Source organism: Prionailurus bengalensis, chromosome D1 (assembly GCF_016509475.1).
Source record: "Prionailurus bengalensis isolate Pbe53 chromosome D1, Fcat_Pben_1.1_paternal_pri, whole genome shotgun sequence".
NCBI classification, from domain to species: Eukaryota; Metazoa; Chordata; class Mammalia; order Carnivora; family Felidae; genus Prionailurus; species Prionailurus bengalensis.
This window is the reverse complement of record NC_057346.1, coordinates 115,245,249-115,313,061: the sequence shown is the minus strand read 5'-3', so window position 1 is coordinate 115,313,061 and position 67,813 is coordinate 115,245,249. Positions and strand designations below refer to the sequence as shown.

At 64.7% G+C, this 67,813-nt stretch overlaps 2 protein-coding genes across 2 annotated transcripts in view; one reads left to right on the top strand and one right to left on the bottom strand.

Annotated features, from left to right (window-relative positions):
* MUC6 (mucin 6, oligomeric mucus/gel-forming) overlaps positions 1–6,737 on the bottom strand; it is a 13,065-nt gene extending 6,328 nt beyond the window's left edge. Inside the window, exons 1-12 of the mRNA XM_043582342.1 lie at positions 6,415–6,737; positions 5,861–6,095; positions 5,665–5,791; positions 2,646–2,708; positions 1,981–2,221; positions 1,784–1,910; positions 1,542–1,632; positions 1,356–1,465; positions 981–1,188; positions 727–849; positions 374–494; positions 74–212 (exon numbers count right to left, since the gene is read on the bottom strand). Of these exons, the coding sequence (XP_043438277.1) occupies positions 74–212; positions 374–494; positions 727–849; positions 981–1,188; positions 1,356–1,465; positions 1,542–1,632; positions 1,784–1,910; positions 1,981–2,221; positions 2,646–2,708; positions 5,665–5,791; positions 5,861–6,095; positions 6,415–6,737 (1,908 nt within the window). The remainder of the gene's footprint in view (positions 1–73; positions 213–373; positions 495–726; positions 850–980; positions 1,189–1,355; positions 1,466–1,541; positions 1,633–1,783; positions 1,911–1,980; positions 2,222–2,645; positions 2,709–5,664; positions 5,792–5,860; positions 6,096–6,414) is intronic.
* Positions 6,738–38,447: 31,710 nt separating this feature from the next.
* MUC2 (mucin 2, oligomeric mucus/gel-forming) lies at positions 38,448–67,191 on the top strand. Its single transcript, XM_043582341.1, has 53 exons — positions 38,448–38,523; positions 39,370–39,640; positions 40,222–40,336; positions 40,617–40,707; positions 40,791–40,900; positions 41,021–41,231; positions 42,817–42,942; positions 43,483–43,600; positions 43,793–43,931; positions 44,023–44,130; positions 44,217–44,286; positions 44,439–44,576; positions 44,675–44,839; positions 45,262–45,356; positions 45,611–45,737; positions 45,994–46,249; positions 46,341–46,393; positions 46,517–46,617; positions 46,988–47,139; positions 47,328–47,466; positions 47,695–47,805; positions 47,890–48,069; positions 48,176–48,415; positions 48,938–49,094; positions 49,285–49,416; positions 49,891–50,038; positions 50,416–50,459; positions 50,820–51,005; positions 51,381–51,422; positions 51,996–54,436; positions 54,572–55,996; positions 56,177–57,553; positions 57,794–57,917; positions 57,964–58,004; positions 58,091–58,382; positions 58,650–58,879; positions 59,206–59,380; positions 59,808–60,055; positions 60,583–60,766; positions 61,081–61,300; positions 62,035–62,213; positions 62,564–62,633; positions 62,715–62,815; positions 62,910–62,941; positions 64,189–64,363; positions 64,563–64,667; positions 64,869–64,909; positions 65,004–65,126; positions 65,227–65,325; positions 65,982–66,110; positions 66,224–66,263; positions 66,570–66,696; positions 66,786–67,191. The coding sequence occupies exons 1-53, from the start codon at positions 38,448–38,450 to the stop codon at positions 67,021–67,023; spliced, it is 12,117 nt and encodes a 4,038-aa protein (XP_043438276.1). The 3' UTR covers positions 67,024–67,191.
* The last annotated feature ends 622 nt before the right edge of the window (positions 67,192–67,813 follow it).

Sequence of the window (67,813 nt, the reverse complement as noted above, 5' to 3'; positions counted from 1 at the left end):
GGGATGTGGCTCAGCACAGATGGCCCGGGGGTGCTCGGTGTGACCCTCCCACCCCCGCTGTGGCGTGTCCTACCTGCAGGAGGATGTAGGTGCAGGTGCCGTGGAAGCGGTAAGGCCTGGCATCGAACGTGGTGACAAAGGAGCCGCCTTCCAGGGAGCAGCGTCGGGGGCAGGGCTGCTCTGTGCACTTCCACTGGCCCATGGTACACTGGCTGCAGACCGGGAGGGGGTGACCCAGCTGGCACCCCCAGACGCTCCAGGCTGGCAGAGCTGGCTGCCTCCGGGGCTGAGGTTGCCCCTTATATAAGCCCTGTGTCCCACCCCCCACGTCTCCGTCTTGCCCGTGTGCCCTGGCAAGCCGTCCGGCACTCACCAGGTCTGGCAGGCGGATGTCATGACCTCCCCAGGGGCGTAGACCACCCCGTTGAGCACGCAGGGGCACTGGGTGACCGGCACGCAGGTGTGGTTTTTGGAGATGTCATCGAGAACCGTATCTGCAGGAGAGGGCTTTCCTAGGCCCGGGGCTAGATGCCCTCCCACGCCCTCGCTGGGCAGTCCTTCCCGGCTCCTGTCCCTCTGTCCCCTGACCCCGTCCCCCGCTTGCACTTGCAGCCACCCTCCCCTCGAGCCAGGGTGCCCAGACCCAGGTGCCGCTCCTGGTCGGATCCGGTGCCATGTGTTCTGGCGCTCTCTTGGACCCCCCAGTGACCTCCCTCCTGCCCTCACCTCCTGGACAGAAGCAGCCGAAGGTGCAGAAGCTGGAGCAGGCGTGCTGGGGGTTGGAGCAGGTCCTGACGCAGGCCTCGCCGCACTCCTGGTACACCTGGTTGGCCGCGCACTGGCCCAAGGCTGCAGGCACGCGCGGCCTCCGTGAGAGCCCGCCCCTCCTGCCCTGCCCCGCCAGGGGCCTAGCCCAGCCCTCCTCCACCCGCTCTCACAGACATGGGGGGGGGCACGGGGGGCCTTTCCCCAGGACTCACAGCAGAGGCCGGGGCCCCGCCAGTTGCTGACGGCCTGGCCAGCCATGCTGCACTGGCGTGAGTACTCAGACAGCGTCGCACAGCTACAGTCCCGCCGGCCTGGCGGGACGCACGCGGCCATGTCCACCTGGCAGCTCAGCACGAACGTCTCTTTGGGCACGTTGCACTCGGGGGACACCAGGGTCAGCAGCTGGCTGCAGGTCTGGGCCTGGGCAGAGGGCCATTCGGGGTTTTGGGGGTCAAGGCCGATCCCACACCAGCCTTAGAAGGCTAGGGGTGTCGTTGGCCTCGGAGAGCCCCTCACGCTCCACCGGCCGGCCCCGACCGTGGCTGAAGGGCTACCGCGGCCCCTGGGGTCCCCGTCACCTCACGTACATGCTCTGCCTGTGGGACCCAGGGGCTGGGGACGGCCTCGTAGGTGCAGATCTCGTTGGGGTCATCCAGCGTCTGGAGGGCGGCATACACGTGGGGTTCCAGGGGTTTGCCTAGGGGTGGGGGGTGGAGCAGGGTCAGCACCATGGGGCCGGGCCTCAGGGGGTCTGGGCCCCGGCCCCCACCTACCTTCCTCATTCAGAAACTCGTCCGTCCGCTCGCCGTTGAAGTCTCCACAGAGACCGCACAGCCTGCCCCTGTGCCGCTTCTCGACGAGCACCTGCGGTGGCGGGTGGGTGGGCACCGCCGTCAGGGGGCCCCGGGACCCTCGCCGCACCGGGGGGGTGAGCCCGGGCCCGCCTAGGCTCCTGGTCAGTGCCCCACCCTGGGAGGACCGTGTCCCGGCCCCCCACCCCTGCCGGCGTCCTCACCATGAGGTGGGTGCCTGGGCCCCACATGACCACCAGCTCCAGCTCTAGCTGCTTGGTCACCAGCTGCACGCTCTGGCCGAAGGGTGTTATCTGGAGCCCGTTACTGGTGTAGGGCAGGCTGACGACCCTGTGGGACGAGAGTGGTCAGGGACAGCCCCCTTGCCCGCCCAGCCTCCCACCCCAGCCACGTGGCCTACCCCACATCCTTGACGGAGATGACTGCCTTCTGCACGGTGACCACAGAGGCCCCCAGCTCCACAATGATCCGGGAGATGCTCCCGCTGGGCTCTCGCCGTAGCTGGACGCTGAAGGTGGGCGACGCGTCTTTGCAGGTGGCAGAGAAGATGTAGTTGCAGGTTCCCGGGAAGTCATACACGTGGCCGTCGAAAGTGGAGAAGTGTCCGGCCCCCCATGTGGAGCACCAGCCCTTGTCTGAGCCTGTGGGGGTAGCGGACAGAGTCTTGGGGCCCTGTGTCCACCTGGCTGATGGGGCAGGTGTGGGGAGGCTTGACCCCTCGAACTGGGCCCCTGGCTAAGTTCCAGGCCCTCCTGGTGTGGGCGGGAAAGAGGCCCTGCCCGCCCCGCAGTCCCAAGCCAGCTGTGGGCTGGGTCTGCCTCCCAAGCCTTACAGGAACTGAGGCATCGGCCCCGGGGTCTGCAGGGCACAGAGCTGCAGCTCAGCACCCACGCGGGCACCTGCCCCCTCCGGCTGCGTGGGCTTGTTTCCCTCCAGGCGAGGGGCCGGCTGAGACTTTGCGGAGCTGGGTTCCCCTCAGAGAAACCCCAGACCACGGCTACCCTGTGGCCTCGGTGCTCCGGGCAGCTCTGCAGGACGGGATGGGAGGCTGGCTGTGGCCCTCACCTGTCTTTGGGGAGTCCTGCAGCCTCTGGAGGCCCGGGTGCACAAAGGAGGTGTCGTCTAGGCCTGTGTGGACAGAGGCTGCGGTCAGCACCGCCCCGGGTGTGCGGCTTGTCGGCCAGGAGCCGTGTGGCGGGAGCTCAGAGCCTGCTGGCTCCGGCTCTACTCCTCACGCCCTCTGAGCAGCCCGGCTCAGCCACGCGTGTCACACGTGCACAGGGTCCCTGCGTGGGCAGGCCGGTGCACGTGCATGTGTGGAAAGGCAAGGAGCGGGGCCTGAGGGCGAGGAGATGACAGTCGGGGGTGCTGGGAGGACGGAGAGGCCCCTGGGGGAACGAGAGGTATGCGGCCCCGTGCCAGTCCTGTGGGCGGAGTGGGGCGAGGGGTCCCTGTGCCCCGCCGCACCTGCGGTCTGCCTGCCGGGCTCCCAGCACTCACGCTGCAGGCGCCCCCCAGGTTGAACAGAGAGAGCCCCCCACGCAGGACAGGCTGCCTGGCTCCCCTGTGGACCCCGGGCAGGAGGGGCCTTGTGGTCACTGAGCAGGAGGCCGCGAGGCGACCTGGGGAGGGAGCGGCCCCCTGACAGCACAGGGCTGGGCCTTGGAGGCGAGCCGGCCTGGAGTCGGTGGGCGGCTGTCCGGGCTGTCCTTCTGTCTGGCTGCACCCCACCCACCGTGCTCCCAGGGGTGAGGTCCAGAGTCCCTGGGGGGCTACCCCATCTACCAGCCGCCCAAAGTGGCTGCGTTCCTACTTCCTCCCTCCCTGTCAACCTCTTAGTCTTGGGATCGTGGTGACCGTTACTAGAGAAATGCCCGGTGAAGACAGTCACGTGACCGCCAGGGGCAGGAGTCGCTGACCCCGCTGGCGACTCCACGCGCAGCTGGAGTCTGGGGCCTCACCTGTGGGCCGTGGCCTCCTCGGCTCTCCCCCGCCCTGCCGTGCTCCCAGTGCCTCCGTCCCCCAGACCCACTTGGGCCCTCAGTTCTGCCGAGGCTCCCACCTGCTTCAGCAGCCTGTGCAGCTGTTGGGGTTCCTGATCCTGCCCCCTCCCCCGTGCTCCCTCTGCCTCTGGCTCTGCCCTGTTTCTGGGTCTCGGGGCGATGCCAGGGGATGGGGACAACTGCCCGGTGGCCGAAGGGGTCCCCAGATGGGGCAGGTGGCATAGAGGCTGTGTTGCTCTAGTTCCAATGGGCTAGTGACACTTGGTCTCCTGGGCCTCTTCCCTCCACGGTGTCCCCCACACGGGTCCCCATCTCTGCCCCTCCTCTCAGTTCACCACCACCCCCAGGACACGTCCGGCTGTATCCTCTGCCCCACCCCCCGCAGTGGGTCACTCTCTGGTCCCCCCCCTTGCAGTGGCTACTCCACCAGCTCCTCGTCCCCCCCTGCCAGCCTCACTGAGGCCCTCCGGCTCTGTGTCAGCCGTGGCCCCCACCACTGGCGGCGGAGGCTCCCTTGAGGCACGCTCAGGAGGCAGGCAGGGGGGCCCTCTGCACTTCCCGCTCAGAATCCCAGGACAGACCCACGGGGCCCGCAGGGCGGGCGGCTCTGCCATCCCAACCGTTCTCAGCCCCGAAGGCCACAGCGCCGCCAGAGCACGTGCTGTCCCTTCTACACGCTGGGAGACCCTGCCCGCCCCTGCCCGTTCTGTCTCCACCCCGGCCTGCCTCAGGAGCCTTCTCCTGTACCTGCCTCAAGTCCCCAGCACCCCAGGGCCCCTGCGTCTGACCTTGTGCTCTTTGAGTCTCTGGTCCAGGAGGGCAGGGCCCGCCTTTCAGCACCCTCACGCGAGTTGGTGCTCAGAGGGCGTTTGCCGAAACGTGGATGGATGGGGCCTGTGGCACTCACAGCTGGACCCCCATGGCTCGACATCCACTCGTCACACCTGCAGGCCTGCACCCCACCCCGGCTGGCTTCCGGGTGCCCCCCTTCTCGTCCTGGTTCTGGGTCCAGGTCTCAGAGGGGACGTGCCCAGGCAAGTGGCCTTGGCTGGCCAGGGGTCCTGAGTGCTCAGAGCCACGAGGGTGAGGGACAGGCTTCATGGGAGGGAAGGGGCGGGGCGGGCCGAGGGGAGACCCACTGGGCTCAGGAGTTCATGGCCCACCCCCAGTACCTACACCCAGGGTCCCCGGCCAAGGGCCCGCCAAGGAGGGAGCAGCCGACCAAGGATTAAGGAGAGAGAAGAAACCAGTCATGCTGGGCTCGGGCAGAGAGAGGCCCAGAGGGCTTGGTGCCCGCAGTCTCTGGGCCACCGTAGGACCCCTTGGGGCTGGCTTGGGGGCAGGAGTGAAGGCTGTGCTCAGCCTGTGGCATCGGGGGGGGTCTGGGGTAGTTACCAGCAACCGGAGGTGGGGGTGAGGGGAGGGGGAAAGGGACCCCTGCTCCTTGGGCCTGGCTGGGAAGATGGGGCGGGAGGAAGCGTCAGCCCTGTCTGAGCCTCTGCAACGGTGGTGGTGGCCCTGGGCCCTGACATGAGCCCCCTTCCGGCCCCGCTTCCTTAATCCTTACGGTAGCCACATGAGGGGGGGAATGTTTCCTCCAGTTTTACGGGCAGCGAAACTGAGGCCTAGAGCCCACTTTGTGGCTCGTCTGTTCATAGGACCCAGTGGAGCTGGGGTCTCCAGCTGGGCCCTTCGGCTCCAGCACCCACGAGGCCACTGCCCTGCTCCCTGCACCCTACAGCGCTCTCAGGTCCTGGGGCCCAGTGTGGAGAGCGGAGCCCCGGGCAGCACCGTCCTGCCCAGCATGCCCGCATCTTGCTGCACGCACGGTTGTTGAAGAGACTGTGTGTCCCCGAGGGACCCCTGCCCTGCCGCAGCCCAGCGTCCTTTCTTGGCCACTGTGCCCAGGGCAGGGGTGAGTGGCAGCCTGCTCTCTGGCAGAGGCCCGGGTCTTGGCGAGTGGGGGGCAGCTACAGAGCAGGGAGGGGCCTCCGCTCCATCGACGTCCTTGCGGCCAGCCTGACGCCGGGGCAGCGGGCGTCTGTCTGCCCCTGTGGCGCGGCCTGCGGGCCCCCACTCACCAGCGCCGAGCAGGGCTCCCCCGCAGGACAGGAGCAGCAGGAGCCGAGGCCCCAGCATGATGCGTGAAGAGAGGTCACCGCTGGACCCGGCCCCTCCCGTCGCGAACACCGGGCAGGCTCCCTGCTCCTGTGTGCAGCCCGAGTGGCCGGCCCCGGACGCCTTATGTAGTGGCTACAGGCCCCGCCCCTGCCTCACCCACTGGGCACCGGGGTGGCCAGACAGGACTTGGCCTTCGGAAAGCTCTTTGGTGGGCGGTAGCCCCATTATCGCTGGCCTCCAGGCAGGGGCCAGCATGGGCCCTCCAGGGCCTTGCAGACACGTCCTGTGTTTGCTCCAGGCTGAGGTGGCAGGGGCACCATCAGCCACACCTTGGGGGCTGAGAGGGTGCTCGCCCCGGGCGTGCAGGGAAGCTCCTGGGCACCGTTCGTCCCTGGCGGGGGAGCCCAAAGTGCTCGGATGGTCCCTGGGGTGGACTCCACCCTCATCCAGACCCTAGCACCCCCAGAGGTGCCACCCTGCCCAGCCCCACCCCTGCCTGGGAGCAAAGACCACCCAGTGGAAGGACCACATTTTGGGGTGGGGCCATCACTGACAGCAGCAGGCCTTGGGACACCTCCCCGGGGCCGATACCACCCCAAAGCACAGGGGCCCCCGTGGGGCACCTCCTCCCTGGTGATCCTTCCCCGCCAGCCCCCTGGGAGGGTGAAGCACCAGAGTGGTCCTGCTGTATCCAGAAGGGCCCCCGTTACCTTTTTCTGACCCCCTTGGCTCTGAGTTGCTTGTAGGCAGAGGAGTAGGACTGGAGCGGCCACAGGGGGCTGCCCATCTGGGAGGGCATCTCTGTGGGGGCTGGGTGCCAGCCTCTGGGTGCCAACCTCCCAGGCAGAGGAGCAGGGGCTGTGCCCACCGCCTCCTGGGAGAAGGGCATGGCTGGAGGGGTGGGGGGGCAACAGCTCAGGGGACAGCGAGTGGGCAGGACACAGGCCAGCACCGAGAAAGGGGTCAGGGTTAGGCCCAGGATGAGGATCATGATCAGGGCAAAGGTCAAGATCACGGGCAAGGTGAGGGTCATGATCAGGGAGGGTCAGGAGTTGTGTGTGTTTCGGATCCTTTGTGGGATCTTCCAGCAGTCGGGGAGCAGGTATGGGTTTGATGATTCTCCAGGGCAGCCTGGCCTTAAATGGGAGCCTGTGTGGGACCCCATGTAGGAGCCTGGGGCCCTGGTACAGGGGCTTCCCCTTTCCTGAGGTTGGTTCTGGCCCCACAGAGACTTGGGGGTGCAGGAACCCTGGGCTCCTGCTGCCGAGGAACCCCCAGGCTGAGCTCCCCACGTGACACTCCACCCTGCCTCACAGATAACCTGTGTTTACGCTAAATAAGCTATAGTCTTAACGTAAAATTGTTTAAAAAAAAATTTTTTTTTTGTTTATTTTTGAGAGACAGAGTACGGGAGGGGTAATGGCAGAGAGAGAGGGAGACACAGAATCTGAAGCAGGCTCCAGGCTCTGAGCTGTCGGCACAGAGCAGGACACGGGGCTCAAACCCACAAGCTGTAAGATCATGACCTGAGCCGAAGACGGACACTTAACCGACTGAGCCCCCAGGTGCCCCTTAACACAAAATTCGTTTCATGGAGAGCTGCACTCAGCGGCAGCTGGCCCTCCGGTCCCTGAGTCTGGGCCAGGTGGGTGTAAGGTCCCAGGTGTGCTAGGCACTCCCATGCCTGCGTTTGCCTTTAACTCAGAAGTAGAGGTGGATAACGAGGGGTTCCAAGATGCTCTCCTGCGTTCCTCTGCCCTGGAACCACCCCTGCTGGGGTCACTGCGGCCAGAAGCCTGGGCACACAGGGTGAGGTCTGTCCAGGCTCTGCCATGGGGCCACTGTGGGGGTTCTCCCTGCCCTTGGAGAGCTCACACCCTCATGGGGGTCTCACGTCGAAGCTCTGAACTTAGAGGGGGCAAGCCGTTGGGTGGGTGGGGGCTGAGGTCCCACAGGGACAGGTGGGTGGGTCCTCCTTGAACCTCAGCCCTGGCCAGGATGCTCGGTGGGTAAGGGTGCCTAGACAGGTGGCAGTGGGGAGGTGACTTAGCAGACCTTGGGACAGGCAGGATAAGGAGAGAGGCCCAGAACCCTGCTGGAAAAACATACCTGGGATGCCTGGGGCCCTCTCCCACCAATTAAAGCCACCCCTGAGGTCCCCTTGGGCCAGGGCTGCCAGGCCTTGTTCTCTGCCTGGACCCTTGTGAGCCCCCCCCCCCCCCAGCTGCTTTGCCCACCCACAAGTGGAGTTCTCACCCAGCCACAGGGCTGCCTGCTACCCCTCCCAGGAGGCACCCGACCACAGGGCCTTGGCACGGGCCGCTCAAGCCTCAGGACATGCCAGGGGGACAGCAAGGAATGGAGCCAGAGAGGGAACTGTGGTCATGGGCACACCCCCGGATCACTGACGTGTAGGACCTGGGGGAGGGGCCAGGGCTTGTGGCACGTAAGGGGTCCCCACTTTGGGGTCTCCAGTGGCACCCCTCCCCCACCCCCCAGCAGCTTGAAGGACTCCAGTGTGGCCCCAGCAGAGCTTGGGTCACCAGGACTGCCAACAAGGCTGTCATGGGGCCTGGACTAAAGAAATCTGTATACGTGTGCATGTGTGAGACTCGGTTTGAGTTTCCTGGAAAAAGCTGTACATTCCAGGGGCTGTCACCTCCGAGCTGTTCAGGCCTTGTGTGCACAGTTAGTGGACGGCTCTCGCCTGGAGCCGTGGGTCCCAGGTCCCTTTCTAGGCAGAATGGCGTTTTTCTTTGCTGACCTGGGAGCCCTGAATGTGCTGAGCAAACAGTAGGAGATAAGACTGTGTGCACCCATTGTTCCCGGCCGTGCGGGTGATAAAGGCACAGCCCGCTGGCCAGCCTTGGGAAGCGGAACCCACGGGCTGGACAAGTGGGTGATTGTTCGGCCTCACGCCCCAACTCAGACCCCTGCCCTCGCCCTCTGTCTGCATGGCGGGGCCCTGAGCGGCACATCTGGCCCCGGGCCCCGGCTGGCGCTCCAGAGGGCCCGCAGCCCCAGGGCTCAGTGTCTCCGCAAAGGGGCCCTTCACGGCCCACTCAGGAGGGCGGGTGCTGGCCCCTAGGTAGTGGCTCTCCTGGAGGCCTTGACCTGACCTTCACTTGGGACCGAGAGCCTGCTTGAGGATGTAGGCATTCACCGCCGGCAGGTGCTTCCAGAAAGCTCCTGAGCAGGCTTGGGGTCCCCAAGACCCTGGGTTTGCTGAACCCAGGTTTGTGGAGGTGAAAGCGCCAGAGTACACCGTGGCCAGCCAGCCCCTCTGGGCCCCACTGGCCAGGTGTGGCATTCCTCAGGGGAAGGCAGGTCAGGCTTCACCCCAGGCTCGAACCACGGCTCGGCCCCAGCGATCACTGTCTGATCCAAGTGCCGAAGACCACGGCTTTGGGGAAAGATTTCCATACGGGAGCCGAATGTGCCCCGGGCCTGGCCAGCGGCCGTGACCTTTCTGAGGGGTGGGCCCGGCGGCAGCCAGGGAGGCCGTGGTGACAGACAGCGCTGGGGTGTGTGGCCCACATGGGGTTCCATTGCTGGGTGCGAAGTGGGGCGTCCTCCACCCCTGACATCAAGGACAGAGCTGAGGGGCTGGGCTCAGCCCCTGGGCACCTGCCGATCGGGGAGATTGTGCAGACCAGGAGACCCAGGGCCTGGAGGGGCCTGGGAGGGGACCCGGCAGTGGAGGGACCTCTGGCCTGTGGCGAGAGTCTCTCCAGCCCCACCTTTGCCCCAAGATCCGCGTGTAGCTGGGGGCCCAGCAGGTGCCCCTCCTTCTCTCTCTCTCTCTCTCTCTCCCCACCAAGTGTCATTCTTGATCCCCACCCCCGGCAATCTGCAGCCCCTTCCTTCTCAAGACCCCCAGCCCTGGAACTACAGGCCTGCGACCCCTCCAGGTACCCCCGTCATGCCCCAGCCTGCCTCACTTGCCCTGCTCTCTGGCCCCCTGCGCCCCTCCCGGGTCGGCTCTTGCTGCTTACTGACCCCTCCAGACCCCAGCCCTGCTGAGGCAGCACCATAGGCAAGGGGCCCCTGGGTCACCCCTGCTCCCTGAGCCACCCCTCCTGTGGTCCCGGGGCCACCCTGCCGCCTGCCCTCCCCCCAACCCTGCACCTGACCCTGCTAGGTCTGCACCTTTAACCTCTGCCTGCCCTAGGCCTGGATTTGGGGTGGGTGCTGCCCACCTGGGGCCAGGGCACCGGCCGGCACCCCCTGCCTTCCTTCGGGGTGGGGGGGACCCTGTGCTGCTTCCTGTGGTAGCTGACTGGCTTGTTCCCCCAGCTCCAAGTGGAGGGTCCGGAACCCTCTGTCCCCTCAGCTGAGGGCCCCCTGGGAGTGACTGCAGTGATGTGCCCCCAGCCCCTGGTTGGCCCCCAGCAGCCCCCCCCCCCGCCTTGGCTGAGTGCCCCCCGCACCTCTGTGCTGGGGCCCCAATTGCCAGCGGATGTTGGGAGAAAAGCAAACAGATAAGGTCGGTCAGGCAGGATTTGGGGTTTGGGCCCTGGTGGCAGGAACACCGCGAGCCAGGCGGGGGGGTTATCTGGCCTCCCAAGTATGGAGGTGGCAGGTTCTGGAGTGTTTGCTCTCCGCTGGTGGCCAGGGGGTGGAGGCTGACGTTGGCGAGCACATTGGGAATAGGGGGGTCATGTTGGGGGGCGTCCAGTTCCGGCTGCGCCCAGACGGGGCAGCTGTCTGCAGCACACGCTTGCTTCTCTCTGTCACGTGGGTCCGCGCTGTGGCCACAGCCCTTCCCGGCCCTTGCCGCGTGCTCACGCGGGGAGAGAGGCAGGAAGGAGCTGCCTCTTTTTACAGGGGCACGAATCCCATCCTGGGGGCCCCAGCCTCACGACCCCATCAGCTCCCAAGGGCCCACCTCCTAATTCCACTCCCTTTGGGTAAGAGCTTCAACATATGAGGTTTTGGGGGGTGGTCACACACAGGTGGTTCATCCCAGTGTGGGAGGTAATCAGGCTTGGGGGTCCTGCCGGGCCACGAGTCGGGTGATCTCTGAGGGCAGACGTCTTCTGAGCTGGGAAGGCCCTGAGCGGCCCAGGAAGGCTTCCTGGAGGAGGTGGGCTAAAAGTGTGGGCCAGACAGACCCTCAAGGCCAGGAGCTGGGCCAAGGGAGGGAGAGGTCACGCCAGAGTGTGTCCAGGCTCTAGAGTGAGCTGGAAGAAATGGATAAACTGAGGACCGGGGGTGGGGGAAAGAGGAGGGGCCCTGCACGAAGGGGAGAGGCAGCCGGCGAGGGTGGGCCTGGCCAGGTCCGAGGGGTCCTGGGGCAGGCTGGCACTGCCCGGTGTGGCCTGCAGTGGTCCGGGAGCAAGACCGGCGCTCCCGTGGCCCACAATGGCTGGTTCCACGTGGCCGGTCAAGGACACAGAGCACACTGTACGGGACCAGGTACGGTCCACCAGGGGCCGGCCCAGGGGGGCCTCAAGTACTCCCTACTTGCTAAGCAAGTACTCCCAGCCCTCGGACCGCTGCTGGCCTGCCCTTCAGGGGGGCCCAGAACACACTGGACGAGAGGGCCAAGGCCCCGAAAAAGCCTGCGGGGCAGGGAAGGTCCCAGGGGGTCTGAGGCTCCAGACCCACCCAGCATCAGGGGGCAGGGGGCTGAGACTGGCCTTGGGAATAGCCAGTTCCACAGTCCCCTCCTGCTAAAGCAGCCCCCGTGGCTGGGGTTAGGAAAGTGGGCTGCACCTGGGTGGAGGGACACAGAGGTCCCTCTGACCCTAACCTTCCCCCCCCGACCTGAGCACAAGAGGAGGTGACACGGATGGTGTGGCCGACTCACCTTCGCTTGTTGGGGGCACTGACACCTGCCGTGTGCAGGCGGTGGCCTCGGTGGCCTCCCTCTGCAGAGTTTCAGGAGGGACACTGGGGGGGGGGAGGGGTGAGAGGGCCCCGGCTGGTGGTGGCTGGACCCTGGCCAGAGGACACTTCTGCGCACCCCACTCCCAGCCCCGCCGCAGAGGCAGGACTCCTCTGCCGCTCATCGCTCTCCATCGTTTCCAGGCTCAGAGCTGGGTCCCCGTGACCCCACGCCCCTCAGAGGTTAGGGACCATTTCTGGAACCGTAGGAGCCAAAGGCACGGGATGGAGTCTCTCTTCTCCTCCCAGTGGGTAAAAGCATGACTTTCTGTTGGGTGTGTTGGTTTCACTCTTGTTTTCCTTAGCAGCTCAGGCAGGTGTAACTGAGCCACCAAAAACCGCATGTGTTTGAAGAGTGCCGCTTAATGGGTTTTGACCCAAGCACATTCCCGCCACCACCACGGGGACAGCAGGGCCCCAGGTGGCCTCGAGTGCTTTTGCAACCCATCCGCACAGGCAGCACATGGACCCAGCGCACACACACACTCAGGCTCCGTTGCATCGTCCAGATTTTGTGTCAAGAGAATCCTGCCGTATGGACTCTTTCATCTGGCTGATTTCGTTCGGCATTTTGAGCGAAATCGTTTGAGATTCATCCCCGCTGTTGCCTGATCAGCACTCTGTTCCGTTTCAGCGACGAGCAGCGCTCCCTGGCGGGGCGCCGCGGTCTGCTCGTCCGCTCCCCCGGCGCTCGTGTGCGCACAAGTCACGTGCGTGATGCCCGGGCGTGGCATGACGGGCACGTGGCTGGTGGCTTTCTGACTTCTAAGGGGCCGGGCGAGCTGCTCGCCAGAGCGGCCGCACTGATTCGCATCCCCGCACCCTCTGTTTCCTCCAGCACTTGGCGGGAGCGTCATGGCCATTGTAGCAGGACAGGAGCCGCATCCCGCACACACGCTCACTTGCCATCCGTGTGCCTTCTTTTGTTTTCTGTGGTTTTTTTTTTTTTTTTTATGTTTATTCATTTTTGAGAGAGACAGAGAGAGAGGGAGACGCAGACTCCAAAGCAGGATCCAGGCTCTGAGCTGTCAGCACAGAGCCCGACGCGGGGCTCGAACTCACAAACTGTGAGATCAGGAGCTGGGCTGAGGTTGGACACTCAACCGACTGAGCCACCCAGGCACCCCGGTTTTAAAGTTTATTTATTTATTTTGAGAGAGAGCAGGGAGGGGCAGAGAGAGAGGGAGAGGGAGAATCCCAGGCGGGGCTCAAACTCACACACCTCAAGATCATGAGCTGAGCTGAGTCAGGTGCTCAACCCACTGAGCCACCAGGCGCCCCCACCCGTCCGTGTACCTCCCTTGGTCAAGTGTCTGTTCACATCTTTGCACATTTTAAAACCAGATTATTTGGCTTTGATTCAGTTCTGAGGGCTCTTGATCTATTCTGGACACGAGTCCTTCTTCATCAGACTCAGGGTTTCAGAGTGATTTCTTCCTGTGTGTGGCTTACCGAGATACCCTAATCATGTCTCTCAAAGAGCAGATGTCCTGGGGCGCCTGGGTGGCTCAGCCGGTTGAGCGACCGACTTCGGCTCAGTTCGTGATCTCACGGTTCGTGGGTTCGAGCCCCGTGTCAGGCTCTGTGCTGACAGCTCGGAGCCTGGAGCCTGCTTCGGATTCTGTGTCTCCCTCTCTCTCTGCCCCTCCCCTGCTCATGCTCTGTCTCAGAAAGAAATGAGCATTAAAAAAAATAATAAATAAATAAATTAAAAAAAAGAGCAGACATCCTCCATCTGGACAGCGTCCAGTTTACTGAGTTTTCTTTGATGGATTACGCTTTTTCAGTGTTGTAGCCGGGAAATGACACTTTATCATTACGAAGTGACTTTATTCTTGTCTGCTAACATTCTCTGCTCTGAAGTCTTTGGCGTTAACATTGTCCCTGGATCCTTGTCTCAGTGTGTTCACATGTCCTCTTCTGTGCCTCTGCCTTGAAGACTCGCGTGCGCCTTTATACTGACAGTGGGTTTCTTTAGGCAACTACAGAGGTGACCGGCTAGTTTATGCGGCCTGAGAACCCGTGTGGGGCTCCTGGGCCCCCGGCGCTGGTGCCGAATGCAGCCATTGAGACTCGGGCTCCAGTCACCCTCCTGCCTCTGGTTCCCTTTCTTCCGTCTTCTGTTGCTTCTTTTGGATCAGCTGAATACTTTCTCGTGAGTCCTCGTGCCCCTTCACCGTGCCACGCGTGACAGCCCGACTGCCCGAGTCACAGCCCGGCTCCGGGAGACACCGCCCCGCGTGCCACAGAGCCTGTGCCATGGCTGCGCCCGCGCCCGTCCCCGTGGTGGGTTATCTCCGAAGAGGCTGAAATACGACACGGCAGGCTTCCACGCCCGTGTGCGCGCGTCAGCAGGCCTGTCTTCACCTCCCGACACCGTTCGGTGTCCGCGGACGCCTTCTTTCTGCCTTTGTTTTTGGGGCGTTTCCCTGGGATGCCAGTTTCTTTTCCTTTGTGTCCCTTGGTGGTTCTGACGGAATCATCGGCCACCGGGTCATGTGTGCTCGTCTCTAGAGATGCGTCCCCACTCTGGTTCCTTTGTGGCCGGTCTCGCTGTGACTTCCTTCCTGTTTCTCGTCTGACCCCCCCAGCGCGTGGTTCCTCTCTGGACCTACGACCTCGGCTTCCCTGACACCGTCCCCGTCCCCGAGGAACGGCTTCAGCCCTTACGGTGCCTCTGTGGACACGCGGGGTTCGGCTGCCGTAACCGCGTGGGCACCCCTCCGGCTCACCCTAACTCCTGCGCAGCCCTGCCCTTCCCGACCCCGCGTCTCCCCTGCTCTCCCGGGGTCACAGCCCAGCTCCTTCCGGCCCCCTCCCTGCGGTGACCGGGAACCTTCTTTTCCGGGATGGCGACCCTCGCTGCCCGGTGACCAGTGTCTTGACTGTTTTCCATACTGTGATCCACCTTTCAGTCTCGGGGAGGAGGGAGACTGGTCTCCGTCACTTCCTTTGCTGGAGGCGGACATCCCGGATGAGATGGAACTTAAAAAAAAATCACACCGTGGTACATAGTCACTAAGTAAAATGTGGAAAAATGCATAAAAGTAGCAAGAAGGGGCCGCCACCACCCCCGTTCCCGGAGTCCCCGTGTCCAAACCCGCGAACCTTCTGAGCACCTGCTCCTTCTCTGTGTGCCCAGCACCCATATCCCTCTCCCGGGACGGCCCCGACACCAGGGGTCCACGCTCCCCGCTCTGGAGGCTGGAGTCCCAGACCCAGGTGCCGGCAGGTGGGTTCCCGTGAGGCCCTGAGGGAGGGTCTGCTCATGCCCCTCCCCCAGCCGCTGGCGGGTCCCGCTTCTCTGGGGCTTATAGACGCACCCCCCCCCCCCCCACCGTCCTCGCGTGGCCATTCCCTGTGACTCAGAGTTTCCCTCTTTTCACTGGGACATAGTCCTGACAACCTCTAATGACCTCATCTTAACTCACAACACCCGCAAGGACCCCGTTTCCAAATCAGGTCCCCTTGCGAGGTCGTGGGGGTGCTGACTTCAGCCCAGGAATTTGGGAGACACGGTTCAACACCAATTGTACACTTCATGTCCGGGGTCTTGTCTCGGGGCCGCAGTGCAGGGATCCCTCTGCCCTTTGGAGACACTGTTTCGGGGGCTACACGGTGCATCCTTTTGATCTTTCGGGAGGTGCGTGGGACAGGCCGGTCTTCCCGAGGCCTCTGTCCTCGTCCTGCACTGCGGGCTGCTGTTGCAGAAGGAGAAGCCCCTTCCCCGGACCCTGCCTGGCCCCAGAGGGGTCTGGGCCGTGGGTGCCCCTGTGCCAGACCTCTGTCCCTCAGGCGTCTGAGCCTGCTGCACACAAGCGGTCCTCCCACGGACCCCCCCCAGGGTATGAGTCTCCTCCTGGGTCTCACCCAAATGAATGGGGCACGCCCGGGCCCGCGGCCTCACTGGGGCACTCACAGCCTACAGGACAGGGCGGTGATGACCCCTTCACGACAGCAGTCGTGTGCCGGGCTCTGCTCCCCGAGGGTCTGTGGCTGGAGTCTGCCCCCACCCCCCCAATGAGCCCACCCCCTGCTGACCCCATGCAGGGTTGATGGGCCGGCAGTTCCCTGCGAGCTGCTCCTTGAGAGCTTTTGTTGACTTTCCCGGCTGGCCAGCTCTGTAATCTGCTGGTCAAAGGCCACATCCGCTTCCTCGAGAACCGTGCACGTGGCCACAGGTCCATGCCCTGCCCCCGCCCCAGCCGGTGCTGCGTCACAGACCCTGGTCCCAGGTCCAGCTCTGGCATTCTGGCTTTGTGGAGCCCTGGCACCTCCTGGGGGGTGGCCACCTGCATTCTTTCTTCAGGAAAATGGGGACATCGGAAGCTCTCCGTCTACCCCTGGCCTGTGCACACGGCTGAGGCCACCCCCGGGGGAGACGGGCCCCTTTCCAGGGGCAGGGGACACAGGCTCTGGTCTTTTGGTCTGGTCTCAGCTCCTTGCTGGGTGGGGCCAGGGGCTGTGTGGACCTGTGCAGGCAGGGTCCCATCTCTTCCCACCCCCAGAGCTAAGTGGTAATTCTGGCCACTTCCCAAGCCTCACAGGCATTAGGTCTTAGTGGTCACATGTCACCTGTCCCTGGGGCCCTTCGGTCCTCTCCCAGCCCCTGGCTTCCCAGGGAGGGGCCCAGACCAGGTGGGGCCCAAGTATTTGGGTCACAAAGGGCCCCGATGGTCCTCTGGGGGCCTCCGGGTGGGGCCAGGGCCCCCTTCTTGATGCGGGACACAGACTGGCCTTTTGTGTGTGGCAGGCCGAATCTCAGGGATTTCCTCAGGCACTCACTGGGCCGAGCTCCCACGTGGTCAGAGGTGGGCAGCCCGCCGTAGGGCAGGGCCAGGCAGGGAGGGCCATGACAGAGCAGGGGACGGCTGACCAGCTGGGGACAGAGTCCCCACTGAGTGTGACTCTTAGAGCAAAGGGGTCCCTGTGGTGCAAGTGACCGTTGCTTCCTGGCTGTGCTGTGGGAGCACAGGGAGCGATGGCCGCTGTCCCAGGTTCGGACCAGGCACAGAAAGGGGAGAGGCCCGCCCTGCATGCCAGCGGCAGACCTGCAGTCCCAGCTGGGGCGGGGGCCCCTGGGCCCGGGGGGACCAGAGCCGTGCAGGACGCCTCCCAGGGCCCACTGTGCACAAAGACCGTGGTTCCTGGGCCGGTGAGGGTGCTCGTCTGCTTGACCGCCAGGGGGCAGGGGCCCCGACTGCAGGGCACCTGGGGCGGGCGTGGCCACACTCACTGTCACGCTCAGGCTCATGTGTCCAAGTGCCTGGGCAGTTGCACACACCTTGCCCACATGCTGGCCCTGGTGTGCACATGCTCACCGCTCACGTGTGTGTGTGGTCCCACACGCCTGCTCCCTCACGTGGTCTCACACACATACACACACACACACACACACACACACACACACATACGCCCCCCAGGACAGAGTGCGGGAGCCAGGCGCCACCTGCTGGTGAACATCATCCTGGTGTGACACATGCTTCTGGAAGCTTCCAGAGCTAGCTGTGCTCAGGTGGGGGTGGGGACACAGTCCCAGGGGCGAGGTCCCTGCACAGGAGGCTGTGGGGGCCCCCAGCTCCCAGAGCAGGCCCAGGTGGGCAGGCAGCACAGCGCACTGGGAGGGTGGGAGCACCCAGCTCCCGGGACCCCCACCCCGGCCTGGCAGGGCCTGTGTGCGGCTCCGGGGGAGGAGGCCCTTGGCTGCACCTGACCTGAGGGACTCTGGTCCCCACGCTCTCCATGGCTGTGCTGAGGCCCTCTTTCCTGTGAACGTTCAGACTCCGACACCAGCTTTCCACCCCTGCTGCCCACAAGGACCCCAATGATTTGCAGTCGCCTGGCCTGGCCCGGGAGGAGGGGGCAGTTGCCTGAAGGTCAAAGGGAAGGTCACCTTGGCTTCCGCCCCTGGGGGACCCCGCTCACAAAGGACTCATGGGTGGGATCTTCCCCACCATCTTTCTGCGAAGTTGACAGGCATCCAGCTGTCTTGACCCGCCCCTCCCTTCACCTCCCGTTGCTGCCCCGCCCCTGGCTCTCTGGGACCGTGGTCCCCACCCCCAGATCTGATCATGATGCTTAGGACATGTCCACAAGCACCGGCTGCCCCCCATGAGAGAGAACTCGGAGGCTCCACGTGTGCCTGCTGGGACCCTGCAGACCTGCCCCTTGGCCTGAGGCGGGGTCTGGGGCCTGGCCCGGGACTCTGCATGGTCACTGGGCAGCTGGCAAGTCTGGGGGCATCAGGGGGCGGGCTCGGCTGGGGATGGTACTTGGGGCAGAGCTGGTCTCCGCCTCCCCAGCCAGACCTCTCCAGGTCACTACGCACAGACCCCGGATTCTGAGGTGTCGCCCGCCGCCCCAAAAGCGCCCCGGCGCTCAGTCTCTGTGCTGTTGGAGCTGAGGGCAAGGTCAGTGGTCTTGGTGGGCGTGTCAGGCCAATGCGGTGGGCCCCAGACCCCCGATCCCGAAGACTGCCTCCTCCTGGCCACCCCCAGCCCCTGGGAGAGCACCTTCCCCACAAGGCTTCTCAGGACGGGACCCCCTGCACCCCCACTCCTCGAAACACTGGCAGCGGAACCCTGCCTGGTCTGGGAAGCGTCCCGGTGGCCAGAGACCTGCTTGGCCTGTCCAGCGCTGCCCCTGGTGGGGTAACAGCCCGTTTCCTAACTCACCCGTAGGTGGGGACGAGCCACATCAGGGAAGGGGGTGACCCAGGGTCACACGCACCTGGAGCCTGGCCCACTCTGGGCCCCTCAGGCCCAGTCACCTTGGTGGTCATCGTGGTTGGTGCTGTTCGGGGATGGCAGCTGAGGACAGTGTCTGGCCTGAGGTCCTCAAACCCCCAGCCAGCCACACGCCCACCGCCCAGGCGGCCCCTTCTGGGCTGGGGGCCTTCATAGTCACTGCCTGTTTGCTCATGGGCAGACCCCTCACTGCCAGGGACTTAGCTGGCCTCCTCCCGGGTCCCAGCACCCCGGCTGAAGGCCCTGCCTGTGTCTGTGGGGACTTCTGCCCCATGGGCCGCTGCTCTCCCCTGGCAGCTGGCCCTCCTGCCCCCAAGACACCGCGCGGACCACAGGCCATAGATGGGGATAGGAAGTGGCAGTCCACACAGGGGCACGGGAACCGGCCTCTGCCATCAACAACTGTGAGCTTTTATTGAGCACCAAATGTATGCAGCACCTGCTGAGGGTGGGAGGCCCCAGAGCAAAGAGCGGGCTGGCCCTGAAGAGGCCGGTGAGGACCTGTGGCTGCAGACACGCCCGAAACCTCCAGCCCCAGCCCTGCACACCTGGGCCCACCTCCTCCTCCTCCCCCTGCGCTCTCCCCCATCCTTCCTCCTCCCCCTGCCCTCTCCCCCATCCTTCCTCCTCCCCCTGCTGACCTGACCTGTTGCTGGGGGGTAGGGGCCCGGAGGAAATGACCTCTAGGGACCTGACCTGTTGCTGGGGGGTGGGGACCCGGAGGAAATGACCTCTAGGGACCTGACCTGTTGCTGGGGGGTGGGGACCCGGAGGAAATGACCTCTAGGGACCTGACCTGTTGCTGGGGGGTGGGCTCCAGCAGAAGGCAGCCTTGCTCCTCTCCCAGCCTGTCCCTCTAGGGGCCACCTCGGGCCAGGGCAGAGCCAGGAGGGACCCCCTGGGTGCTGAATGAAGGCTGCGGTGGGCTAGGTGTGGCCAGTGTCCCCCTGCCCAGGGGACAGATGCAGGGATGGGGAGGGTCCTGTCTGGTAGCTGACACGGTGCTCTTGGTGTGGTCCCGGGTTCCTCACCCTAACTCCCCTCCCTCATGCCTCACCCAGCCCACCTCTGCCCTAATCTCACCCCAAGCCGCAGCCTAAACCCCTCGGCCCTGAGCCCTGAACCCTCACCCGTAACCCCAGCCTAACCTCTCTCCCTGAAGCCCCCTGACCCAACACCCCCGAGGCCGGACCCCTCTGAGCTGACCCCAATCCTCTGAGCCTTGCCCCATCTGTGCCCCCGACAGTGTGTGAGTGTCAGACATGCAGGCCCTGAGCCCCAGCCCTCTCTGTCCGCAGGCACATCCCGCCTGGGCCCGAGGGCAAGGCCGTGCCAAGCGGGGACTGTACTCCCCAGGACACTGCTCGATTCTGTGATCCGGACGAGGGGCCGCCAGGCTCCTTCACGTCTGAGAAGCAAACCGATCCTTGGGGGCCTCCTGGCCCCGAGATCCCAGGGCTGGTTCCCGGAAGGTGCGGGCACAGGAAGGGCGGTGCTGGACGTGAGCCCACAACAGGACCTGGTCATAAACTGGGTGGGGCCGCGGGGCAGACAACTGGCCCTCCCCGGTGGTTCCTTCCCAGCCTGGCCCCCAGCTGTCGGCCTTTCCTAGGAACTGGCACCTTTGTTTGCCCTTTGAAGGAGCTGCTGGCCTTGCCTGGCCGAGCCCTGGCCCCGGGGGCTGCAGACACAGAGTCCACCCCGCCCGGCCGCGGGGCACAGGCCTGGGGGACCACTGCTGCCCAGGCAGGGGGACCGGGACCCAGCCTAGGCAGGGCATGGGCGGAGGCCCCGCGGCCACTGCCTGGCCCTGAGCTGGGGCCGGGAGCCCACGGTTCCCCTTTCCCGTGGCCTGGCCGCGTGTTGGATGGAGGAGGGTGAAGGTCCACTGAGGGAGAAGGGCCCAACCTAAAAAGGGCCCATTTTAGGTTGAAAGGGGACCCTGGGCAGGGGAGCTAGTGTTTGTTCCGCTCCTGCTGGCGGCCCCTCCCCAGGCATCGATATTCGTGGGGTGATTCTAGTAACACTGTCAGATGGGAAATTGTCTCAGCCACTCCCTGGTGTGGCCCACGATTCCCTTGGGACCCCCAAGGCCCTTGGTGGGGGGGCCGTGAGCACCGGACTGTCTTCAGGACGAGACCGCCAGTGATTGGCCCGTTTCACTGGGCTCGCGCTGGCACGGGTGGTACGGAGCCGCCTGGGGGAAGCCGGGGGCTCCTTTGCAAGGTGACCCTGTCCCCACCACACGCTGCCGGGGGGGCCTGGCGGGGAGCGTCCCTCATCTCACTTCCTCTAGTCTTGGCCCCGAGGTGAGGACGGCCCGGCCCCAGGAAGCCCTGTCTGGCGGCCGCGGTGTGAGCACAGCCGGCCCCTCGGAAGAAGTGTTGGCTGCTGTGCAGTGGGTCCCAGACCTGGACCCTGACGGCCCTTCTCCCAGGACGAACGAGGGACCCCGTGGCTTCAAGGAAAACAGCGGACAGGACCGTCGTCGTTGCCACGGGAAATCTGAGCTTTCAAGGTTAGGGGTTCGGAGACACGGCAGCGAGGCGGCTTCCCGACCTCAGGGCCGGGCTACGCGGTGGAGGAGGGAGCGCGGGAGTCCCTGCTGGGAACGGGCCATCTGCAGGGGGACGGTCTGCGGGGCTCTGGGGACAGTGCGGGCCTCGCAGACATCACAGAGCAGGATGGACCGGGGGTGGGGGCTTTGCTGTGACCCACGGGGAGAGTCAGCTGCTGTGGGTTCACCTGCCACGGGCTGGGGGTGGCTCTCTTCCCAAAGGACCAAGTCCAAAAACAAACAAACAAACAAACAAACAAACATAAGAAATGTGGGCCCTGGGTGGCTCAGTCAGCTGAGCGTCTGACTTTGGCTCAGGTCATGATCTCACGGTTTGTGGGTTCAAGTCCCGCATCGCGCTCTGTGCTGACAGCTCGGAGCCTGAGTCACCTTCGGATTCTGTGTCTCCCTCTCTCTCTCAAAAATAAATAAATAAATAAATAAATAAATAAACCAAAGGACCAAGTCCACGTTCTTTGAGGAGGTGATGGACGTGCCCCTGCCTTTTCCCGCTTCTGTGTGAAGCTGTGTTTTCTCCGGTCACTTCCATCCAGACGAGGTGTCCCGACAGACGGACGGTGGACCCACAGCCAGGAGACGAACCTGCTGCCATGAAGCCCGGAGTCCTGATCTGCACAAACACCTCTCTTCTCACTGAATTTATGTGTTGGAAAAGAAACAAGTTTATTTTATTTTATTTTATTTTATTTTATTTTATTTTATTTTATTTTATTATTTTTTAATGTTTATTTATTTTTGAGAGAGAGAGACAGAGCACGAGTGGGGGAGGGGCAGAGAGAGAGGGAGACACAGAATCCGAAGCAGGCTCCAGGCTCCGAGCTGTCAGCACAGAGCCTGACACGGGGCTCGAACCCACGAACCGTGAGATCGCGACCTGAGCCGAAGTCGGACACTTAACTGCCTGAACCACCCAGGTGCCTCCAAAAGTTGTATTTTATAAAACTGTTACATATATTAGCATACGATATGTTCATGTTATTCTTAACTGAAGTAACTCACATTTTAAGAATTTCTAAGTTTTAATACCCAACGTGACCAATATTGATAGATCTCACCCACATAAACCAAAGCTCCGTTGGGGCCCTTGACACTTTTTAAGGTGTGAAGAGGTTCTGATGTGGAGACGGCCGTCCCTGTCATTAGGGAGAACAGAGGATTCATTTTCCTCCTCCAGCTGGGGACGCCCCTCTTGCCAACTGGAAAGAGCGTGTGCTCCTGGGCTCCCTTGCACCTGCTTGGAGGGGGTCTGACCTTGGGGATGCAAGGTGCCCCCATGCGCAGGTGCTGACCCACCCAGACCCCTCTACTCCACAGAGCTGCCTCTGCTCCCGACCACTGCCCGGGGCCACAGCCGGCACTGGCTGCTCTCTGTGCAATCATTTATTCATTACTTAAAATCATTTTTCTCTTCTTTCAAAAATTTTATTTTTTCTATTATAGTAAAATACACACAATGTAAAAAGTACCATCATCACCGACTCTTAAGCGTGCAGCCCAGGGGCGCTAAGCACGTTCATGCTGTTGTGCAGCTGTCCCCACCCTCAGTCTCCAGAACTTTCCATCTTCCCAAACGGAAGCTCTGTCCCCGTGAAACACGGACCCCCGACCCCTCCCCCAGCTCCGGCACCCATTGTCCACTCTGTCCCCGTGAAACACAGACCCCGGCCCCTCCCCCAGCCCTGGCGCCCACCGTCCACTCTCTGTCTCCGGGAACCTGGAGACTCCAGGGACCTCGTGTGAGTGGATCACACGTGAGCATCACGTTCCCCGGGTCCATCCACGTGGTGGCAGGTGTCAGAACGTCCCTCCTTGTCAGGACTCAGCGACAGTCCAGGGAGCGGACGGACTACGTCCATCCACTCGTCCATCGGTGGACACGGGGTCACTTCCGTGTTTCAGCTGCTGTGAACGTGGGTGTGCAAATACCCACTCGAGTCCCCGCTCTCAGTTCTTTGGGGGACACCCTCGGGAGAAGTGGGGTTGCTGGATCACGTGATGATTCTATGTTTTACTTTTTGAGGACCCTCCGCCCCGTGTCCACAGCGGCTGCACCAGTTTGCTTTCCCACCAACAGTGCTCGAGGGTTCAGTTTCTCCGCATTCTCTCCAACCCGTGTTATTTCCTGTTTTCTTTTGTTTTGTTTCTTTTCTCGCAACCGTCAGCCTGGCTGGTGTGATGCCCTGGCCTTCTGATTTGAAGTCTGTTCACAAAGGCCCGCGGGGCTTGGCCTGGATGCCTCGGAGCCCGGGGTGGGTGTTCAGCCTGGGGGGCTCTGCTGCTCTGTGCCCCTCGCCAGCTGCCCTTACCTTCCCTGGGGAGCCCCCACCCCTGGCTCCTGTCGGAGGCAGAGGGGCCTAGGCTACGTGCCTGCACTGAGGGAGCTGGCCCAGGGATCGGGGTACCCGTGGTCTTCCTGCCCCTAGAAGGGTCTCGAAGCCTCCCCCCGGGGCTCAAGGAGTCAGTGTCTCGAGTGTCAGAGCTGAGGCCTGCACATCTGGCTGGGACGAGGGCCCAGGTCTCCCTGTCTGGCCGGAACCCAGAGGGCTGGACACCGGATGTGGGTCCCGGAGCTGACACTCGCTTCTTTCTTTACTGTGCTGTTTAATTGTGCTAAGATGGGGCCCAAGGTGTAGGAAGCAGGAATTTATGGCCACGGGTGAGCCCGGAGCTGGCCTGCCCCTTTCTGTGTTTGCTTTGTGAGTAGTGCCCACGTCAGCCCTGCCCTCCGCCGCTGCCACCCAGGAGGTGCTTGGGTGCCCAGATCGCGTGGCAGGAATTTGGAGAGGTGCCCAGCGCCGCCTGAGACCGCCATCAGGGCAAGCAGGCCTGGGCAGCATTTCCGTTCTGGGCATTCTCAGGGACTATTTGTGCCTGATTCTGTTTATTAAATTGCATAAGTCCTCTGAATGCCAAGTGCTCTCTGGGGTCCCTGTCCCGGCCTGCACACAGGGACCTTCAGGGGGACAGCGGTCCTGAGGCACAGGGTCCCCCCGCATCTGCGCTCAGGGTCCCGAGTCCCTGGACCCGGGTGACCGCCTGCTGTTCCCCTGGCCACGAGCAGAGAAGTGACGTGAGGGGCAGGGCCAGCGGCTGGGAGGGTGGCAGCGATCACCCGCCACTCAAGGGCACCCCCCCACCAGCGGGGGTCTCCCTGCCTGGGGAGGGGGCACAGCTGGCCGGCCGGGTGGCGTGGACCTGTCCTCCTGGGGACACAGATGCTCATCGCTGATGGGGATGGCCGCGGTACTGCCCCCACCGGGTCGCGCTGGGGCTGAAACAGTGTCTATGGGTCCTCTTGCCCTGGTGCCCGTGGGCACTCCCAACTGAATTTAACATTAAATATTTGCTAAGGACATAATTTTTAACGGCTGTGCAATATTTTATGGCGCAGCCTCGCTGCCCTTGGCTCAGGGGACAGGGCGCGGCTGTCTGTGACCTGAGGACCCCATGACGCTCAGCACCCCACTAGCCAGAGCACTCATCGCCCCGCCAAGGCGATGGCGAATGTGGGGTCTCATTTCCTTCGCATTTTCTGGAGACAGTCTTCTTGTGGGTTTGGTTATGGCCCTTTGAGGCTGGTAGGCTCAGGGACGTGCGGATGTGGGGTCTCCCCAGTTGTGAGTCTCTCCTGTTGTGCTGCTGGAGAGGAGGCCGCGCGCCGGGGTGGGGGGACCCACTGGCCCCAGTGCGAGGTGGCCCTGGGCTAGAAGTCCGTGGGCCCCCGTGAGCCCCGACTGCTGGTTACAGAGACGTCTGGGGCCTCTGGGAATCGGGGTCAGACCAGAGCCAGGGCCCCGTGCCCCCCAGAGCCTGCTTCTTTCCCCCCCTCCCCCCGGGGCACTGTCGCCCTGGTAAACACCACAGGTCCTTTGCAGAAGGCGGGGACAAGGTGGCCAGCGGACGTGTGCAGCCGTGCCCGGGGTCCTCCCTCCAAGCACGGGGTCTGGGGCCGTGAACTGGCTCTGGTCTCGGAGCTGACCCGGGGCGGAGTGGGGGGAGGGAGGTGGGAGGAAGGGGGGCGGAGGGGGGAGGGGGGCAGGTGTCTCTCTTGTCGGGATTCAGGTGGGACGTTTGCCCGCTTGACCCAGGACGTTTCTGCTCATACGATCGAGTGTGGATTCCGTGGGCATCCCGTCTATTCCCCGCTAGGAATGCCGTGATCCCCCCGCGGTCACCGCGCCTCGCTGCGAGCCACACTGTGTTGACGGCCACCCGGACTCCACCATCCGTCCCGGGAGCCATGCCCAGCTGGCCTTGGGTGGCCGAACCCCGCCCGCCGTTCAGCCCCTGCTCCCTGGGATCCAGCTGTCCTCACCGCGTGCAGGTTCCCGGGTCAGAGGCTGGAGCACCCCGCCCCCCACCCCCACCCCCACCCCCACAGTCCGGGAGATGTGGCCTGCAGAGGACAGTGACCACGGGGCTCCGCCAGGACTCCTGGGGGCCCCGTCCATGGTGGTGAGACGGGCATGTCCGGGACCCCTCGGGGCGGGCGAGAGGCTTCCATGATAGATGGACTCTGGTGTCACATCTCCCGACGCCTCTGGGTCCCCTTCTGCAGAGACAAGGTGGCTATGGCATTTCAGCCTCACGCAGTGTGGCCACGGCTGGGTCTGTGTGCCACCACCCTGAGCACAACACGAAATGCAGTTTGCTCAGTGCCCGCACCGGCACTCCGTCCTCCGTTAGTGGCCGCCTGTCTGTGTCAGCTGGGGACGCGCCGCCTCTGGGCGGCAGGGCCCCTCCTGCGGTCCGGGCCCCACGGGAACCAGCCGAGGGGCTGGTTTCTGTCACATGTTGGGGGGGGGGGGAATTCATCAGCTTCCTTCACTCTCTTGCTCAGGAAAGCGCTCTTTCCCTAAAGGTAAACATTCGACCCTTTTCAGGATCCTGCTTTTTCTCCTTTTTGTTTTTACCGTATAAGCATTGCTCAGGATAGCAAAGATTCTCATCAATGTTATTTTAAAATTGTCTCCTTTATTTGTTGCACAGGCAGAGTAGCGTGTGAGAGCGATTCCATCCGCATGTGGACTCCTGTCTCCCTGCTGGCCACAGCAGAGGGCCACGGACCATGGAGCTGAAAACAACCCAAAGTGGCTCTCAACGGTTCTGGGGCCGGCCAGGCGTCTGGAATCTGAGAGGTGTCGCGAACCTGGTCTCTCCTGGAGGCTCTGGGAGAACCCTTCCTGCCTCTGCCGCCGTGGCCACTTGGCCTTCTTTCTTGTGTCTCTCCGGGTGTCCCCTCCTGTCTCTTGTAAGGATATTGGCATTTGATTTAGGTCCACCCTAAACCCAGGATGATCTCCTCCCGGGCCCAAAGATGGTGACCCTCGAGGTTGCCAGGCAGACGTGTCCTTTGGGCGCCGTCCAACCACAGCGTCCCAGCACAGCCTTCCTTACGGATCCGGGAGCACCGGGGGGCTCTGCCTGCCCCCCGCCGGCAGGGTGGGGAGAGGCTCTTGGACGCTGATGTTTTCAGCAGCAGCTAAGGGAACGAACACACTAGCAGGAGACGATCCTCGCCCCGGTGGAGATCCAAGGTGGCGGGGAGGGGACAAGCAGGAGGCTGTGACACTGCCTGTGCCCGTGCTTAGGGGGAGGACCCCAGGGCACGGCTGCACATGTCCACTGGTCACCTTGTCCCCGCCTTCCCCAAAGGACCTGCGGCATTTACCAGGGTGACGATGCCCCGGAGGGAGGGAAAGAAGCAGGCTTTGCGGGGCACAGGGCCCTGGCTCTGGACCGACCCCCCTTCCTGCTGCTTCCCTGTGGGCTTTGTCAACAGCAGGCACTGGCGGGGGCCGTGGCGAGGAGCTTGGGCGATGCTTTGGGGGGCACACTGGGTGGTGGGGTGTGTGTGGGGGTGTCGGTGTTTGGGGGTACAGGCGGGGGGACAGAGGGGGGCAGGCGTGGAGGGGTGTGGAGGGCAGGGGGGCAGTCGGCAAGGGGGCAGAGAGCAGAGGGGATGCATTGGGTGGTGTTGGGGGGGTGCGTGGGGGTGCATCAGTGGTGAGGGGAGGGTGGGAGCATGGGAGGGGGAGCCTGGGAGAGGCGAGCTGGAGGGCCAGGCATGGAGGGGTGCGGGGGGGCTGGCGTGGAGGGGCATCGGGGGCCATGGGGGGCATTGCCGTGGCGGTCGTCGGTGGGGGCAGTGGGCCTCCTGCCCCTTTCAGCCCCCCGCCAGCCGCCCGGTGCCTCCTGCGCACACCAGCTCGGCCCCGGGTCTGAGCGCCTGGGTCCCGTAAGCCCCCCTCTCCCTCTCTGTTCTCTGGGCTCACGGCCTGCGTCTGCTAATGCCCGGGTCCCTGTCGGGATGTGCGGCCTTCAGAACTAAGTAACGATTCCCCAGGTGAACTCCCCTCCGCTCGTGACACCTGTCACGGTTCAGGTTTCTCCGATTTGCTAGAAGTTTCTGTGGCCGACGGGACGTTCTGTCCTGCTCAGGCCCTATGGGAGGGTCACGACTCGGGGCCCTGGGTATTTGGAGGAGGCCCAGGCACCTCTGCAGAGCACCGTCCTGCTTTGGAGAAGTGGGTCCTGCCTTGCTCCTGGGCCCCGTGGGGCTGGCTGGCACGGGGCCAGCGAGTGGGGCCATCGAGCTCTGCTGCCCTGTGAGCAGATTCCTTGGCCCGCCACGCTCCAGGCAGGCCGCGGGGCCCTGCCGGGCTCTGGGAGGTGGCGCCTGCGAATCGGGAGGGCCGCTCGTGGGGCTGGGGAGGCCGTGTGGGGGGACCACCAGCGGCAGGGCCACTGCCTCCGTCCACAGCTGTGGCCGGTTGCCTGAGGCTGGGGCCTGGTTTATGGGGTCCTGCAGGGTCATCGGCTGGCTCCCAGTAGGTCGGAGGCTGGAGCGTGGGCTCGGCCGGCAGCTCGTGGCCGCGGAGCAGAGTCTGGGGCATCGAACTCCGGCACAGCTGTGTTTCAGGGCCCGGACAGCAGGGGGGTGCGCAGTGAGGCACTGAGCAAGTCGGTGGTGGGCCCGGGAGGCCGCTTCCCCCTGGGGGCTGTCCCCGCAGCTGTACCGTTTCTTCATGGTCCACTGGTTTGGGGGGAAGGGGAAGGATTTGGCCACTGGTTACCATCGGCCCCTGGTCGGAACATCACCTGCTGGGGCGACGTCCCCACAAGCAGGGCTGTGCCCGAGGGGTGTCGGCCAGGTGTGCAGGGGAAGCGGGGGGGGGGGGCCCTGGGTGGGAGGGAAGGCTCTGTCAGGACGCGCTTGCTGGAGGCCGCTTGGATGCCCCCAGTGCTGCTGCTGAGTGGCCGCTGGGACGAGCCTCAGAGGTGGTGTGGCAGGGGTGCGGCTGGCCCCTACAGACAGAGCTCTGGCCTGCTCATCCAGGGGCTACTTGCCGGGACTGGGAAGTGGCCAGAGGTCTGGACCCACACAGATCCCCAGAGAGCGGCTGGAGACTTGGCCGAATGCCCCGGGGCCTAGAAAACGGTTGGAAGACAGGATCGAGCAGTCTGGGGAGGAGGGGCCGGACGCGCCCCTGCGATGGGCAGGGGTGCAGCCCTTGGTGCCCCACGTGAGCGCCCACCCAGGATGCCAGAGGGCCAGTTCAGATGGCGCCCGTCGCCTCTTTCCCGGGTCCCTCTGTGGCTCGCTCAGTGGCCCATGAGCACAGTGGCCTTCATGGCAGGATGGAGGTTCTGCCTGCTGATCGCAGAGCCAGCCCCGGGGGACAGGGGACAGGCCAGCCGTGGGTCCTCATCCGTCACGGAGGACCAGCCACCGGCCCCGTTTGCCTGGGCGTGGGTTTGCTTGCTGCCCACGGAGCGCGGCCCTGCGCCCCGACGCCCCACGGCTTCCCGCTGACGCTTTCTCCTTGGAGCGAAGAAGGCCAGCAAGGCCTCCAGCCGCGCCTGCCTCCCTCACCAGGCCCTGCGCCCCGTGAGCGCCGGCCTGATATCAGACCGACGGCCCGAGCCGATCCAGCTGTGGTGCCCGCCGGGGGCTGGCCGGGAGGGAGGCGACGTCCATGCCTCTTCTCGGGGTCCTGGTGGCGCTCGCTCTCACGCCCGGCCACCTGCTCTTCCAGTGTGGTTCCTCATTCGCGTTTGGAGGGCTTGGTTCCTAAGGGAGGGCGGCTCCCACCACGGACGCGGGACCCGCTGTTGGAGTCACCGGTCGGGAGTGGCCGGCGGTCCCTCCTGCCTCCGAGCCGCGGCGTGAGACGTGGCGCCGCCGTCCTGGCTGGGGCGGCTTCTGAGGGGAGGTCAGGTGGTGGCTCTGACACGGAGCAAGTGCATGGGACCCAGGGAGGCCAGGACCGAGGCCAGACGCCTGTGACCCGGAGTAATAATAAGTGCTTGTTTCCACACACCTTAACTCGAAATAATTTTCAGCTTCCAGAATAGTTGCAAAACAGCACAGAGGTGAAGCGTGTACCCTGACCAGCTTCCGCTCACGGTGCCGCACTCAGCCTAACGACTCTCGCTGGTTCCCGTCGGGCACCACGCGCGGACTCTCTCCGGACGTCTCTGGCCTCTCCGCTGTGCCCTTGTGTCCAGATCGCACATCACATCGGCTGCCACATCTCTGCTCCGTGACAGCTCCTTGCCCCTCCCCTGTCTCCCTCGGCCTTGGTCATTTGAACAGCCCCGATCGGTTATTTTGTAGAACGTCCCTCAAGTTGAGTTTGTCGGACGCTTTCTCACGGCTGAGTGGAGGTTTGGCAGAGGTGAGGTGCCCCTCTTAGCGTGCGACGCGGGTTCCCGACGTGGCTGTGCTGGGTTCCCGGCCGTGCTAACCCCCTCCTGTGGGTGGGGGGGGTGCCTGCCAGGCTTCTCCACCACTTTTTCTACTCCTTACCATTTTGCTACTGCTTAACTTATGACTATCTGCAGGCAGTTACTTTGAGTCTCTGTGCGTGTTTCTCTTCAGACGTGGGCCCCGACCGCGACATCTGTCGGTAGGCACCGCCTGCAATCAATCCCACAGTGTCTGCTGGTGATTTCGGCCTCCCTGTCCCCTTGTACATTAATCGGTCGGAACTCCTCTATAAGAATGACCTGTTCCTTCCCATTCATGTACTTACTCAGTCATTCATATCACAACGGACTCATTGATAGTTGTTTGATTCCCTGGGTTGTAATCTCATTTACAGCCACAGACTTGTTTTGCTTAAGTGGTTCTGGCTCCAGCCTTTGGGTGCTGCCTCAGGCGGCCCTCTGTGGCCTTGTGACGCACATCCGTCATTTTTGGAACAGTTCCTTATTTTCTGCCGCCACGAAGTGCTCCAGGCTTTTTCATAATTTCCTTTTCCAGAAACTCAATTGCTTCTCCAAGGAGCCCCGTTTCCTCTTATTGGAGAATGGTATTTATTTACTTTTATTTTTTAATGTTTATTTATTTTGAGTGAGAGAAAGAGAGAGAGAGAACAGGGGAGGGGCAGAGAGAGAGAGAGAGAGAGAGAGACAATCCCAAGCAGGCTCCGTGCTGTTAGTGCAGAACCTGATGCGGAGCCCAAACTCACTAACCGTGAGATCATGACCTGAGCCAAAGTCAAGAGTTGGACGCTTAACTGACTGAGCCCCAGGCACCCCTGGAGAATAGCATTTAAAAGCCAAGACCTGGGCCCTGGGTGTGGTCATGACTCCTGGAACGCAGGTCCTCTCAGAGGTACATGTTTGTGTCTTAGCTACATTTACACATCCATCTATCTATTTCCATCTACTGTCTCTATCATCTATCATCTGTCTATCTATCTATCTATCATTTACTCAGTGCTTATCATTTGAAGCCACTGGGTTTGGGATGTTTTGTTATGCAGCAGTAGCTGACTGATACATGTGGCTGGGACTTTGCAGACTATGTTTGCAGGCTCCCTGGCCAGCTGGCTTCCTGGAAGTCACTGTTGACAGATGGGGAGGGAGGGGAGAATGGATTTGCTTCCTTTTTCCAGCTCCTTTGGAGCCCCTCCACTCACAGAGGATGGCTCCCACCCTTGGGCACTCCCATCACCAGCCATGCCAAACCCCTGAGTGCCCCACCCCACACACTGCTCCAGGTCCTGGTGACCCCACCTGTCCTTTTTTGTCCCCACCCAGCTATGGGAGTGGAAGCTGCTCTCTGCTACTCCTAATGTCAGTGACTCAGGGCCCCCTTTTGCTCTTCCAGCCTCTAGCACCTGAGTAACCAATTCTCTGAATCCTCTCTTTTTGAAATGCCTAGTGTGGTTTCCTTTTTCTTATGGGACAGTAATTGATAAAGGGTGGGTTTTTGGGTCAGCCCAGGGTCCAAGGGCTAGAGAGAGGCTACAGAGCAGGTGAGGGGACAAGTGGGGCCCCAGAGACAGAGCCTCTGGGAGGAGGGGCTTCACAACATGTGGGATGCCACAAAAGCAGGATTTGGGGGATGTATAGCACTAAACAGTTACAACAGAGAAGAAGAAAGAAGGGTCTTGCGTCAGTGACCTAAGCTTCCACCTTAAGAAATTAGGAAAGAAAAAAAGCTAATTAAACCTAGAGTAAGAAAGGAATAAGATGAAGCAAAAAACAAAATGAAGCACCAGAGGAAAAAATCAATGAATCAGAAAGCTGGTTCTTTGAGAAGATCAATAACATTGATAAACTGATAGGAAATAGAGAAGACTCAGAGTATAAACACTAGGAATGAGAGGTGACATCACTACAGATCCCACAGATGTTAGGAAGATAATAAAGGGAATATTATGGATAACTTTCTGCCACTAAATGTAGCAACTGAAATGAAATGGACAAATTTCTTGAAAGACATAATTTAGTGAAGCTTATTCAAACAGAAGTAATTGGAAAGGCTCTCTCTATTAAAGAAATGGAAAATAAAACCAAAAACCTTCCTACAAAGAAAGCTCCAGGCCCAGATGGTTTCACTGGTGAATTCCATCAAACATTAAAAAAAAATTTTAATGTTTATTTATTTTTGCGAGACAGAGAGATACAGAGTGTGAGCAGGGGAGGGGCAGAGAAAGGGAAACACAGAATCCAAAGCAGGCTCCAGGCTCTGAGCTGTCAGCACAGAGCCTGACACGGGGCTCGAACTCATAAACTGTGAGATCATGACCTGAGCCAAAGACGAACGCTTAACTGACTGAGCCATCCAGGCATCCCCATCAAACATTTAAAGAAGAAATAACACCAATGCTGCACAGACTCTTCCAGAAAAATTGAAAAGGAAGGAACATTTCCCACCCCTTTCTTTGAGGTCAGTATTAATTACCCTGATGCCCAAACCACACAAAGACACCACAAGAAAGGAAAACTATAGACTAACATCCCTCATGAACATAGATGCAAAAACTCTAAATAAAATTTTGGTAAATTGAATCTAACAGCCTATGGAAATCACGACTGATTGGGGTATATTACAGGAATGCAGGGTTGTTTAGGATTCAAGTCAATGTAATTCATCATATTGCCAGACTAAAGAAGAAAAATCATATGATCCTCTCAATAGATGCCAAAAACAAAATTATCAAAATGCAACACCCATTCTGATAAAAACTCTCAGCAAACTAAAAGAAAAGACTTTCCTGGTAAATAGCATTCATAAAAAAGACTATGGCTGACATCATATTTAGTGACTGAATGCTTGTTCCTAAAAGTAGGAAAAAGACCAGGATACAGGCTCACACCTTATCCAGCCACTGCTGTGCTGGAAACCACAGCCAGTGCAGCCAGCAAGAGAGATAAACTTAAAAAACGCATCTAGACTGGCCAGGAAGCAGTAAAAGTGTCTTTATTCACAGATGACATGACCTTCTATGAGCAAAATCTGGAATCTACAAAATTAACTGTAATTAACGGGTGAATTTATCAAGGTTGTAGGTACTACAAGATCAATATGCAAAAATCAATTATATTTTCATAAACTGGCAACAATGAGAAATTTAAATAAAAGCACCACTTTCAATAGTGTGAAAGTGTGAAAAATATGAAATACTTAGAGAAAAATCTGACAACAGATGTGACAGGCCCATGTGACTGAGTGCCACAACACATTGCTGAGAAAAATTACATAACCAATGGAGAGATAGACTGTTTCTGTGGGTTGGAAGATGTGGTATCGCTAAGATCCAATTCTCAAGCTCATCCATAGATCTGATGCAATCTCAGTCAAAATCCTAGCAGCTGGGAGCCTCTGATTTCTTGTTACTCATATCGGGTTTCTCCAAAGAGCAATGGTCAAACTTCTGTGAAAAATGGCCACAGCACTGTCAATCAGTGGACAGCGTGAGCTCAGGGTAGACAGGACTCACAGGGACCACTGTATGGCTCTGCCATTCTCTGGCTAGTGAGCTCAGGCAGCTCCTTCACCCTTCCTGATCTCAGTTTCCTCATCTCTGGAACGGAGTAATGTGAGCAGCTGCCTCCTGGAGATGTGGAGGGCTTTAATGAAGTGGGGAAATTCAACACTTGGCCACTGTCTGTTTATGGTAAGCCCTCATGGGGTGTGAGCTCTGAGGAGTTGCTACAGAAGGCACATCCACTCACCCTAAGAGATTTCATTTGTTCATCCCTTCACTCATCCATCCACCCACCTACCTACTCACTCATCCATCCATCCATCCATCCACCCATCCATCCATCATCCATCCACACATCCATCATCCATCCATCCATCCATACATCCACAGACCCATCCATCCACCCAGCCATTCACCTATCCATCCATCCATCCATCCATCCATCATCCGTCCATCCATCATCCATCCACACACCCATTCACCCATCCATCCATCCATCCACCCACACATCCACCCATCCATCCATCCATCCATCCATCATCCATCCAACCATCCATCCATCTGTCATCCATCCATCCAACCATCCATCCATCCATCATCCATCCAACCATCCATCCATCCATCCATCCATCTCTTCATCCATCCATCTGTCATCCATCCAACCATCCAACCATCCATCATCCATCCATCCATCACCATCTACCTATCACTCCATCCATCTCCATCCATCCATCCATCCATCCATCCATCATCCATCCATCCATCCAACCATCCATCCATCCAACCATCCATCCATCCAATCCATCATCCATCCATCCATCGCCATCTACCCATCACTCCATCCATCATCCATCCATCCAACCATCCATCCATCCATCCATCCATCATCCATCCATCCATCGCCATCTACCCATCACTCCATCATCTCCATCCATCCATCCATCATCTATCCATCCATCCATCATCCATCCGTCATCCATCCATCCATCCATCCATCCATCCATCCAATCATCATCTCCCATCCACCCCCTATTCCTCCCTCCATCCCTCCCTCCCTCCTCCACCCACCCAGTCACCCAGAAGCAGAGTTACCGAGCACATCTACTGTAAAGCTGGCCTGTGGAGGATCCTACATAGGCTGCTGCTCTCAAGGCACTCACAGAAAGAAGGCCAGCAAGTCACACATTGTGGCCAGGGTGGTGATGACTGTGGTCAGGGTAAGGGTATGACACTTGAACTAGGTCCACCACTGCCTAAAGGTGGCTGGGTCTTCTGAAGCACAGTGGCCTTTTCTTCATAAGGAGGCCAGCCCAGTGGCCACCTTCCCAGTGGAGCCCAGGCCAAGAAGCCCAGCCTGCTGACTTGGCCTTTCCCCATTCTTACCCAGAACAAATACTCCGTGTGCTTATCCACCCACACTTTATAGACCGCTTGGGGGGAAGGTAAGTTTATGTCCTTTTCATAAACTCTTGCAGTCCAGGAGATGATGTGGGACCTGGTCCTGCACACCCATAGGTCTTTCAGAACCTTTGAAGGGGCAGGACGTGGGCATGGCTGGTGCTGGCCTGCCCTTGAGTCCTCAGATGCTCACTTGCCAGGAACTCTTTCCCTGTGGCTTGCTGGGGCTGGGGTCTCTCCTGGGTGTCCAGAGGGGCCGAGAACCCATGATTTCTTTTGGCACGCCCTCCGTCTGCCTGCAGAGGCTGGGCCAGAGCCGTGGAGCTGGGGTTGGGTGTAGGGTCTGAGAGGGGTGTGTATATAGAGAGAAGGTGGGGAGAGGGAGAGAGAGAGGGAGATTTATTTTAAGGAATTGTGGGGCCTGCAAGTCTGAAGCCTGCAGGTTGGACACCAGGGAAGGCCGATGTTGCGGCTCCAGACCAAAGGCCATCCGGGAGCAGAATCTCTCCTTCTGGAGTCCCTCAGTCTTTTTTCTCTTAAGCCTTCAACTGATTGGATGAGGCCCACCCACATTATGAAGGGTGATCTATTCACATCTAAAACATACCTTCATAACAACATCTAGATTGGTGTTTTATCAAAAATTGGTACTGTGGCCTAGCCATGTTGACGCATAAAATTGACCTTCACACCAGGTGACCCAGAACGGGGTGGGGGTGGTGGGCTAGGGATGCACCTGCTATCTTCGGGTCTTTCTGACAGGTGTGAGGCTTCATCTTCTCTCTTCTCTCCACAACCTTCCTTTCTTCTTCCTCCTTCCCACTTCCTTCCTGCCCCCCCCAACCTCCTTCCCACCTTCTCCCCTCCCCCTACAAACCCTCCCCCCCACACACAACCCTTCCACTTCCCGATGAGTCAGGTTTGTGGACAGAAAGCAGTAGAACAGTCACTTTAGGCTGCGTTTCATGACGTCTTTGTGGCCTCCTCCCTGTGGTAAATTCGAGCGACACTTGGGAACCGTGTCTTGTCAGGGTAAACACTGCTGGGTGTGGGGCCCGGTGGGGAGGCCCCAGGTGCCCCGGCCCTGTGCTGGGGGTCTGCCTGTCACGGATGCAGTCAGCGACCCCTCAACAGCCTCCCGGCTGCAGCTGGGCAGGGCTGTGTCCTCCAGAGGACGGGACGAGGAGCCTGTGGGGCCCAGGGGGAAGCACACTCCAGCTGCAGAGGGGAGACCCCCAGGGCACACTGTCCCTTTCCCACGTCTGTCCGTGTGTCACAGGTGGTGGGTGGACGTGCCTCAGGGCCCCGGGCATCTGTGGCCCCAGCCGGGCACTTTCCAGTTTGTCTACCCTGTATGCAGTGGAGCCTGCGCCCCACTGACTCACCTGTGAGCGGCCCCATGACCACGGCGAGAAAGCCCAGCTGGTAGCGAGGGCTGACCGGGGATCCGATGGTGGGGATGAGCATGGACTCGGTCCCAGACTCTGGAGGGGGCGGTGGGGCGACGCTGGTCACCCCAGCCTGATGGAGCGTTCACTGCCGCCTTCTGTAGGCTCCTTCCCACCACGCACTCGGAGCCTCACCCTGTGCCTGGCGGTCAGATGTCACCGCTCTTCAGGTGCCACCTGAGACCCTGCAATTGGGCAAAGAGGGTCAGGGTCAGACCTTGGGGCCTCAGGTCAGCCCTGCTGCCCCTACACATAGGAGATGTAGGGCTGACCTTCTCAGACCCTGGGGAGGGCCCCACCTTCTCAATCCCAGGGGAGGACTCCACCTTCTCAATCCCAGGTGAGGACTCCCACCTTCTCAACCCCAGGGGAGGACGCCACCTTCTCAATCCCAGGGGAGGACGCCACCTTCTCAGACCCCGGGGAGGGCCCCACCTTCTCAGACCCCAGGGAGGACTCCCACCTTCTCAATCCCAGGGGAGGACCCCCACTTTCTCAATCCCAGGGGAGGATGCCACCTTCTCAGACCCCAGGTGAGGACTCCACCTTCTCAGTCCAAGGGGAGGACTCCCACCTTCTCAATCCTAGAGGAGGATGCCACCTTCTCAGACCCCAGGGGAGGACCCCACCTTCTCAATCCCAGGGGAGGACGCCACCTTCTCAGACCCCGGGGAGGGCCCCACCTTCTCAATCCCAGGGGAGGACTCCACCTTCTCAATCCCAGGGGAGGACCCCCACCTTCTCAATCCCAGAGGAGACTCACACCTTTTCAGACCCCAGGGGAGGACTCCCACCTTCTCAGACCCCAGGGGAGGACTTCCACCTTCTCAATCCCAGGAGAGGACCCCAGCTTCTCAATCCCAGAGGAGGACTCCTGCCTCTCATATTCAGGGCAGGAGGGGCTGGGCTGGGTGTCCAGTGTCGGGCCAGGATTTCTCTGAATCCCAGCAGGGCAGAGGAAGCCTGGCATGGAAAATCACTGCCTTGGGGGGCTGTGAGGGGCCCCTGTTCCTGGGTTTCCCCGGGGCTCAGTGCCAGCCTGTTCAGCCCCACGGGGAAGTGGCACAATGGGCCTGCTGGCCCAGCTGGCTCTGGTTTCCTAATCCCTGCTGCTCCTGGCTCAGGCCACATACTCGTGCCTGGGTCCCTGGGTCCCTGCAGAGAGGACAGTTCCTGGGCCTGGGGCTGGCGGCACAGTGGGATGGGAGGAGGCGCTCCATCCCAGGCCCCCCAGGAGTGGCAGGCTCACTGCCCCTGGCTCCCAGCCACCCTCTTAGACCCTGGGGGATCGGCCCCTTGTTGGGGCCCCAGGAATCATCGGGTGGCGTGAACAAGCTTCTCGTCCCTAGGTGCTGTCACTGTGGTGCGGAGGTCCTGTCTGCAGAGGAAGGGCCCACACGGAGGCGCAGGCCAAGGTGCTGACTCTAGCCGGGTCACTGTCTCCGAGGGCAGCCTGGGTCAGGGAGGAAGGGTGTCCCACGCCCCCACGCTCTGGGCATCCACCTCATCCAGAGTCTCAGTGATTGTTGACATGAGTGCCCCCCGCCCACACCTGCTCCTGAAGCTCGGGGACGACTTGACTGTAATTTGTGGAGGCTGAGACTCGGTTCTCTCCCCGCCTGCCAGGAGACAAAACTCCGGGCCAGGCAGGGGAGGCTGACAGCCTGGGGCCACGTTCCCCTCGAGGACGTCCACTCCCAGCCTCCTGCCGGCCCTCCCGTGTCCCAGAGGACGCGTTTCGGCACAGCGTCCCCTGGCTGGGCTTCCCAAGTTTCAGTTACAGGTAACTCCAGAGACTGGATCAGCCTGGGAACAGGAGGGGATTAGGGGGCGGGCGGAGCTGGGGGCCTGATGTTACCCAGTGGGCTGCCCTCCGAAACCAGCCAAGGAGCAGAGTCTGCACAGAGATGAGGCAGCCTCTGGGCCTCCCCGGAGCCCACACATTCCCTGCCTTGGGGGGCTCAGGGCCCCAGTCGGGGCAGGGCCTCCGGAGCGGGAGAGCAGGGAGGGAGGAGCAAACACGGGGCAGTGGGTCTCCCTGGGAGCCCCCCTCAGGGAAGCACCTCCTGCAACCCTCGCTCTGCTGGGATGTGGGACAGGGTGGGCGGGGGCCAGGGGCCTGTGGGATGTGGGTGCGCAGGACCTCCCCGGGTGGGCCCTGTCCCGCTTGCTGCTGGGAGGGCGTGTTGGTCGGAACCGGGGTCATGGGGGCTGGGGTGTCTGAGAAGGGCTAGCTTTACTGAGGGCTAATAAAAAGATAAACCACAGATAACTTGAATCAATATTTCCCAAGTGACACCACGGGAGCCCCCACAGCTGTTTTCCTGATAACCTGGCAAACGCCCCACCCACGCTTTGCCCCTCCCCTGCTCTCCCCGCCTCTGCCGGTCTTGCTGGGCCATATAAGGCCCGGACCCCTGCCCCAGTTGCTCTCCCCTGCCACCCTTCTGAGCCACCATGGGGCTGCCGCTAGCCGGCCTGGTGGCCGTCTGCCTGGCCCTGAGCTCAGCTGGGGGTGCGGAGCTCCAGAGAGGTGAGAAGGTGGTCAGTGGCATGTCCTGGGAGGCAGGACGGCCGAGGCAGCTCAGAGCGGAGGCCCTCCTCTGCCCAGCCTCTGGGGTGCACCGCTTGGGTCGGGCATCCTGCCCTCCGACTTTGGGTGGAAGGAAGGAGGAGGGAAGGTGGTCTTGGGTGCCTGTCATCCCTTTGAAGGTGACCTTCGGGCCAGAGTCTGTGGCCAGGTGGTGGTGCCAGGTGCAAACACCTGAGCTGGGCCTTTGTCCAGGGGCCTGGCGGGTCGGGGTGGGGGGAGGGTGGGCAGGGGCAGTCGAGAGGGGCTGGGTGTCAGGGCCCCTTGGAAGGCCAAGGCCAAGGTAGCCCTTCCGCAAAGTGGGGTGTTGGCCGCGTGCCGAAGGGGTCACTCCAGACTGAGATGAGTGGGAACGTGGGATGGGGGTGTCTCTGTCCCATTTGGGTGACAAAGCCACTGGGGGTGGGGGGAAGTTGGCCCCAAATGTCTGGACACAAAGTGGGCACCCAGAGACGCCATCCTGGTGGGTGAGGGGCGGTGGGAGCAGGGGGATGCCGGAGGGGGTGTGGCGGTGATGGGGCAGGGGTCCCTGGACCAGGTGGACAGGGTGCCCTGCGCTCCGGGAAGTCCCTCTATCCCACTTGGTGCCAGGCTGGGCGCACGGGGGTGGCGGCTGGAAATGTCCTTTCAAGGGGCTGAGACCCCCTGGTCAGGGCGGCGAAGGTCCAGCAGGGGCCAGTCCTGCAGGATGGCCTCGTGGACGGTCCCCGAGGGCAGCTGTGGGGCGGGGCCTCGGGACAGGCTTCCCGGGGCCTGGCCCGCTCACCCTGTGTGTCCCTGCTCCCCCAGAGGGCAGGACCCGGAACCATGGCCACAGCGTCTGCAGCACTTGGGGCGACTTCCACTATAAGACGTTCGACGGCGACATCTTCCGCTTCCCGGGCCTCTGCGACTACAACTTTGCGTCTGACTGCAGGGACTCCTACAAGGAGTTTGCGGTGCACCTGAAGCGGGGCCTGGGACGAGATGGGGCTCACCCCCAGCTCGACTACATCCTGCTGAACATCAAAGACGACACTATCTACCTCACCCGCCAGCTGGCGGTGCTGAACGGGGCCGTGTGAGTGGGGCTGGGCGGCCCCGCGAGGCCCTCCACCAGCTAGGAGGGTGTCGGGTTTGAGTTCGGGTCACTGACCCATTCAGCAAACACCTATGGGCCCCCGCCAGGAGCCCCCATGGGTGCGAGGGGCTTTACCCATCCTGTACTGGGGGCCCCAGGCCCCCCCTGTTACCCAGGCTCGAGTTACCCAAGGGGGGGCCATGGGAGGCCCTCTCCCCTCCCCAGCTATTGTCCCCCATTGTCTCGGGAACAATGGGCTCTAAGCCGCATTCCTGCCCAGCCTCCTGCAGGGTGTGCCCTTTGTTTCCCCAGGGGGTTGTGTATAGGCCCCCGGGGCACAGAGCTGGGGCCTGGAGGAGGGGCATAAAGAGGGACAGGGGCAGGCGGGAGGCCAGCCGGCCAAGGTGGACAGGGCTGACCTGCCACGGCCCCGGCTGCCCCGGAGGGTGGCCACGCCATCCGTGGCCCTGGCACTGGGAGCGGAGGCCACCCCACCCACAGGACGTGCAGCCTCAGTCCCCTCTGGGCAGTGGGTGACTGTGTGGGCCTGCGCGTGACTCCCGCCCGGCGCCCCTCCCCAGGGTCAGCACCCCGCACTATAGCCCCGGGCTGCTCATTGAGAAGAGCGACGTCTATACCAAGGTCTACTCCCGCGCGGGACTCACCCTCATGTGGAACCGGGAAGATTCCCTCATGGTGGGTGCAGCCCCCGCCACAGCCGGGGGTGCCTAGCGGACCGGCCCCCGTCACGAGCGGATTGGCAGCAGAGGGGGACCCTCGGGGCCCAGGGTGCGGGGGGAGGCGGGCTGGCCCTTCGCCCACCCCCCACCCCTGTCCCGGTCCTCAGCGATCCCCGGGGCCAGGACACCCCGGGGCTGACCCCAGCCTCCTGCCGTACCGGGCGCCCGAGCGGAGGGAGGTGCTGGGGACCAGCCTGGCCGTGGTCCCGCTCACCTGCCTCCCGTTCCCCCTCCAGCTGGAGCTGGACAGTAAGTTCCGGAACCACACGTGTGGCCTCTGCGGGGACTACAACGGCCTGCACGTCTATTCAGAGTTCCTCTCTGACGGTAGGGTCTCCTTGGGGGCCTGGCGGGCGGGGCGGGGGCGCTGGGTCCCTGCCGCTGCCCCGCTGACAGGCCTGCGCCCCCAGGTGTGTCCTTCAGTGCCATCGAGTTTGGGAACATGCAGAAGATCAAAAAGCCTGGGGCGGTGTGCGAGGACCCCGAGGAGGAGCCCGCGGGAGAGTCCTGCTCGGAGCACGTGAGTCGCTGGCGGGGGAGGAGCCGTTCCCGGGAGGGAGGGGGGGGGCGTCTGGGGTGTCACGGAGAAGAGGAGGGCGGGAGCGGCCCTCATCCCCTCACCCCCGCGTCTGTCTGCCAGCGCGCCGAGTGCGAGAGGCTGCTGACGGGCTCGGCCTTCAAGGACTGCCTGGGCCTGGTGCCGCTGGAGCTGTACGTGCAGGCCTGCGCGCAGGACCGCTGCCGGTGCCCGCTGGGCGCCTCCTGCGTCTGCAGCAGCCTCGCCGAGTTCTCCCGCCAGTGCTCGCACGCGGGCGGCCGGCCGGGCACCTGGAGGACCCCCAAGTTCTGCCGTAAGCGCCGCGGTGCCGCCGGGCGGGTGGGGGCGTGGGCACCGCGGGGCCCTCAGGGCGGGGCCATCCCGGCCCCCTGCACCTCGGCCCACTTGTACCCCAGCCCCCCGTACCCTAGCCCCCTGCAGCCCGGCCCCCTTGTACCCTGGCCCCCCGTACCCTAGTCCCCTGCACCCGGCCCTGCTGTACCCCAGCCCCCTGTACCCCGGCCTCCCTGCACCCCGGCCCCCTTGTACCCCGGCACCCCTGCATCCCGGCCCCCTGCGCCCCGGGCCCCCTGCATCGTGGCCCCCCCCCCCATAGTACGCTGGGCCCCCTGCACCCCAGCCCCACTGTACCCTGGCCCCTTGTACCCTGACCTCCCTGCACCCCGGCCCCCCTGTACCCCGGGCCCCCTGAATCCAGGGCCCCCTGCATCCTGGTCCCCCTGCATCCCAACCCCGTTGTACCCTGGGCCCCCTTGTACCCCGGCCCCTGTACCCTAGGCCATTGTACCCCGGCCCCCTGCACCCCGGCCCCCCTGCACCCCGGCCCCCTGCACCCCGGCCCCCCTGCACCCCGGCCCCCTTGTACCCCGGCCACCCTGCATCCCGGCCCCCCTGCATCCCGGCCCCCCGCACCCCAGGCCCCCCGTACCCCGGCCCCCTGCACCCCGGCCCCCTTGTACCCCGGCCCCTGTACCCCGGCCCCCTGCACCCCGGCCCCCCTGCACCCCGGCCCCCTGCACCCCGGCCCCCCTGCATCCCGGCCCCCTGTACTCCGGCCCCCTGCACCCCGGCCCCCTTGTACCCCGGCCCCTGTACCCTAGGCCCTTGTGCCCCGGCCCCCTGCACCCGGCCCCCTTGTACCCCGGCCCCCCTGCATCCCGGCCCCCCTGCATCCCGGCCCCCTGTACCCCGGCCCCCTGCATCCCGGCCCCCCTGCATCCCGGCCCCCCGTACCCCGGGCCCCCTGAATCCTGGGCCCCCTGCATCCTGGTCCCCCTGCATCCCAACCCCGTTGTACCCTGGGCCCCCTTGTACCCCGGCCCCTGTACCCTAGGCCCTTGTACCCCGGCCCCCTGCACCCCGGCCCCCCTGCACCCCGGCCCCCTTGTACCCCGGCCACCCTGCATCCCGGCCCCCCTGCATCCCGGCCCCCCGCACCCCGGCCCCCCGCACCCCGGCCCCCTTGTACCCCGGCCCCTGTACCCCGGCCCCCTGCACCCCGGCCCCCCTGCACCCCGGCCCCCTGCACCCCGGCCCCCCTGCACCCCGGCCCCCTTGTACCCCGGCCCCCCTGCATCCCGGCCCCCCGTACCCCCTGAATCCTGGGCCCCCTGCATCCTGGTCCCCCTGCATCCCAACTGCGTTGTACCCTGGGCCCCCTAGACCCTGGCCCCGCTGTACCCAGGCCCCCTGCACCCCGGCCCCCTTGTACCCCGGCCCCTGTACCCTAGGCCCTTGTACCCTGGCCCCCTGCACCCCGGCCCCCCTGCACCCCGGCCCCCTGCACCCCGGCCCCCCTGCACCCCGGCCCCCCGCACCCCAGGCCCCCTGTACCCCTGCGTACATGTCCGCTCAGGGGCCTGCCTTTGCCTTTGCAGCCAAGAGCTGCCCCGGGAACATGGTTTACCTGGAGAGCGGCTCACCCTGCATGGACACCTGCTCACACCTGGGAATCAGCAACCTGTGTGAGGAGCACCGCATGGACGGCTGTTTTTGCCCGGAAGGTGTGTGCTGTGGAGGCCTCGGGGCGGTGGCTGGTGGGTGGGCGCTGCCCTGAGATGGCCCGCCCAGGCCCGTGTGCCCTGGGACCGGGGGGCGGGGGGGGAGGTCAGCGATGGCGCTGGACGCGAGGGGCGGTGCCCTCTTCCCTGACACTGGGTAGAAGGGACACAGAAGCTGAAGACCGCCTCCCAAGCGCACACAGTGGGGCTTCAGGGAGTCTCGGTGGGAGGACTCCTTCCTGGTCATCACCCCGAGGGCACCTGTCCCGCTGCCCTGCTCACAGAGCCTGGAGGCCCCCAGGGTGGTGGTCTGGAGGCTGTGTTCCCAAGGCAGATCCCTGACTGGGTGATGTGTGGGGGCACAGGTGTCCCCGAAGGACCAGAGGGGCCTGCGGGTGGGAGGCCTGGCTGGCAACCCCACCTGGGAGATTGCCCCATCACAGGCCAGCCCGGGGCTGCGGCCCTGCCGGAGAAAGCCCCGCTGTGGGGATTCTGGGGTTTTCCGAGGCTGGCCGAGGATAACGTCTCTTCCCTACCGTCCAGGCACTGTGTACGATGACATTGCGGGCAGAGGCTGCATTCCCGTCAGCCAGTGTCACTGCAAGGTCCACGGGCACCTGTACTTGCCCGGCCAGCAGATCACCAACGACTGCGAGCAGTGGTGGGTCCCGGGTCCCGGGCTGGGGGCCTTGGGCTGGGGGCCGGTGGGCTGGGGGCTGGGAGCCGGTGGGCTGGGGGCCCTGGGCTGGGGGGGTTTCCTGGGCTGGGTGCCCTGGGCTGGGAGCCTTGGGCTAGGGGCCGGTGGGCTGGAGGGGGGGCAGCTGAGCCTGACCCTGTGCCCCATGGCCCACAGCGTCTGCACCGCCGGCCGCTGGGTGTGCAAAGACCTGCCATGCCCAGGCACCTGCGCCCTGGAGGGCGGCTCCCACATCTCCACCTTCGACGGGAAGAAGTACACTTTCCACGGGGACTGCTACTACGTGCTGGTCAAGGTAGCTGGCCGGGCGGCGAGCGGGCACGGCCGGCTCCCGGCCCTGCATCAGGCTCTGTGTGGGTCGCTGCCACCGTCCCTGTCCCCTGCAGGGCGACCACGACTCCTATGCCCTCCTGGGTGAGCTGGCCCCCTGCGGCTCCACGGACAAGCAGACCTGCCTGAAGACGGTGGTGCTGCTGACCGACAAGAAGAAGAACGTGGGTGCCCCCGCCCCTCCCCGCCCGGCGCCCCTGGGCCCCCAGGGCCCCTCTCAGCCCCACCGTCCCCTCTGCCTGTCCCGCAGGTGGTGGCCTTCAAGTCGGACGGCAGCGTGCTGCTGAATGAGCTGCAGGTGAACTTGCCCCACGTGACTGGTGAGTCCTGCCCCCTCCCCCCCCCCCCCCCCCCCCGCCATGACTGGTGGGTCCATGGGACGCCCAGCTGGGGGTGGCGCTGGAGGAGGTGCAGCCCCCTGCAGCTCCAGATACCCCTGCTGACGAGGGGGACCCCGCCCCCTGCCTTGCAGCCAGCTTCTCCATCTTCCAACCATCCTCCCACCACCTCGTGGTGAACACCGCCTTCGGCCTCAGGCTGCAGGTGCAGCTGGTGCCCGTGATGCAGCTGTTTGTGACGCTGGACCAGGCCGCCCAGGGGCGCGTGCAGGGTGAGTGGTGCCCTCGGCCCGCCCCCACAAGGGCCCCGCTCGCTCGGGGCCTGCCCCCTGGCGCCCCGCCCCTTCCCAACCCTGTCCCGGCCCCTCAGGCCTCTGCGGGAACTTCAACGGCCTGGAAGGGGATGACTTCAAGACGGCGGGCGGGCTGGTGGAGGCCACGGGGGCCGGCTTCGCCAACACGTGGAAGGCCCAGTCGAGTTGCCACGACAAACTGGACTGGCTGGAGGACCCCTGCTCCCTCAACATCGAGAGCGGTGAGGCTCGGCCCCTCCGGGTGCACGGGACGCCCCGCGGGACCCGTTGGCCGGGTGGGGCTGGGGGGAGGCCGGCTGGCCAGCCTGTCCAGCTGCTGCTTTCTGCCGCGTGGCTGGGTAGGGGGGTCCATGGTGGCTGCCCGCCAAGAGTCACCGCGGAGGGGCCAGGCTTGCTCGCTAATCACTGGGTGGTGGCCCTCACCCAGGGGCTGGTCTGGGGACATGACACATGCCTTCCCACCCACCAGGTCAGGGCAGGTTGAGCGTGGGGCGGCTGGGGGGGGGTGTGTGGCCTTGCATTGGGCTGGAGGGGACTGGGCTCCAGGGGACCGAGTGGGTTCCAGCTGGGTGGCCAGGCAGCGGGGCTCAGGGGACCTGCTGGAGGGGCCTGCCCCTGCTGAGGCTCTGTCCGTCCTCCGCAGCCAACTACGCGGAGCACTGGTGCTCCCTGCTGAAGAAGACAGAGACCCCCTTCGGCAGGTGCCACTCAGCCGTGGACCCCTCGGAGTATTACAAGGTGGGTGGGACCCGCGGGACCCGCACGGGCCCTGCCCGTCGCCCGATCTTGCCCGGAAGGTGCGCTCTGTGCGTCGGGCCGAGCCCGACCCTTGGCCTCGAGGCTCCCCCTGGGAGGGGCCGACCGTCAGCACGTGTGCGCGCGGGGGTGCCTCGCCTGGGTTTGCCCCTTGCGGGGTGGGAGCCGGTGCGCGTGTGTGCGCGTGCGTGTGTGAGCTGCTTCCCTCGCTCACTGCCTGCCTCACTTTCCCCCAGAGGTGCAGGTACGATACGTGTAACTGCCAGAACAGCGAGGACTGCATGTGCGCCGCCCTGTCCTCCTACGCCCGCGCCTGCGCCGCCAAGGGCGTCATGCTGTGGGGGTGGCGGGAGCAAGTCTGCAGTGAGTGCCAGCCCCCGCGGGGTGTCTGGCGTCCCCCGTGGCGGGAGGGGTCAGCCCCGCTGTTCCGTGCTGGCAGGGCGGGGCCCAGAACCGCGGCCCGGGGTTCGGGGGGGGCGGGGTTCCCGTGCGCCATCTCAGGGAGACTGCCCTCGTGGGCCCCTTGGCCGGGGTGGGGCTCAGGGACGGCCTGCGGGGCGGGGGGCGGGGGGCCGGGGGCCGTCCCTGCGCCCCTCACGCCCGCCCCGCGCCTCCGCAGACAAGGACGTGGGCTCCTGCCCCAGCTCACAGATCTTCCTGTACAACCTGACCACCTGCCAGCCCACCTGCCGCTCGCTCTCCGAGGCCGACACCCACTGCCTCAAGGGCTTTGCGCCGGTGGACGGCTGCGGCTGCCCCGACCACACCTTCCTGGATGAGAAGGGCCGCTGTGTGCCCCTGGCCAAGTGCTCTTGCTATCACCGCGGCCTCTACCTGGAGGCCGGGGAAGTGGTCCTGCGGCAGGGGGAGCGATGGTAGGCGGCCTGGGGTTGGGGAGCATGGGGGGACCCACGGGCCCGCCTGCCCCCACGAGGGGCCTGTTCACCTCCTGCCTCTTCCCCTCAGCGTTTGCCGGAACGGCAGGCTTCAGTGCATTCAGATCCAGCTGATCGGCCTTCGTAAGTAGCCTGCGTGTGCCTGGCTCCCCACCCCTCACCCATCCCCGCCTGCTGAGCCCTCCCCCCCCCCCCCGCCCCCAGCCCGACTTCCACTGAGCCGAGGCGGCCCCCTCTGTCCCACAGGCTGTCAGGCCCCAAAGATCCACGTGGATTGCAACAACCTGACAGCGCTGGCCATCCAGAACCCGCGACCCACCAGCTGCCAGACGCTGGCTGCCGGCCACGTGCGTGTGGGGGCCGCCGTTGGGGGGAGGGTGTCCCCAGGCGTCCACACTGGCCCCGGGACCTGGATGTTGGGTCCCGCGCACACACGGGCCTCACTGGCCCTCCCTGTCCCCGGGCAGGGGAGGTGGTGGCCGGTCGGCCCCCCGTCCGGCCCACTGAGGGCACGGTGGCCAGCCTAGGGACCCTCGGCTGGCAGCCCTCGCCTGTACCCCGGCCCAGGGCAGAGCCCGAGAGAGGAGAGAGGGCCAGGGTCTGTGGGTGGGGAAGGGACAAAGGGGTGTCTGCCAGGGTCAGGAAAGGGGGCGGCAGTGACGGGGCCAGCTCTGGGCCCCGAAGCAAATCCCTGAACGCCGCTCCGGCCGCCTGCAGTACCAGACGGAGTGCATCAGCGGCTGTGTTTGCCCGGACGGGCTGCTGGATGACGGCCGCGGCGGCTGCGTCATGGAAGAGCAGTGTCCCTGTGTGCACAACAAGGACCTGTACTCCCCTGGGGACAAGATCAAGGTGGACTGCAACACCTGGTGAGTGGCTGGCTGACCCCGGCCCCAGGAGCTCTGGCGGGGGGTGGGGGGGTGGGGGGGGTGGGTGTGGTTCGTGAGCCGCTCCGGGGCTGTCCGCACAGCGCCCGGCCCGCCGGGCTCCCTCTGAGCAGGGGTGGGGGGACTTGCACCCCCGTGGCCCCTCCAGGCCCCCTTCCCACTCTCCTCAGCACCTGCCAGAGGGGCCGCTGGGCGTGCACGCAGGCCGTGTGCTACGGCTCCTGCTCCATCTACGGAAGTGGCCACTACATCACGTTCGACGGAAAGCACTACGACTTTGATGGACACTGCTCCTACGTGGCGGCTCAGGTGAGGCCAGCGGCGTGGCCCTGCCCCCGGCCCGTGGCCCCGCACCACGTCCTAAAGCCACTCTCAGCCCAGCAAGAAGGGGTCCCCAGTGAGGGGCCCGGGGAGTGAGTGAGGGGCTTGTGTGTGCCGTTAAGGGCCCCCTCTTACCAGAGGAGGGCTGAGGCTGGGTGGGGGCCCGGGGCAGCGGTGGCCGGGCCAGTGTGGCTCACGTCCCCCGTGGGTCCCCAGGACTACTGTGGCCAGAACTCCTCACTGGGCTCCTTCAGCATCATCACCGAGAATGTTCCCTGTGGCACCACGGGCGTCACCTGCTCCAAGGCCATCAAAATCTTCATGGGGGTGAGTGCCGCCTGATGCCGGGGACGCACGAGCCCTCGGGGACGCTCCGGGCGCCCAGTGACAGGGCCTCTCCCCTGGGCACAGAGTCTGGAGCTGAAGCTGGAGGGCAAGCACCGCGCGGTGATCCAGCGAGATGTGGGCCACCACGTGTCCTACACCACGCGGGAGGTGGGCCAGTACCTGGTGGTAGAGGCCAGCGTGGGCGTCATCGTCATCTGGGACAAGAGGACCACCGTCTTCATCAAGCTGGCGCCGTCCTACGAGGTGCGTGGCGGCGCCCGGCTGCCGGGGCCCCGGGGCGCAGGAGGGGCCGAGCCGCCCTCCCGGGCCGGAGCCGCCTCACCACGCCCCGGGCTCGCTGCCTCCGCAGGGCACGGTGTGCGGGCTGTGTGGGAACTTCGACCGCCGCTCCAGCAACGACTTCACCACGAGGGACCACATGGTGGTGGACAGCGAGCTGGACTTCGGGAACAGCTGGAAGGCGGCTCCCACCTGCCCAGACGTGAGCTTCACCCCAGAGCCCTGCGCCCTGAGGCCGCACCGCCTCTCCTGGGCCATGAAGCAGTGCAGTATCATCAAGAGCCGGGTCTTCGCCGTCTGCCACAGCAAGGTGCGTGGGCGGGGCCGTGGCGGCGGGCCTGGGCGGGAACGTGCGCGTGGGCGGGGCCGTAGGCGGGGCCGTGGGGGCGGGCCTGGGCGGGGCTGTGCGCGTGGGCGGGGCCGTAGGCGGGGCCGTGGCGGTGGACGGCATGGATCCTTGCGCAGGGTGGCCCTTCTTGCTCCCGCTGAGGAGCGCCCTGAGGTCACCATGTGCGTCTTCTCCTCCAGCTTCAGCTCCATTTTCTGGCCTTTACCAGAGGCCCGGCCCTCCCGGAGACCCCTGGCTGGGTCCCCAGCCCTCATGTCTTCCAGGGAGGGAGAAAGGACGGAAGCTCCGGGCAGTGGGGGGGGGGGGGCGGGGGGGGAGGGGAGGGGTGGCCCCCTGTCTCTGGACCTCCCCTGCCGGCCCCCTGGGAGGCTAGTGCTGGGTGACCGTGCCCTGCCCTGGGGGTCCTGAGCTCCTCGGCTGCAGGGGCAGGCCCGGCCCCATGAGGGCAGTGCGGGCCCAGGGCACAGAGGTCTTCTCCCCCAGGTGGACCCCAAGCCATTCTACGAGGCCTGCGTCCATGACTCGTGCTCCTGCGATACGGGCGGGGACTGTGAGTGCTTTTGCTCTGCCGTGGCCTCCTACGCCCAGGCGTGCACGAAGGAGGGGGCCTGCGTGTTCTGGAGGACGCCAGACCTGTGCCGTGAGTGCCCGCCTGTCCTGGGGCGGGGGCCACACTGTGGGTGGGCTGGCCCTCCTTACCCACCCAAGGGATGGGGTGTTTGCAGTCTCTTTCCCTCCTGAGAGCCGTTGCTCGGGGCCAGGGTGGCGCGTGGGCTGCCAGAAGGGAGCTGGCCTCGTGCTCCCTGGATCTGACCCCGCGTCCCCCACAGCCATCTTCTGTGACTACTACAACCCCCCGGACGAGTGCGAGTGGCACTACGAGCCGTGTGGGAACCGCAGCTTTGAGACCTGCAGGACAGTCAACGGGATCCACTCCAACATCTCCGTGTCCTACCTGGAGGGTGAGCGTGCCCCGGGGGCCGAGGCACAGGGTCCTCTGCAGACCCGCAGGGTCGCCTGGGAGAGGCCCCATGGGGCTGGCGACCTGAGGTCCGGGGCGGACCAGGCCCACCTCGCTGTGAAGCCAAGACCCCGCCCGGGCGGAGAGGCGGAAGGAAGCAGGACGGGCGGGTGTCTCACCCAGGGGTCCTGGGGAACCTCCTCAGGGCCTTGGAGTTGAGAACTAGGGATGTGAAGGGGTGAGCCACCTGCAGATCTGGGGAGGGAGTGCCCTCCCCCACCTCCCCAGGAGGCTGGGAGGGGCCTGGCCATCCCTTTGGCCCTATGGCAGTGTGCAGGGCCCAGCAAGGGGGGACCTAGGACTTCCCGGAGGAACCTCCTGGAGAGAAGGCCCTGACATGGTGGGCACGATGGTGGGGTCTGGAGGATGTGGGATCCTCCGTGGCGGTCCAAACCCTGTGCCCTGTGCCTACCAGGCTGCTACCCACGGTGCCCCAAGGACAGGCCCATCTACGACGAGGACAATAAAAAGTGCGTCACGGCCGACCAGTGTGGCTGCTACGTCGAGGACACCCGTTACCCACCTGGAGCGTCCGTGCCCTCCGACAAGGACTGCCAGTCTTGGTACCTAAGTTCGTCCTGCAGGGAGCCCGGGGGAGGTCGGGCGCACGCGCACGTGTGACGTGGCTTCGTGTGCACAGGTGCACACGCGAGCATGTGCCTACACGCACACACCACGCGTTCGTGTGTGTGAGTGTGGACGCACGGCCAGGGGCGCACACCCGCAGGTATAGACACGGGAACAGGACGTGGGGACAGGCCAGCCTGTCCCTTCTCATCCGCCTGCTCTGTCTGGCCTTTGCCTGCCTCAGCTTGTCCTCCTCGGCCCACAGCTAGACCCCAGTGGGCAGGCTCCTTTGGAGCTGCACCCGGGGTGCACCAGGGAGGGCCTGGGCGGGGGGTGTGTGCTCGGGGTCTGCAGCTCTGTGCTTGCTTTGCAGCATGTGTACCAACTCCTCGGAAGTCGTCTGCCGGCCCGAAGAAGGTGAGCTGCCCTCCCGCCCAGGAGAGCCACCAAGCTGCCTGTCCCTGGACTGTGGGGGTGGGGCTCAGTGTCCCCCTCCCCTGCTCCTGCGGTCCCCAGAGGCCCTTCCTGGCTCAGAGCCGGCTCTGACTTGCACCGGCCTCCCCAGGCCTGAGATGAGGGGCCGAGGTCACCCCTTGTGCCATCCGGCTTCTGCGGTCCGATGGGTTTCTGGGGATGGAGTCCCGGTGGCAGATCGGTCTGCCGCTGGTCGGGGCTGGGGGACACCTAGTCTTTCTCTGATTGGGACGGGCAGGGGGTACTCGAGGGGCTCTGTCTTGTCCTTGCCATGTTGACCTTGGCCTCCTGCCCGTCCCCCAGGGAAGATTCTCAACTATACTCAGGATGGGTCTTTCTGCTACTGGCTGATCTGCGGGCCCAACGGGACGGTGGAGAAACACTTCAACGTCTGCCAGCCTACCTCGCCTCCCTCGTCCTCCTTGCCGCCCTCCACCACCCCGGTCACCGGCACCACGAGCACCACCCCCACCCCCACCCCCAGCACAGGTGAGGCCCCGGGCCCAGCTGAAATGTGGGGGTGCGCGCAGCTCATGGGTGTCTCCGTTCAGGGGACGTCACCGGGGCCCCTGGCCCGCCGAGTTGAGATGCGGCATCAGGACCACATCCCTGAGCCCAGACCGCAGCGAAGGTGACCTAGGAACACTTCCCGAACCAGCGAGAAAATACCCCTGAGGCTTAGAGGAGCAGAGGAAGGTCCTTAAATCCCCCCGTGGTTGTTCTCACTGAGGTGGTGGCCGTCACCGGCCGAGCCACGGGGGTGTGGTAGCCACGGGAAAAAGGGATTTGTAAAAATTATGAAAGAGTCGTACAGGTGTCACAACCTCTAGTGACAGCCTCCTTTCCTTTCTGGCTCTTGTGCAGCAACGACCATCTCCTCAACGACCCCGTCCTCAACCACTCCCAGTAAGTTGTGTGGGCAGTGTCCCCGAGGCGGGTGGGTGCGGGGGGCAGGGCACCCGGAGCTGCTCCGGGAACTCCCCAGGAGATGCGGATGTGGGGCCCGTGGCCCGTGCTGCTCACGTCACCAGAGAGAGTGCTTTGGGTGGCATGACCCCCTGGGACTCACGGGTGCCTGGCTGACGCACGGGGGAGGGAGCGGCTCGGGGTGACACTGTTGTTCAAGCGTCCGGACCGAGCCCCTTCCCGTGGGCTTTCTCATTGGAATGGCTGACCCTGTCCATGCTAATTGTTTTCAGGGGGACATCAGGATTTGAAAACAGCCAAGGGAGGGGCAGAGGGCTGCAGCCCGGGGGTCGGGCTGTCACCCAGGTGTGGCGTGAGGGGCTCTTCCTTCCCTGGGGCTCAGTGTGGAGCTGCAGGAGGAGGGAGGAAGCGGAGCCGGGCCCACACTCTCTGAGCCGACAACACCCTGGCTCTTTGGCCGTGATAGGAGGGCGGTCGTGCCAGTCCCGGTGGGCTCCCCGGAAGCTGCGTCCAGGCGCGGTGACCAATCCGATCCCGGATTTGCTTCCCCAGATGTGTGCTGCTTCTGGTCCGACTGGATCAACGAGAACCACCCCAGCATGGACAGCACCGGTGGAGACTGGGAGAAATTCGACAGTGTCTGCAGGGAACCCGAGGACATCCAGTGCAGGTTGGCCACGGAGCCAGAGCTCAGCTGGGAGGAGACGGGCCAGAAGGTACGGTGCGATGTCTCCTCAGGGTTCACTTGCCTCAACGAAGACCAGTTTGGAAACGGGCCGTTCGCCGTCTGTTATGACTATGAAATACGTGTCAATTGTTGCCTGCCGATGTATGAGTGTCCCGGGTCCCCAACCACGGCCCCAACCACCACCCCCTCAACCACAACCACCACCCCGACCACCACCAGCATGCCTGAGTGCGTGCCTGAGTGCAATTGGACTGGCTGGCTGGATTCAGGGAAACCAGACAACACCAAACCGGGGGCAGACATCGAATCTGTCAAGGTCTGTGAACCAGGCTGGGCGGCCAACATCTCCTGCAGAGCCGCCCAGTTCCCTGACGTCCCCCTTGGGCAGCTGGGGCAGAACGTGGATTGCGACATCAGTGTCGGGCTGGTGTGCAGAAATGAAAACCAGAAGCCAGGGGGATACATGCCCCAGCCTTCTTGCCTCAACTATGAGATCAACGTCTACTGCTGTTCGTGGCCTCCACCCTGCGTCTCCACGCCTTCCCCTGTAACCACGCCGACCTCCCCGACCACCACCACCACCAGCACGGAGACCCCGACCCCGGCCTCGACCACCACCACCAGCAGCACGGAGACTCCGACCTCCACCCCGACCACCACCAGCACGGAGACCCCGACCTCCACTCTGACCACCACCAGCACGGAGACCCCGACCCCGGCCTCCACCACCACCACCACCAGCACGGAGACTCCGACCTCCACCCCGACCACCACCAGCACGGAGACCCCGACCTCCACTCTGACCACCACCAGCACGGAGACCCCGACCCCCACCCCGACCACCACCAGCACGGAGACCCCGACCCCCACCCCGACCACCACCAGCACGGAGACCCCGACCCCCACCCCGACCACCACCAGCACGGAGACCCCGACCCCGGCCTCCACCACCACCACCACCAGCACGGAGACCCCGACCCCGGCCTCGACCACCACCACCAGCAGCACGGAGACTCCGACCTCCACCCCGACCACCACCAGCACGGAGACCCCGACCTCCACTCTGACCACCACCAGCACGGAGACCCCGACCCCGGCCTCCACCACCACCACCACCAGCACGGAGACTCCGACCTCCACCCCGACCACCACCAGCACGGAGACCCCGACCTCCACTCTGACCACCACCAGCACGGAGACCCCGACCCCCACCCCGACCACCACCAGCACGGAGACCCCGACCCCCACCCCGACCACCACCAGCACGGAGACCCCGACCCCCACCCCGACCACCACCAGCACGGAGACCCCGACCCCGGCCTCCACCACCACCACCACCAGCACGGAGACCCCGACCCCGGCCTCGACCACCACCACCAGCAGCACGGAGACTCCGACCTCCACCCCGACCACCACCAGCACGGAGACCCCGACCTCCACTCTGACCACCACCAGCACGGAGACCCCGACCCCGGCCTCCACCACCACCACCACCAGCACAGAGACTCCGACCTCCACCCCGACCACCACCAGCACGGAGACCCCGACCTCCACTCTGACCACCACCAGCACGGAGACCCCGACCCCGGCCTCCACCACCACCACCACCAGCACGGAGACTCCAACCCCCACCCCGACCACCACCAGCACGGAGACCCCGACCCCCACCCCGACCACCACCAGCACGGAGACCCCGACCCCCACCCCGACAACCACCAGCACGGAGACCCCGACCCCCACCCCGACCACCACCAGCACGGAGACCCGGACCCCGGCCTCCACCACCACCACCACCAGCACGGAGACCCCGACCCCGGCCTCGACCACCACCACCACCAGCACGGAGACCCCGACCCCCACCCCGACCACCACCAGCACGGAGACCCCGACCCCGGCCTCGACCACCACCACCACCAGCACGGAGACCCCGACCTCCACCCCAACCACCACCACCACCAGCACGGAGACCCCGACCCCCACCCCGACCACCACCAGCACGGAGACCCCGACCCCGGCCTCCACCACCACCACCACCAGCACGGAGACTCCAACCCCCACCCCGACCACCACCAGCACGGAGACCCCGACCCCCACCCCGACCACCACCAGCACGGAGACCCCGACCCGCACCCCGACCACCACCAGCACGGAGACCCCGACCCCCACCCCGACCACCACCAGCACGGAGACCCCGACCCCGGCCTCCACCACCACCACCACCAGCACGGAGACTCCGACCTCCACCCCGACCACCACCAGCACGGAGACCCCGACCTCCACTCTGACCACCACCAGCACGGAGACCCCGACCCCGGCCTCCACCACCACCACCACCAGCACGGAGACTCCAACCCCCACCCCGACCACCACCAGCACGGAGACCCCGACCCCCACCCCGACCACCACCAGCACGGAGACCCCGACCCCCACCCCGACCACCACCAGCACGGAGACCCCGACCCCCACCCCGACCACCACCAGCACGGAGACCCCGACCCCGGCCTCGACCACCACCACCACCAGCACGGAGACCCCGACCTCCACCCCGACCACCACCACCACCAGCACGGAGACCCCGACCCCCACCCCGACCACCACCAGCACGGAGACCCCGACCCCGGCCTCCACCACCACCACCACCACCAGCACGGGGACCCCGACCTCCACCCCGACCACCACCAGCACGGAGACCCCAACCGCCACCCTGACCACCACCAGCACGGAGACCCCGACCCCAGCCTCCACCCCGACCACCACCACCAGCACGGGGACCCCGACCTCCACCACCACCACCACCAGCACGGAGACCCCAACCGCCACCCTGACCACCACCAGCACGGAGACCCCGACCCCGGCCTCCACCACCACGACCACCAGCACGGAGACCCCGACCCCAGCCTCCACCACCACCACCACCAGCACGGAGACCCCGACCTCCACCCCGACCACCACCATAACAGAGACCCCGACCCCAGCCTCCACCACCACCACCACCAGCACGGAGACCCCGACCCCCACCCCGACCACCACCAGCACGGAGACCTCGACCCCGGCCTCGACCACCACCACCACCAGCACGGAGACCCCGACCCCGGCCTCCACCACCACCACCAGCACGGAGACCGCGACCTCCACCCCGACCACTACCAGCACGGAGACCCCGACCCCAGCCTCCACCACCACCACCACCAGCACGGGAACCCTGATCTCCACCCCGACCACCACCAGCACGGAGACCCCAACTGCCACCCCGACCACCACCAGCACGGAGACCCCGACCCCGGCCTCCACCCCAACCACCACCAGCACGGAGACCCCAACCACCACCCCGACCACCACCAGCACGGAGACCCCGACCCCAGCCTCCACCACCACCACCACCAGCACGGAGACCTCGACCCCGGCCTCGACCACCACCACCACCAGCACGGAGACCCCGACCCCGGCCTCCACCACCACCACCACCAGCACGGAGACCGCGACCTCCACCCCAACCACCACCAGCACGGAGACCCCGACCTCCACTCTGACCACCACCAGCACGGAGACCCCGACCCCGGCCTCCACCACCACCACCACCAGCACGGAGACTCCAACCCCCACCCCGACCACCACCAGCACGGAGACCCCGACCCCCACCCCGACCACCACCAGCACGGAGACCCCGACCCCCACCCCGACCACCACCAGCACGGAGACCCCGACCCCCACCCCGACCACCACCAGCACGGAGACCCCGACCCCGGCCTCGACCACCACCACCACCAGCACGGAGACCCCGACCTCCACCCCGACCACCACCACCACCAGCACGGAGACCCCGACCCCCGCCTCGACCACCACCATCACCGAGACCCCAACCCCGGCCTCGACCACCACCACCACCAGCACGGAAACCCCGCCCCCGGCCTCGACCACCACCACCACCAGCACGCGGACCCCGACCCCGGCCTCCACCACCACCACCACCAGCACGGAGACCCCGACCCCGGCCTCCATCACCACGACCACCAGCACGGAGACCCCAACCCCCACCCCGACCACCACCAGCACGGAGACCCCGACCCCCACCCCGACCACCACCAGCGCGGAGACCCCGACCCCGGCCTCGACCACCACCACCACCAGCACAGAGACCCCAACACCCGCCTCGACCACCACCACCACCAGCACGGAGACCCCGATGCCAGCCTCGACCACCACCACCACCAGCACGGAGACCCCGATCCCGGCCTCGACCACCACCACCACCAGCACAGAGACCCCAACCCCCGCCTCGACCACCACCAGCACAGAGACCCCGACCCCGGCCTCGACCACCACCACCACCAGCACGGAGACCCCGACCCCGACCTCCACCACCACGACCACCAGCACGGAGACCCTGACCCCAGCCTCCACCACCACCACCACCAGCACGGAGACCCCGACCCCCACCCCGACCACCACCAGCACGGAGACCCCGACCCCGGCCTCGACCACCACCACCACCAGCACAGAGACCCCAACCCCCGCCTCGACCACCACCACCACCAGCACGGAGACCCCGATCCCGGCCTCGACCACCACGACCACCAGCACAGAGACCCCAACCCCCGCCTCGACCACCACCAGCACAGAGACCCCAATCCCGGCCTCGACCACCACCACCACCAGCACGGGGACCCCGACCCCGACCTCCACCCCGACCACCACCAGCAAGGAGACGCCGACCCCGGCCTCGACCACCACCACCACCAGCACGAAGACCCCGACCCCGGCCTCGACCACCACCACCACCAGCACGGAGACCCCGACCCCCACCCCGACCACCACCAGCACGGAGACCCCGACCCCGGCCTCCACCACCACCACCACCACCAGCACGGGGACCCCGACCTCCACCCTGACCACCACCAGCACGGAGACCCCGACCCCGGCCTCCACCACCACGACCACCAGCACGGAGACCCTGACCCCAGCCTCCACCACCACCACCACCAGCACGGAGACCTCGACCCCGGCCTCGACCACCACCACCACCAGCACGGAGACCCTGACCCCGGCCTCCACCACCACCACCACCAGCACGGAGACCGCGACCTCCACCCCAACCACCACCAGCACGGAGACCCCGACCTCCACTCTGACCACCACCAGCACGGAGACCCCGACCCCGGCCTCCACCACCACCACCACCAGCACGGGGACCCCGGCCTCCACCCCGACCACCACCAGCACGGAGACCCCAACCGCCACCCCGACCACCACCAGCACGGAGACCCCGACCCCCACCCCGACCACCACCAGCACGGAGACCCCGACCCCGGCCTCCACCACCACCACCACCAGCACGGGGACCCCGGCCTCCACCCCGACCACCACCAGCACGGAGACCCCAACTGCCACCCCGACCACCATCAGCACGGAGACCCCGACCCCGGCCTCCACCCCGACCACCACCAGCACGGAGACCCCAACTGCCACCCCGACCACCACCAGCACGGAGACCCCAACCACCACCCTGACCACCACCAGCACGGAGACCCCGACCTCCACTCTGACCACCACCAGCACGGAGACCCCGACCCCGGCCTCCACCCCGACCACCACCAGCACGGAGACCCCGACCCCCACCCCGACCACCACCAGCACGGAGACCCCGACCCCGGCCTCCACCACCACCACCACCAGCACGGAGACCGCGACCTCCACCCCGACCACCACCAGCACGGAGACCCCGACCCCAGCCTCCACCACCACCACCACCAGCACGGAGACCCCAACCACCACTCCGACCACCACCAGCACGGAGACCCCGACCCCGGCCTCCACCACCACCACCACCACCAGCACAGAGACTCCGACCCCGGCCTCGACCACCACCACCACCAGCACGGAGACCCCGACCCCCACCCCGACCACCACCAGCACGGAGACACCGACCCCCACCCCGACCACCACCACCACCAGCACAGAGACCTCGACCCCCACCCCGACCCCGGCCTCAACTACCACCACCACCGGCACGGAGACCCCCTCCACACCCACACCCACGACTGTGTCAGCGACGTCCACAGAAACGCTCACACCGCCAGGACGCCCGTCATCCACTCCGCACAGGCCACCGACCACGAGTGCCACGACCTCCAGTGTGCACCCCCCCACGCTGACCCCAATCTCCTCCCCCAGCATTGTTGAAACTACAGGTTCCATCACCAGCACAGCCATGGAATACTGTTGCGTTTTGAATGACACATACTTTGCCCCAGGTACCCAGGCTTGTCACTTCTGACTGTTAGGCGCCAGAGGCGGGTGGGTTCTGGTCTCCTGTCACCAGTGGTAAGGGGTTAGGCCGAAGTCCCCACCGGGAGCCGGCTGGACGGCCGTCCCTGTGGTCTGCCCCTCTTGGCTGTCGCCGTGAGTCAGGGACACGGTCGAGGTGGGCTTCCCTCCAGTGGCCCTGTCGGCACCTGTTTGTATGCTCTGGGAGCCAGCCCTGCGTGGCTAGTGTAGGTCTGGTCTCTGTCCCCTGGCAGGTGAAACGGTGTATAACGGCACGCATGGGGACACCTGCTATTACGTGAACTGCTCGCTGTCCTGCACCTTGGAGTTCTTCAACTGGTCGTGTCCGTCCACACCCTCCCCAACGCCCACCCCTTCCTCGCCAACGCCGGCCTCAACACCCAAACCACCCACGTCCATGGCATCGAGCACTCTGGCCACCACCAAGCGCTCTGGGTGCCTAGACTTTGATCCTCCCAGAGAGGTCAGTGGGCTGCGGGCCGCTTGTGGTCCCCTTGGCTCTGCGCACACATGCCCACCTGGGAGGACAGGGATGTCTGCCGGTCACCCGCGACGCCCTGTCCTCCGAGCGGCCTTTTGGGGGCAGGGTCGGCCGAGCGCCCACCTTCTGGGCCACGCCTCCCCTGCCGGGCGAGGAGGAGGAGGAGGAGGCTTGGCCGGTGGTGAGGCCGGGGCGGCTGCCTCCTGCACTGGGCGGTCCCCAGGCTCCAGGGGAGGGCTCAGGGCCACCCCTGTGCAGGCTGGGGCTCCAGGGTGGTCCCCGCTGACGCTGCGCCTTCCCCGCCTTAGGAGAACGAGACGTGGTGGCTGTGTAACTGCACCATGGCCATCTGCAAATACGACAACATAGTGGAGTTAGTGCAGGTGAAGTGCAACCCCCCACCCATGCCCACCTGCTCCAACGACCTCCCGCCCGTGCGCGTCATGGACCCTGATGGCTGCTGCTGGCACTGGGAGTGCGACTGTGAGTTGGCCCAGGCCGCGGGACCCTCCCCTCCTTCCCCCTTCTGCGGGGGTGGGGCTGCAGGCCCTCAGGGCTTCTCGTGCCTCCTGCTGGTTCCCCCTCTGGGGCAGGGGGTCCAGGCAGGGGAGGGGCGTGCCTGCTGGAGCCACCTCCACCACCGAGGCTGCTCCCCGCCACCCCCCCCCCACCCCCGGGGTGGGTGGGGCAGGGCTGGACTTCGAACCCGGACCCTCTGGCTCCCAAGCCAGGCTCTGTCCCACCGCACGGGCTTGGACGCCCCTCGCGCTCCAGGAACCAGCATTTCTGGGACCCCCTGGATTCCTGCTTTGTCTTCTCACTGTTCCTGGGCTCCCGCCGGCTCCTGTCTCTGTCCCAGCCGCTCCCCCCGTCTGGGGCTTGGTGTGGCTCACGGGAGCTCTGTCCGCAGGCTACTGCACAGGCTGGGGGGACCCGCACTACGTCACCTTCGACGGGCTTTACTACAGCTACCAGGGCAACTGCACGTATGTGCTGGTGGAGGAGATCCGCCCCACGGTAGACGGCTTCGGCGTCTACATCGACAACTACCACTGTGATGTCAACGACCGGGTGTCCTGCCCCCGCACGCTCATCGTGCGCCACGAGACCCAGGAGGTGCTGATCAAGACGGTGCAGATGGCCCCCATAAAAGTGCAGGTGCGCTGGCCAGGTGGCGGGACACTGCGGCGGGGGTGGGGGTGGGGGAGGGTGCCGGTTCCCTCGCTCGGCAGGGGGCTGGGCTGTTCTCGCGGGACCAGGGACCTTGACCTCCCGCACGCCCCCTGGCTGCAGTCCTCTTGCACACACTCGCGTGGAGTTGCTGGTTCCGGGGGCCTGGGGAGCCTCACCCCTCGGCACAGGGGGACTCTCGGGACAGCGTCCTTGTGATCTCACCCCGGGGATCTGCCGGGACCAGTCTGGCCCGGAGCAGTGGAAAGGAAGTGGGAAAGGGACCAGGGCAAGGGGCAGGGGGACGGGGGGCAGGGGACAGGCAGGGGTCCCCACACTGGACGCACAGTCCTGACAACAGGTAGGGCTGGGGCGACCCCAGATGCTCTGTCAAGACGCAGCTTGCCCCGACTCGCCCCTGTGAGACACGCGCGGCGGCCGGGGCAGGGCCCCGGGGGAGGGGCCACCACGTCGGCCCCGAGGGGACGTCCTGACCGCGGGTGTGCCGGCCGCAGGTGCAGGTCAACGGGCAGGCCGTGGCGCTGCCCTACGGGAAGTATGGGCTGCAGGTGTCCCTGTCGGGCATCAACTACGTGGTGAACATCTCCAGGCTGGGCGCCCTCATCTCCTACAACGGCCTGTCCTTCTCCATCAGGCTGCCCCACCACCGGTTTGGCAACAACACCAAGGGCCAGTGTGGTGAGCCCCTCAGCCCCTGCGGGCTCCCTGCGGCTCCCGGGCCCGCCCCCGGGGGGGGGGGGTTGGGGGTTGGCTGGGGCCGAGGCCGGTGTGACGGCCGGCCAGCCAGGGGCTGGCTCCCTGGCTCTTCGGCTGGGGCCCCGGGGCCGTCATGCCGGGTGGGCCCCTGTGGGACCGAGCCGGCCGGAGTCTCGTCCGCTCTGCGCCCTCAGCCCTGGCCTGGCGGTCGCCGGGGCCCCGGGGCCGGGCCGGGGCTGTCTGCTGTGCGGCGTGGCTCTGGTGCTGGCTCAGCGTGGGCCTCCCTCCCGACGCAGGCACTTGTACCAACAACACCGCCGACGACTGCGTGTTGCCCAGCGGAGAGGTCGTTTCCAACTGTGAGGTCGCGGCCGACCAGTGGGTGGTGAACGACCCCTCCAAGCCACACTGTCCCCACGTCGGCGTCACCACCAAGCCCCCGGCTAGCACGCCGTCAGCGGGCAGCTCCACGCCCAAGGACTGTGCTTCCCCTCTCTGCGACCTCATCAAAGACAGGTACCCCCCAGGCCTGGCTGCCGCCGGTCACCCGCCGGGGGCAGGGGCTCAGGGAGCGGCCAGGCGTACAGGGAGAGCCAGGCCAGACCGCGGGGTGGGAAGAAGGGCAGGCTTGAGGGGCTGGGGCCTCGCCCCCAGTCTGCAAAGGGGGGCCGGACGCGGAGCACGTCTGGGGTGTCAAAGTGAGGTCAGGGCGCCACGGGCGGGTGCCGGGCCTCGGACGGCCCGGGGCTGGGGCTTCCGACGTCTCCGGGGCTGAGCCGTGTGGCGAGACGTCCCTGTGCCTTGGCGGGGTCGACCGCGCCGGGGGCCCTAGGGAGAGAGGCTGAGCCGGGACCGAGCTGGCGTGCAGGGCTGATGTCAGGGAGGCAGACCTGGGCTGAGACGGAGAGGAGCTGGCATCCACGGGGAGCGAGTGCCTGTTCCCAGAGGTGTGCGGGCCGAGGCTGCGTGGCCCCCCTGCCACGGCTGCTGGAGGGGGTCCCGGCACCCGGCAGCCTCCGCCTCCGGGAGGCGGGCGCACAGCACCTCGCCCTCGGGCTGCAGAGCCGACCCCCCCTTCCCAGGGCGGCCCTTTGCTCTCCTGCCACGGGCAGCCCACAGGCGCCTGTTGGGTGGGTGCAGGCTGAGCCAGGCTCCAGCAGGGCAGCAGGGTGGAGGTGCTGGGCTGGTGGGGAGCATGAGGGGGGCGGGGAGGGCCGGCCGGAGCGTGACCCCCGTGTCCTTCCTCACAGCCTGTTCGCCCAGTGCCACGCCGTGGCACCCCCCCAGCACTACTACGACGCCTGCGTGTTCGACAGCTGCTTCGTGCCCGGCTCGGGCCTGGAGTGCGCCAGCCTGCAGACCTACGCGACCCTCTGTGCCCAGAAGGGTGTCTGTATCGACTGGCGGAACCACACCAACGGAGCCTGCTGTGCGTGCCCGCCTGCCCCTGCCCCGGACCCGTGGTCCCGCGGGCCGGTGGGGTCTCTGGCTACGGCCTGTAGCCACGCCTGTGGGAGGCCAGGCGTCCAGGGAGAGCCGGGCAGGACCGTGGGGTGGGAAGAAGGGCAGGCTTGAGGGGCTGGGGGCCTGGGCTGCCGCCGGGCTCGCCAAACACAGCTCGTCACCTGCCTCCCTTCTCAGGACGGCACGGGGCGCCGAGGTGGGCGACGCCGGGCAGCCGCTCACCCCCGCCGGGGGCAGGAATGTCACTCGCCAGTCCCCCCCCTCCCCCCCCCCCCCCCGGCTCCGGCTTCTCTGATTCCTGTCCCCTTCCTGCAGTGCTGACGTGTCCGCCTCACAGGGAGTACCGGGCCTGTGGTCCTCCAGAGGAACCCACCTGCAAGTCTGGGTTAGTTGCTGGAAGACGCACGGGGGCGGCGGGCCTCCAGCCGGAGCACAGACCCACCTCATGATGCCCTCTCATCCCCAGATCCTTCGAGAGGAACAACAGCATCCTGGTGGAGGGCTGCTTCTGTCCCGAGGGCACCATGAACTACGCCCCGGGATTCGATGCCTGTGTGGACATGTGTGGTACGCTGCCTGCCCACATTGCCTCCGTGAAGCCCGCCCTGATCCCGTGGCACCGGGACTCTGCTAACACGATTTGTTTCCTCTCCCTTCCTAGGCTGTATGGGACCTGACAATGTGCCTAGAAAGGTAGGCTTTTCCTCTTGGTGCCACGGTAGGATTCACCCATAAGCCCTGAACTTTGGGGACCAGGGTGGGTGGCAAGAAGAAGCCAGGAGTCTCAGACCCTGAGTCATGTCATTTACATCCCGGAGGGCTGAGCCAGCAGGGTCATCCGGACACCCACACCCAGTCACTTACCCACCCATGCATCTCCCTCCCTCTCTCCCTCCCACCTTCCACCCCTCCATCCATCCACCCACCCATCCATCCTCCCATCCGTGCACTCACCCAACTCTCCATCCATCTGTCCAACTCTCCACCCATCCATCCATCCGTCCGTCCATCCGTCCATCCGTCCATCCGTCCATCCATCCATCCACCCACCCATCCATCTGTCCGTCTATCCATCCATCTGTCCTCCTGTCCGTCCATCCATCCTCCTGTCTGTCCATCCGTCCACCCATCCATCCATCCAACCACCCACCTGTCCGTCGATCCATCCATCCATCCATCTATCCATCCATCTGTCCATCCATCTGTCCTCCTGTCCGTCCATCCGTCCTTCTGTCCATCCATCCGTCCTCCTGTCCGTCCATCCATCCATCCATCTGTCCGTCCGTCTGTCCATCCATCCATCCATCCATCCATCTGTCCATCTGTCCATCCATCTGTCTGTCAAACTCTCCACCCATCCATCCATCCGTCCGTCTGTCCGTCCATCCATCCATCCACCCATCCATCCATCCAACTGTCCATCCGTCTGTCCTCCTGTCTGTCCATCCATCCTCCTGTCCGTCCATCCGTCCATCCATCCATCCATCCATCCACCCATCTGTCCGTCCATCTGTCCATCCATCCATCCACTCACTGGCCCATGTGTCCATCCACACCTTCATGCCACCCACCCATGGGCCATCTGAAGCTCTATCTAAACCTGAGATGACATCCTGGCCACAGTGTTGTCCTGTCTCCTACACATGGTTGATGCCTTAGCTCTAGTCTGCGAGCCCCATACACGTGTCATGTGTTTCCCGTGTGCCAGCAAGTGCCAGGAGCAGGTCACGGCTGTGATGTCAGTGACCTGCCCCCACGTGCTGGGAGGTGGGGAGGGCACAGGTGTCCTATGGGACCTGAGTGGGACGCGAGGTGTGGTGCCCTCATCCGGCCGACTGTGGATGTGCTGCGGTGTGGCCCTGGCAGGGGGTCTTGGGTGCCAGCCCGCCTCACCCAAGTGGCACCTGTGACCCCCCTGCCCACCCACTTCCTGCCTGCAGTTTGGGGAACACTTTGAGTTCGACTGCAAGAGCTGTGTCTGCCTGGAGGGCGGGAGCGGCATTTCCTGCCTGCCCAAGACGTGCAGCCAGGAGCCGCCCCAGTGCACGGAGGAGGGCACCTACCCGCTCACAGAGGTCAACCCCGCCGACACCTGCTGCAACATCACGTCCTGCAGTAAGGCCACCCCCGGGATGGTGCGGGGTGCTGGGGGCCCAGGAGTCGCCCGGCAGCCCCCGACGGTGTTTTCACCTCCTCACTGAGCTGGGGAGCCGCTCACTTGGGGGCCTTTGGGGCATGTCCACCTGAGCACGGGTGTCGGAGGAGGCCGGTGCCCGCAGCCCCCTCTTTCCCCTTGTCTCCCCCCTCCCCCCAGAGTGCAACACCAGCCTGTGCCCGGCGACGCCGTCCAAGTGCCCACTGGGATTTGAAGTGAAGAGTGAGATCACACCCGGGAAGTGCTGCCCCACCTACACCTGTGGTTAGTGGGGGCCGGGGGGTGGGGCTGAGACCCCCGTGGGGTCACCTGCGTGGCGGCCACACTCCCCCTGGGCTCAGTGTCCGTGCTGTCCCTGGGGGTGGGACTGACCGTGGGGTCACCCCGCATGGTGGTCACACTCCCCCTGGGCCCAGATGTCCACTCTGTCCAGCCCGACCCGCGTCCCCGTTCTCTTCCTCCCAGTGCCCAAGGGTGTGTGCGTTCACCAGAATGCTGAGTACCAGGTGAGCGTGGGCAGGGTGCCGGGCAGGGTGCCCGCTCTGGGGCCTCCATGGTGGGCGGTAGCCCCGCCTCACGTGCTCCTCTCTGTGCCCTCAGCCGGGGTCGCCAGTTTACTCCTCCAAGTGCCAGGACTGCGTGTGCACCAACCGCAGGAACAGCAGCACCGAGCTCAACGTCATCTCCTGCACCCACGTGCTCTGTGACAACTCCTGCAGCCCCGTAAGCCTCCCCCCGCCCCCCCGGAGGCCACGGGCCATCCCGCGGCCACCTCCGTGGCTCCCTTCCTCCCCGCACCAACCCAGCCGTGTGCGTCCCGCAGGGCTTTGAGCTGGTGGAGGCCCCCGGGGAGTGCTGTGGTAAGTGTGAGCAGACCCACTGCATCATCAAGAGGCCCGGCAAGGAACCCATCATCCTAAAGGTGAGCGAGGGGCCTGCTCCCATCCCCACCCAGGAGGGGCCGGCCCGCAGCCACGGGCAAGGCCTGGGATGCCTCCCGCCGCCCCAGCAGGGTCTTCCCAGGGCCGGGCATGGCTGTTCCAGTGTCCTGGGGTGGCCGTGACCGCAGACTAGGGCTGGAAACACCAGGAGTGACCGAGTCTTTTCGTCTGGAGCCGGAGTCCAGGCTGGAGGTGTCGCAGGGCCGCGGTCCCTTCAAGGGCTCTGGCGGAGCCTTCCTGCCTCTTTGGCTTCTGGGGCTCCAGACGGCCCCGGGGTTGTGGCCGTGTCCCTCCACTTTCTGGCTCACCTTCCTGTGGCCCCGCCTGTCTCTTATAAGTATACTCGTTGTTGGATTTAGAACCACCCGTGTAATCTGGGATGGTCTCATCTCAGCGTCTTTAACCTAATCTCACCTCTCGGCACTCTTTCTCCAGATAAGGTCGTATCTGCAGGTGCAGGGGTCAGGATGTGGACGTGTCTGGGGGCTCTAGGCTGGTGGCTGTGGGCCTGCAGGCTGGACCTTCTGTCCGACAGGAGCTGCACTTGGCTGGGTGGTTGGAAACCTGCAGGGCGTTTCTTGTCTATCTTCCGGGTGGGCCCCCTGTGGGTCTCACCAGGCTGTCTTGTGCCCTGCAGCCCGGGGACATAAAGCACGACCCCAAGAATAACTGCACATTCTTCAGCTGCGTGAAGATTCACAACCAGCTCATCTCTTCGGTCTCCAACATCACCTGCCCCGACTTTGACCCCAGCATCTGCCTCCCGGTGAGTGGGGGTCCTTTCTTCGGGACCTGCCCTTTCCCACCCTGAGGCAGGACGGGGCTGCTCATGGCTGGGGGGTGGTCTGGGGGTCCCAGGCTCGTTCTCCTTCCTTCCAGGGTTCCATCACTCTCATGCCCAATGGTTGCTGCAAGAAATGTGAGTACAGCCTGGCGGGCAGGCATCTCTGGGGCACACGGCGCGGCAGGGGAGCTCCCTCTGGGACCCTGGGGCGGGGGTGAAGGAGGCACAGGGGATGATGTCCCGGGACTCCCGTCCCCTTCTGTGCCGCTCTCAGCCAGATGTTAAATTGGGGGGCAGCAGCTGGGGGCCCTGCTCGCTGTGGGGTGGCCGGGGCTGGGGCACTCGAGGAGGGAGAGGAGGCCGTGAGGGAGAACCTGCGGGCCCCCCGGGGTGTGGAGACCCCACCCCCCAGCCCAGAGCCTCCAACCCCCCTCCTGGCAGGCATCCCTCGCAACGAGACCAGGACCTTCTGTTCCGCCATCCCCGTTACCCGGGAAATTTCTTTCGCCGGCTGCACCAACAAAGTCAGGATGAACTACTGCTCTGGGTCCTGCGGGACCTTCTCCCTGTGAGTCCCAGGCCCCGGGCAGGGGTGGGGGAGGGGCTCCTTGCCCTAGTGGGGGTGGCTCCTCACTCTGGCCGGCCGCCCGCCCGCAGGTACTCGGCCGAGGCCCAGGCCCTGGACCACAGGTGCTCCTGCTGTAAGGAAGAACGGACCAGCCAGCGGGAGGTGGTGCTGCACTGTCCCCAGGGCGGCTCTCGGAGCCACACCTACACCCACATCGAGAGCTGCCGGTGCCAGGACACCGTCTGCGAGCTCCCGCCGGCCCCGCGCCGCGTCCCTGGCCGCTCCCGGCGCTCCAGCCCCGGGGGCCTGCGCCCAGGAGGCGCTTGAACAGGGTCGTGCCACCCAGCTCGCCCCCACCGCCCTCCGCACCCCCCACCCCTCCTGCTGACCCCCTGAGCTTCCTCACCTCCTGAGCCGGCTTCCTCTCTGCAGATATTTATTTTCTGAGTCTTTGTTCAATTCTTCGCTTTCCACAATAAACTTGGGCAGACGCTGTGCCGGTGTGTGTGGTCGGTGCTGGGCGTCCGGACGGCTGCCGTGCACGGCCCCGGGTCTCGCTGCTTCCTGTGGGGCGAGCGGACCGAGAAGGTCCAGAGAGGGGCCCGGTCCGCACGCTCTGCGCACGGGGCGCAGGGGGGCCCGCGCACACTTGCCTGCCTGGCTGTGGCAAGCTTCCTGTGCCAAGTGCGGCCCCCAGCGACCTCTGTCCCTCGAGCCGCCTCCAGAAAGCCCTGTCCCGCCCTGTCCTGCCCTCAGCGTGGCCAAAGCCCTTTCTGGGCCATCGTAGTCCAGGAAGACTTCCACCCCTGACTTTGCGCAACAGGGGGCCCGACAGCCCAGGGCGCCGGGTGTGTGCGTGTGTCTGCGGACGTGGCTTGGGTGTGAACGTGCCACGTGCACACGTGTTTGCGTGTATGTGTTTGGAGCGTGCTTCATCCTGGGTGTCTGCACTGGCAAAGCTGAAGGTCCTGGGCCGGGGTCAGGGGCGCACACCAGCCCGTGGGTCAGAAGGTGACCTTCCGGGCCTCTGCCACTTGCGGAGTTCCGGTCGGTTCTGTGGACCCAGGCGGGCGGCCGGTGCCGTGTGTGCGCACCTCCACGTGTCCACCTGCCTGCG

Coding starts and splice junctions, on each gene's coding strand:
- MUC2 (XM_043582341.1), top strand. CDS start 38,448: ATGGGGCTGCCGCTAGCCGGCCTGGTGGCCGTCTGCCTGGCCCTGAGC. Junction 41,232..42,816: donor GAGGACCCCCAAGTTCTGCC/GTAAGCGCCGCG, acceptor TTGCCTTTGCAG/CCAAGAGCTGCCCCGGGAAC. Junction 54,437..54,571: donor CCACCACCAGCACGGAGACC/CCGACCCCGGCC, acceptor ACCCCGACCACC/ACCAGCACGGAGACCCCGAC.